Genomic DNA, 72,089 nt, shown 5'->3' on the forward strand with positions numbered 1-72,089 from the left:
CTTTCATACTACTGCCACTTCACTTAGAAAAATATTGGAAAATGACTGGAGGAGTCAGCTGCTGGTAGCTTTACATTTAGGTCCCTCAGATTGCTTGCTTGCGGATAGATGGCAGCCAGAATATAAAAATACTGATAAATTAAAAAAAAAAAAAAAACAAAAAAAACAAAACAACAATATTAGTATTGCCTGTGTAGCTAGATTTTAAAATTCATAAAATGAGTTTCTCAATCCCTGTGGAAGGGCAGTTATGATTTCAGTAGTGGTTTTCCTTGGTGAAGATTATAATGGGTGTTCCTACTGAACAATGTTATTGAAATAGACATTTAAGAATGCAAAGTACATGTGTCTGTATTTGTGGGAAGGGAGGCTTTCATTTATAAGTAGTTTATTTTCTATAATCCAGTAAGTGTTTTCTGTGATCAGAGAACAAGTTTGATGTTAAAAAGTTTTAAAATAGCTTAGTGTATAATATGGGTTCTACTGAAACAGGCAATACATTTTTATGCTTCTTTCAATTATAGCCAAAATTTTTTTCTGACTCTGAATGCAATACTTTATAAACTGTTGCCTGTAAGAGGGAAATGTGGTCCTCTTCCTGTACATGTACATATACATTACAAAATGCAGTGTTTGCACTGCCAAGTTTCATTCTTAACGTATAGCAGCATAAATATTGCTCTCTTCACCCCTACCGTTGTGTTACAATTACGTTAGCCTATGTGGTGCAAATAGTGTTTCCAATAACAGTAAAAGAAATTTAGAAATAATAAAGCTGTCAGTGTTAACAGTGATTCTTGACAAGACTCATGTAAACCTAACTAAAATTGGGAAAAAGTGCACTTGTCAAAAAATACAATAATGCAAAGTTTGGGGTTTTCTGTTTCCCCTGTCAGATTTATTTGTTGAAATGAATTTCATGATTTTTTAGAGACAGTTGTTCTCCTTCACCCTTTCTCTTTTCCCTCCACACTGCCAATCCTGAGACCAAAAATGGCCTTTTAAAATCAATTCAAGGAAACTGATCCTCACTATAAAGAGCTTTCAGTTCTCTTTATGGTTTAAAAATCAAGACTTTTTTCTATATATTTAATACAAAAATTGGAGCACTGCTATTACTTACAAAGCTTGAAAGAAAGGCACGCTCCAGTGAATTCTATATAACACACAAGTTCTTCCAGGCTTGGAAGTAATGTCAGCAGTCTGATTTTGTTTTAAATATATAAAAAGCCTCTGATTCAAAGAAAGAAGAATCTCAATACTTGACTGGTTTCTAAATAGGCATTTTGAGCCTTAATGGGCTTAACATTAGGCTTACGGTTGAACTCTATCATCTTAAAGGTCTTTTCCAACCTAAATGCTTCTATGATTCCACGTGTATTGTATATGAGGTCTGAATTTTGAGTTGCTGCAAACTGTGATTTCTGTTGTGCTGCCTGATTTACGATAACATGGGACTTGACTCTAAATATCTAGTACACAGATTCAGGATCTCCTTTAGTTTAGATATCAGCTAATTTCTGTCTGTCTTCACTAAGGAAAATATCTGGGTAAGTATATGAAGGCCATTTAAAATAATTATTTTTTGGCTTTTTATACTTAACTGTGTATTTTGCGAGAAGTTGCATAGGTTTTAATGATGTCTGTAGGATAGCTCACAAGAGTTAAAAGCAGCATGACACTGAACTTTTCATAGTTGATGTGTTGCTGCTGATACCAATTAGAAGATTTAAAATCTTCAAAGTTATAAAAGGTAATTTTTTAGGAAGACTTATTGAGGGCAAAACCTGCTAAATATGGAAGGTCTGTACAAACGCAAGACACAATGCTTTGAACATCTCAATGCCAGTGATATTGTTACAAGCTCTTTTAGTGTGAGGAATAGGTGTTACATATTAATTTGTTGAAAGATATTATAAAATTAATTTGGAAGCCAGTCAGTGGTTATTTATAACTGGGTTGTTTGGTTTTGGGTTTTTTTTTGGGGGTGGAGGGTTGTGTTTTAACCTATAAAAATGTAGTAACTACCTGGTAGGCTTTGAAGGTTATTGAATATTCCCTGATAGCACAGCAAATTGTGGATAAAATTAAGAAACAAGTAGAGAAGACGTGAACTGTACATTGAAGTGGATGTCACTTGGCTTATGGAATATGTTGGATATGCTCCTATGGTCCCTTTTATTTTTTATTTGATTTACTTGATATTTTCTTGATAGTTTTAATTGTAAATGCCTGTGTATATTTGAAACTAGATTAAAGTATTTTTTGAGAGGGCAAAAACTAATCTAAGAGGAAAAGAGTATCAATAAAATGAATAAAATGTACAGTGCTTTAAAACCGTGAAGACTGTAATGTACACTAATAAAGTCTCAGAAGCTTAAAGTGAAGATGATCCGATCTCTGACTGAAGAAAAAAAAAAAGTATCAAAAAACTTTCTCTCCAGTTGAAATGCAAGTTCTGGACTCAGTATTTCTTCTACAGTTGTTGACGATCTTACTAACGCCTAAACCAGAAGATGTTTTTGAATTCTCTGCAGTGCTTAAATGTCAGTGATACCTGCTTGTGTTACAGAGAAAGCACAGAGCACAAATGTTACATTTCAATTGCAAAGGAAAAAGAAAATAGTTACGCTGTTATTCAGCTCATGAGAAAGTCTTAAAATGTAATTGGGTTTATGGTTGTTATTATAATTGCTTTGACTTTCCCTGTTTTTACACTAGACATTCACTTCTGTTTTCCACATTTTTCTGGATACGCTCCAGTGAATATGGAGGGACTTGTGATATTTTGGGTCACAGGACTGAGAAATTTACAAGAAAACTGTATGAACCACTTGCTGCTTTTTTCTCTGTAACTTTACAGAAAGGAGATTTGAACCATACCTGACTTTTTTTTTTTTTTTTTTAATCAAAGATAATGTAAAAGTTTTCAGTGGAATAAAGATGTAAGATTAGCATCAAATTCTAACAAGTCAGGTTGGATTGCAGTTTATTTCCCTAAGGATGTAACGCATAGCTTTTGACATGTGTCATGCCAACAGGAGTGTGTGGTACATTGTCTCTAGGAATATCATAAGGAAGACCCACTACAGAATAATTTTAAAACTTGGAGTAAGGTGATGGAGTAATGATGAGTTATGGGATGGAGTTTTGAGTCAGCAGCAGCTTGATTTAATATTACTTGATCCTGTGAAATTTTCATAGATTTTAAGATGAGGGCAGCAGAGGGGGCAGCCTCATTATTTCTCCTTGCAACATTCATCGAAACATAGAAGCATTTTGAAGTTGTGGGTTAATTGTTTGGCTTAAAGTGTAATTTATTTTTCAATGCTGAATTAGCAATACTTAGGCATATTATTCATGCTTTAGTAGAGAAAGCAGATTAGTTAAACTCTAGGAATTGAATTCTTAAAGGTTACATTTTGAAAACAAATGTGTATGAGAGAGAAGGCGAACTGTAACAAGACATAGGTTGTCATTACATGAATTAAGCATCTGTTTGGATTACTCTTGAAATTATTGACATTAGACCATGATTGCAGGGATATTTTTCTATGCTGCTTGATAGTCACTATGCTCAGGCTATATTTCTCCTTCCTTCTTATCCTGAAACCACTTGCAGTTCATTCCTCAGTTCCACACCTACATCCCAGAATGGGAACTTCACCAATGTAAAAATCAGGAAAGCTTGGGTTCACAGCTTATTCTCCACTGAAGTACTCACACAGAAACATGGCTTGAATAATAGACTAGTAAGAGATCAAGTTCTGATTATGCTTGCTTTTGGGAGCACAGGGAATTATGGGCTAGAATTTCCCAGATAAACGGTACTCTTACTCCCTCTACTTAAGCCAATGAATAAAGTGAATTTATTAATATTTATTGAAAGTATAGACAGGCTTAAAGACAGATGTATGCAGTAAAGAACCTGTTGGAATTTGGGAATATTTAACCCATCATAGCTCTACAAATTATTATTTGTAAAAATTCCACGTGACAGCAGTGCAGTTCCTGTGCAGTTGCTCTCCTTCCTGAGTCAGTTCTGCCTCAGCAATACAATGCAGATAATAATGCTGAAGATGTCTGATACTTAGTTCAATGTATATAGTAATATGACAGTTCTCCCCCTCCTCAGTTTTGTCAAAATGCTACAATCATTTTCATTAATACTGCAATCTAGCCTCATGCTCTAAGAGCAGAAGAGTACAAATGGACATCACAAGAGCAAGTCATGGTCTTGCATTGCAATAGTTTCAAATGGGAACCATGGAATGCGTCTGGTTATCAAAATGCTGGATTCTCACAGAAACTGCTGCTTTTTATTTATTTTCAGGTTTGTTTTATTGTGACCAGAACAAGATTTTTTTTCATGTGAGGGCTTGTGGTCAAAATATATGCTTATACATTTATGTAAAAGGACCATATACAATAGAGATCTTGCAGCAGAGCATCCCTGTGTGTAGCATCGCTGTGCTGAAGAATGGGATATCTTACATGACTTTGACATTAAGCAGTAAGTTCCTGTGAGTTTTCAGGACAGCTAACACAAATTGACTCATGTCTTTTGGAAGTCATGGCTAGTTAACATTACTCTGGAGTCTCTTTTGTCTTTCTATCAGCTCCCTCCCTAACACTGTTTTACCACAGAGTGCCCTTTCCCTGTTTTACACAGGGCAGCATTCATGGGCAGAGAGTCTGTTAATGCTTTTTGTGAATACAAAGGAATTCCACTGTAATGAGGTTTGTATTGAATGGTAGATGCTGAAATTAACTTTGAAAGAAGTTTGAGTATCCCAAAACATTAATTTTTTATTTTATACCAGAATGACCTGACATCTTAATGCCTTCTTTGAATTCTGCCTGCAGTATGATTTGCAATAAATAATTGTTTTTACTGAAATTGAGAAAACTTTGCAATATTTTTATAATATGCTGCTGAAAAATCATACTTGTGCTTTTTTGCTTGGAATATAATAGTAATGAATGCATATTTTTACCAGAGATAATGAACAAACGTCTGGAAGCCCTGGATGCCCATGGTCTTTTGTCACATGTTTCTTTTGTATTTAACATGTAGAATATCATCAGGCTATCATACAAATATTTTGTTATAAAGGATACTGCTGACTTGTAGTCAGCAAGTTCTTCTAAGGTTTCATATTCATGCTTATGTTGTCACTGCTGTAGAGCCACAGCATTTGCTGTATCCTGAGCACAACTGTGAATTGAAACTGTGCCTGGAAGAGCAGGCATTGAACCAAGGAAGCGAGGAAAACTTCCTTCAGAGATAGGTATTTTTTCATGTTGGATATATTTTTTTCATGTCGGGACTCAGATAAGTTACTTCTAGGAAAGTTCATTGCAAAGAATTCCTTTCACAGCAGGAAGGTGAGCCAAGGAGTCAGGTCTTAGATGCCTCTTTACACTTTTCTTCAAGTTGAGGAAAATGCAATGTTTCCCGTAGAAATAGCTCATTTCCTGTATGAGTTAAAAATGAAGTGTTTGGCTGTGCCTGTATTAGGATTTCACTTGTTAATGTAGTATTTCTTACAAGCTCACCCAGCTATAGGATGATCTCTGTGCTACGCTATCATTTGCTTTCTGAAGACCAGCATACACTGCTCATCCTGGCTCACTCTTATAAGAACAAGAGCAAAATCACCTAACACCAGCATCCTTTTTCTTTTTTTTTTCTTTCTTTCTTTTTTTTTTTTTTTTTAAGAACCAGGCCCTTAGCCCTCTTTTCACTTTGCTTCCATTAGTAGCAAATCCCCCTTGTCCTTTTTAATTTTTAATTACCATTGTCTGTTCACCTTTGTTTTACCCATGACATCTTCAATTTAAACAGTATCAGAAAGGTTGATGTGAACAGTTTTCTTTTCAGCTTAAGTGACTGCAGCTCGTTTAGTTGTTAATTATGCAGGGAGGTTTGCATGGCTGCGGCTGGTAATTTGAATATGCTCCCAATGTCAGGTCTGTGTCTGGACGGCTGAGCTTGTAAAAGGATTATGATGTATATATGGTTCATGGCTAAGAGGGCTAATGAAAGTACCTCATTTAATCAAACACAATTAATTAAATGAACTTATGATATTAACCCATCTTTCCGTGCATGTATAATTTATATTAATTGATCTGTTGCATTGAAGTTGACCAATCAAGTAGGCTGCTGACAGCCTAAGGAAGAAGGAAGTACCATTAGCATTAGTTTGATGCAAACCATAATTGATGGGTCAGTGTGTTTTAGGGATGTAGCAAAAGCTTTGTTAATTGTCATAAGAAGTTCAAATTGATTGTGTCTGCATTAGTACATAAATTTAAATTGATTAATGTTTTGTTCTAAAATTAATGTCTATACTGCATGGGTGATACAATGCTTTATTTATTGGATTCATTAATGCAGTCTCAGGAAAAATAGTGTTGAAGTTAGGTAAGCGGGAGTAGATCGTTAAGGATGAGTTCAGTGGAGCCATGTGGGAGACAGCATTCCCGCACGGAGCCTGAGCCTGCCTGCACCGAAATGGCTGACTGTGAAACACCGTCCTGAGACCACAGAGGCTGATATTTAATTAAAGCTTTTTTAAAGACATTAGCGACATGAGGAGAAAAAAAAAAAAAGAAAAAAGAAAAGAAAAAATGCAACAACTCTTATATATAGCAAATGCTGAGAAGAAATCCAAAGAAAGCCTAGAGTTGACTGGTTGTCTTATATATAGTTCAGTATCTCCCTCGACTAGTTCAGTGTTGTCCCCAAAACATTTCCTGTAAACCTGTTTCGTACAAGTGCTGCAGCCAGCTTGTACTGTGTCTTCAGCTGAACAGAAAACTGAAATTACACCACATCACATTTGTTACACAATCGTTTTGTCTGTCTCTCTTCTGCATTTGCCAGCATAGGGAAATACCGTAGGTATTTTATGTTTGACAGCCCCTTTGTTTTAATAAGTATTTGCATTGCACATGTTTGATTCTTGCACTACAGCACAGGATGCTTTGGCATGTTTTATGTCACTGGCAGTTAAACATGGTTTGTCCTTCTTGCTAGCTTACTATGGCACCTTTCATTTCAGTTTGTTTCACTTTTGACATGAAGTTTTAAAGGAACAAAGAAGAGTAGAAGATCCACTGAGAAGTCACTTTAATTCATTTATAACCCCTCTTTCTTCTTACCAAACGAAACTTAACATCTGTTTCTTATAAACTGATTTAAATAGAAAATGTGTAATGCATCCTTTTACCAAATGGTTCTTTCTTTTTATTGGAGGAATAAAGCAGTTTGACTGTTCTGCTTTTACTACAGTGCATTCATGCTCTTAGAAATGGGACTTCTCCACTTTCACGAGGATGCAGTCTGAGCTTTGCACAGTAGAGAGGAGATTATATATCTTTCTCTGCTGTCTTACTGAAGTATGGTATACAATGTATTATTTACAGACTGTTCCCTGGTTCTATAATGGTTGGATTATATTCAAATATCACTCCATGTGGTGGCACTAGCGAGTAGCAAACATCGTAATTGGTTCCTGGAGCACAACTCCTTTTCCTTTTAACTTTTTTTGATTGTGTTAATGGGTGCCTTGCACTTGTTTTCTATTGCCAGATTTTAAGGACAGCCATTCAAAACTAAGTCATATTGTTCTGAGGCAATCGTGATGAAGTGATGAGTTTTGTCATGTGCAGCAACGTCGGCAATACTTTTGACAGTTTGGGCAAATTAAGTTCTTATTACTTGTTTAAATTATGTTTAGTGTTCCTCCTTTCTTTTTTTTTTTTTTTTTTTTTTTTTTCCCCCCCAGCTTTATAACTGCAGTGTATCCTATATAAGTAAAGATATACATGCAGACAGCTCTCCTATTTCAGGTGGAAAAAAAAAGTGCTGTAAATTTTCATGTTTTGTTTATACCTTTGTTTGAACTCCTCCGCAGTATTACAGTTAATTACTACCAAAAGAAATGTACTCTTCAGTGTGCTGGTTTCCCAGCAGAGTGGCTTTTTGCTTTGCTAAGATTTTGCACTAATAACGCATGAATATTTGACCCAGAGCCAACAGCAAGTGAAAAAGACTCGTGCTGTGTAGAGAAAGGCATGAACAGCTCTTCTTTGCGCTCTAAGAGTAAAGGAAATTGAAAATAAAATAGAGAAATTGTACTGCTTAAATAACATGAAAAATTGAAAACTAGTCTCAGTGCTACCACATGATGCACCAGAAAATAAAAAAAACACTGACTGCAGGCATCTTGTGCCAGAGCGGAGTGAAAATGAGCACCTGGGGAGTCACTGTCTTAAATTAAGATACTTTTCTGTCATTTTTCCAAAGTCAGAAAGGTAAAAAGAAGTGTGTCTTGTTCATGTGTGTGTTGGGAGGGAAGGAAGGACCACGCGTGTGCATCTGTGGAGAAGAGTGGGAGGGGGTCTTGACTTTATAGCAGTAATGTTGCTTTTGCGTAGCAGCCCTGTGAATGGGTCACAGATGTTCCAAGAGTGGAAATTAACATTATTTTTTAAAAACCACTTAACTATGAGCAGAATGCAGTGTCACTTGGAGTAATTATTTTGTTAATTGTGTTGCGGTTTAGGTTGCAGCCAGAGCTGTACTCTTTGCTAACGATAGTATTAAGTGGACTAAAGTGTGGGGAGAGGTGGGAGAGCAGATAACAGACTGCCTTTTGAAACGTTTGCAGTGAACCCAGGGTGGCAGAGCAGTTATTACAAAAACATGTTGGAAACAAGAGTAAAGACACGAGTATGAAACAAGAAGGGAACTGGCCATATCCTTGCCAGGTCTTGCTGTCACATCCGCTCCTTGCTTTGCCATTGCTGAATGGGGAGAATGTCAATTCTCGATTAACAGTGGCAAAAAAAGCTTTAGGATGATTGTGATGCCTGTGGCCAATGGGTTATTCTCTCTCTCTGAAACACTATGAAAGTCCATGAACTGGGCTGGCCATCCTCACCTCCAATTCAACGGTTCTGACATCAGTAGGTGTCACTGCAGCCAGTCAGAAGTACCAAGAGCACAGGAAGGCACACATTTACCTAACCATAAAAAAGCAAATCAACACAGTGAAAAAGTACTCCCTCTCCAGCACACGATAAAATGTATGTAATAATCTGGCAGCTTAAATATAGAAAATAAATCAATACAGCTCTACTAAAAAGGTTATCACTTAGTGAAAAAAAGATCTCTTCCCCATTACCTCCCAAAAGGTTTGCACTGGGATTTGCAGATAGGGCAGCATAAATATTTAACTTCGCTAAATCAAGAAAAGAAACAGTTATTTAAAAAACTACTAAGACTCTTTGTATATGGTGCAAAGATGTGTGTTCTTTCAAAATAAAATAACAATGCCATCACAACAGAAGATATTTCTTAATCTCTTATATAATTAAGGCTACAATTTGAGATTGTCGTCATAAAAAATAGATTAGGTATTAACAGAAAAATATGAAGCATTAAAATATTTAGTCACCGAACAGCAATGTACTCTGAACTTTCACAGCCTGAGAGCTGCCCTGGAATTTATCTAAAATGTTACATTACAGTAAATCAAGAAGAAAGTGATGTATTAACATTAGTAATATCAAAGAATTTTAATTGACTTCACACATCAAAAAAGTGCCATAGGGGAAAGGATCTAACACATTCAATAGTATTATTAAATATTCTTTCAGGGTTTCTTTTTGAATTATAGAAGATTATTAGCATTAGTGTCAAAAAAATACAATACTTCTCTAAAACCACATATTTCCTCAAATAGTAGCCAACCTCTTATGTTTTTGTTATAATTTCAGTAGTATAAATGTAACAGAGAAACAATGATTAAAATTAAAAATGGAAAATGAAATTTAACAATGTCCTGAATTTTCAGTTGTTATACCAGGAGTAGGTTTTGAAATAATAGAAGGCTAGGTTCTGTTCATTTTTTTCAGGCTATGCATTTAAAATGTCAGTCTAGGCTTAGCCAATTACTAGTGTTTTACAAAGCATACTGTTATATTTAAATTATTACAGTGTTTGTTTATTTTTGCACAGAAAATAAAATGACATCTATTTGGTTTAGAATTGATTGTTCAGTCAGTATACAAAAAGAAAGATCCCAATTTTTTTAATTTCCAAAACACAAAATTGGGACGGGAAGGGAAGAATTAAGTTAAATCTGGTAATGTAATATGCTATTAATTGTACTGCCTTTTACTGTTGTTTTGAGATGTACTAGTCCAGTTATGCAGAAAAAGCCTGGATTGTTTGGCAGAGGCATAGGTCCTTTGCATAGAAAAGGCTGCAAAACCTTAATTAATTAGAATTATTTATTGCAGGGGATGGAAATGCAGTAGGTTAGTATTTAATGTTCCCTAATATGAAAATTTTAGGTCAACTTCTGAGTCTTATGTGATAAGAGTTCAATCAGGCAAATCACTGACAATAATCAGATGACTAAAAAGAGTTCTTTCCCTCAGTATCTCTTACTCCCTTTAAGACTCTGTCATTCTCCTGTCTGGACAGTGATTCAGCAGTTACAATTTACCTGAAATATTATTCAATATTTTCACTGAGTTATCAGAGGGCTTAATCTATGACACTGCCTTTTTAAGTGTGTGTGTATGTGAGCATACACTTCAAACAAACATTTGATATGAATTATATACAACAAGACGTTTTGCTTGCAGGTGCCAATGAATAGCTGATAACAACATATTCATGCATATTTGTGGAAAAATATTGTTCAGTATGGACCAGTTCTTTAAAATACAAATGAACATTTCTTTAAAAAATGTCACTAGTCAAAGAGGACATGAGAATGTTTTTCTCCTCTAAAGCTAATCTCTGTGTGCATATTAATGGCTCTACTCTGTGTGGGGGTGAACACTACACTTTCCTTATTTCATTCATTATGGTGATTTAGGTGCTAACACAGTAGGCTGACTCGCAGGCTGCTGCAGCTTGGGTGCTGCAACAACCAGATGAAGTTTGTCTGTATTAATGTTTCCAGCTATCATACCTGAAGCAAAAGAGAAAGTGAGATGAAAGAGATTAGTTCTATGTCTAAAAATTGGTTATCTGTAGTGTTTCATGAAATTTGCCCCGAAGGAAAACTTCCTGGATAGTTTTCTGGTTACTTGACACAATTCAGGCAGAATCATATTTGTTCCTTTGTCATGTTACTTTAGCATGGTGTGTTGAGTAAAGTGAACAGGTGCCCTCTTGTATTGATCAGCTATCATGGCAAGGAGCTATTATTAGATTTTGAAGGGGAAAGAGAAGGGTTGAGAAATGAAGAGGAGAAAGTGGGACAGGTTATTGATGATGGTAATAACTGTGCTCACTGGTCTCCAAACACCGGAGCTGTAAAGTTGACCAGATGAGGAGATCAGTATAGATATGTTGAAGGGAAAAGACAACATGAAGAAGTATGGAGCATAGCTTCTTACCTGGCAGAGTTATTAAAGTTCATTGAAGGAAGATGAACTGTTTCAATATGTTAAACACTTGAGGCTGTTAAGAGAGAGTTGCTGTCACAGGAAGAGGCATTGTTTAGGAGGTTTGTTTTTTCCTTTTTCTTTTTTCCTTGCTCCTTCCTTCCTATTATTTTTTAATGTCATTTTTTTTTCTGTTCCTGTTTAGGTGTATGCTTGATAACCATGCAGAAATTAAAAAGCAAACAAAGGGAAAAAGGTAACTGATTCCTTTGAACAGGACCTATTGCTTGTTTTATCTGAAAGCTGACTTCATACTGTGAGTCCCACAAAAGCATAGGGTTAATCATTATTAATGTATAAGTAAAATATAGTATGCATATATATCATATCCTGCCACTACTTTCTTCTGTTTGGTAGGATGTCTTCCTCAGCTATGGCTTTATTGTAGGCAAACCACTGCTATATTTTAGGAGTCAAGTGTGCTGAGTGTTATATAGCTTGAAGTGTAATGAGATGCACTAGCCAGCAGAGACTCAAAATAGACCTAACATGATTCAGAATATGCTACTTTTACCCAAACAGTGACTATAACATAATTAATTTGGTGGTAATAAAAGGCAAAAATGTAATTCTGCATTCTGCTTGATAGTAAGAAGTGCACTAAATTAAGAGACAGTGAACTCTGAACAGTAAATTTTGCTTGAGGGTTAAACTCTCTGTTCTACTGAAAGGTCACCACATGATTCAATGTTTTTAATCCTTCCACAGTGTAATGACATTTTAGAAGATGTTTGCAAACATATATCAGGGTTGTCTATACAAAATCACATTTGATTTCAACGCATGGAGAAGGGATGTTTCCTCCATTGTGTATAAAGCATGTGTTAATTTAAATTCTGTCACTGGAATTTGTTTTACATATATTCTGGAACAGAATATAAATTGGGACTGTTGGAATGTATATAGTTTCACTGCAGACAGAAAATAATTATTACGTTACTCCATTGACTAACACCCCCCCCCCAAAAAAAAAAAAAAAAAAGAAGTTTATCTTCTGATATGCAGTTCCCTTTAATTTTGCTGTGAGTAATATGGCATGCAAATTTAGGATGGGAAGAAACTTCTTGTAAGTAACTGCATAGGCATTTAAAACAATCTAAACCTTATGCAAAGGAAATGGAATCCTGGCTGCCTACAAGTGGAATGGATCTTGTGCAGGGATCTCTCAGATACTGCTGGTGACTCTGGTATTCAGATAACCTTCCGCTTTATGAAGAGGCGTGTAGTATGGTAGGTCTTAGTGCAGATTTTAACAAAAATATTGCCATGTTAGCAGGGCACTGCACCTAATCTCGTAAATCCTGCCTTCAGCAGGACTGATCATTTGGGCATAGCACTCCACTGTTTTCAGTTTAAGAAGTATCTCTGATACCATGCTGTCAAATGGTCACATCCTCTCTGACACTCCTGATCTTGAAAGGAATCCTTCAGTCACCCAATGGGAATATGAGAAACTATTAAAGATCATTCCATATATATATCGCTGAAATCTGCATTTAATTAAGGAGAGATTATGATTAGCCCATTGCAAAAACATTGTTTAATAATTCGTGAACTTAAAAAAATGGGTTTGTCATTGCAAAACTAGTAAATCTGAGTCCAATACATCAAGCAGCTACAACTAGAAAGTTTTTCAAGGCATGAGGCATTACTGGCTGACTGACATCACACTGACAGAAGACTTGCCCTTATTCCCTTGTTTAATTCACCTGCCTGCTGATTAAGGTAACTACCCATATTGCAGAACTTCTCCTTCCTCTTAAACTATCCCCTCAGAGCACCCCTCTTTAACACTCAGGTAATTGTTATATCCCATATGCTAAAGAGTTATTCACACTTGCAGTATTCCATGCAAACTAGAACATTTCTGATAGAAAGGACTGAGAGGATCTCTTCTGGGAGAATCCTCTACTTGGGCTAATGCAGTCACTCTCAACTAGGGATCTGTGCTCCTGGACAGTCATGACCACATTACTGGCGGAACGTAGCATGGAGCACCAGTTTATTGAGGGACATGCTGAAATACATAATATGGCCAGTTTTCTCAAAGTGGCTCACTTGCAAAACAAAATTGGGACCACTGGGTTAGGACACCCTTTTGGAGAATGGGAAAATTAAACTCATGCCCACCTTTAGATCCATAATAGATTTTCCAGAAAAAACATGGGGCAACGGCATGAGGACATCATTCTGAAAAACAGTGTAAAAACTTTTGTTCCAGACCCTACTTAAATTTACACAAAACAGAGTAGCTACCACAGAGAGAATGAAAGTGCCTCTTACATTACTCATCACATCTTCATCATGAAATTATCCTGGGAAGAAGTCCCCTTAACAGGAGGTAATTGAACCTGACTTCGCATATCCGGGTTAGCCTTCTCACTAAGCATCCAGTGAAAGGAAATGAGGAAGCTCTCCTGTTGACTGCCCCACAAAGCATACTTTGATACTTTGTCTCATCCTCTTAGGATCTAACCTCATTTTTTTCTTTTTTTCCTGCATTTCTTATGTATCGCCCCCCCCCCCCAAAAAAAAAAAACAAAAAACCCACATAATTTCAGGCAGAACAGTGTTCTCTTTGACAAAAAGGAAAAAAAAAAAAAAACAAACAACTTTATATCTCCTTTTGTTTTATGGCAAAATTCTGATTCTCAGGGAATTCAGATTTTTCTCATGAAGAGGGCAGAAGGGAGAAGAAGTAGCTGAATCCTGTTGTAAAGCATATATTAGTTCATTTCAGAATAAACACACTTTTATTCAGGAACAAGTTCTTGATCAGGCACATCAAAAACAAAGAAGAAAACAACCATAGTGGCCTTGAATTCCTGGCATTGCATGTGTTGATGAGGACAGTTTGCCTTACACCTCAGCCATCAGGGAAGGAGGACATGCCATGTTTCCTTCCTTGCACAATCCATGCTGAGGATAACTCCAGAAACGTGAAGAACTAAGGTATTGCAGCTAAGTGCACATGCATGGAACAATGCTTATATTGTACTCTCACCTATGTCTTTACAGAGGCAATAGTAAATTGAAGTGCGAAAATAAAATTCACAAGATGCACATCTTTATATGTGGTGCTCATACAGCCATCAATGATTTTCCAGTCATTATTGACCATGAAGGATATGGTGAGGTTGATGGAGGTGCCTGCCTGTGCATGTTGGATGAGTCTTTGGGGGGAATTTAATAATATAAAAATGCAATTTTTGAATTTTTTGTCAGTCCTTCCAGAAGACTTGCTAGACTTGAATTCTAGAGAGATTAAATGATGATATCAGTGCTCGGATATGAGGCATTTTATCTCACAACTCTCCTATCCCATGGCTCACCATGGAAAATTAAATGAATACTCCTGCTGTGCCTATTTATGGAAAGTGTCCTGAACTGACAAAGCACTACTGACTAAATAGAGCATTTGCTGGAGGAACAATGAGTCATGAATGCAGAGGGGCAACAAATTCTCACAGACATGCTGACAACACCATGCTAACTACAGTATCTTAAAGGAAAACCTGCAAGTCCACTATCTGTACTGGTATGATTGCACCCAATTTCCAGATTTCTGTCCACAGTAGCCAAAAGAATCATTGCATTGGCTTTGCTTCATAACAAAAATAGGCAGCATCTGAAATTTTCTTTTACTGTCACATAATTGGTGTGTTTGATAGGAGTAAAGTCTTTGCAAAGTACATCATATTCTCATTTTCTTAACATCACACCTCAGCATTAAACAGAGTTATACATAACTCCCCCCATTTCTTTTTCAGTCATCACTAATGACTAATGCCTTTTAGACTCTTCCTCTTATATAAATTGCCAGCGATTTCATAGGTGCTTAGGGACTTCTTGTTAACAGCCCACATTATTTGCATCAAGTAGTAGTTTCTTCTTTTATTTTTTTTCTCTGTTTTCATTTTCGGTTTTATTTTTTCTTTTTTAAATTTATAAGTATGACTCACCTCTGTCACATTGACAGAAACAGGTGGTTGCACTGTTCAGTGATGCAAAACAAAGGATTTTCACATCAGGGAAAATATAATTTCCACTGTAGTGAAACTGCACATCTAAACCACTGTTGGTTTGACAATTATGCCCTAAGATCTGACCAGCCTGTGAGTGGGCATTGTGCCACTTGAACAGTAGGGCGAAATTGCAGGCAGCCAAAAATCTGGCTCAAACATGTTTCTTGAGGGAACAATCCCAGCTAAAAATATTCTTATTTGTCTGAACTCAATTTATTCATGCACATGCTGATGTACCATCAAAGATGACATAGAAGATGACTCTTTTTCTTAAAACGAAAGACCAGAAGAGCCACAGAGAGGGGACAGAAGCTTTGACTTCTTCTGGGTGTGTAGAAGAGACTTGAGGTACACTTTCAAAAGGCAAATGCTCTGGGGGCATTTCATATCCTGCTTCTGTGTTTACGATGGAAGGCAAGGCCAGGGTCTTCTTAGTCCCCAATGTGAATGCAGGGATGTGCTTCCCAGTGCCACTGTGCCCCTCCTTGAGATTCCCCCAGGATGAACAGGAGACGAGAGCAGCTGGTACATATCTACTGCAAGTTTCCTCTCCTGCCTGCTGGAACTGCTGGGCTGGCCTGCAGCTTCCAAACATCTTTGAGTTCTGCCCTTCCATGTCCACCCCTCCATGCTAGTCTTCTGGGTGGAAAAGAGTAGCTACAAGGCCTGATTTGAAACATCTGACGTAAGTCACCACTTGCTGAACCATAGAGGGTGAAAGGGGGATAATGGTGATGGTGGGACAATCCTCACAGTCCAAAAATTTCAGGGTAACAGGTTCCAACTGAAAATTAAGTCCATCACTTTGATGTCTTTCTAGCATTACTGTTGCATGTGTAACTATAATTTATATTTTCATTCACTAGATTTTTAACTTTTTTTCCCCCTTTTACATTAGTTTCTTCTGACTTGCAGTTTTTATGGAAGTTTTCTGTTATGTGTATTTGTAGTATTTTCTCTGATACATACTTCTACTCAAGAGAGCCAGGTATGCCTAGGAAGAGGGGAAGAAAAAAACTGCGAAATTTCAGAGGCTGTTTGGAATGGTGTGTTTACACATACAATGTTTCCATTGCTTAAGCCCAAAGAAGAGGATGTGACATCGGTGGGGAAAACTCATGAAACTTGTTGCTATCTCTTCAACACTCCCCTTCTGTGCTAACTAAAAACTGACATGCAAGCTGCTGCTGCTATTGCTATTATTTAGAGCAGTAATAGCAGAGTGCAGCTCTTGCGTGGGCTGTAGATGTAGTAATAGGAGAAACAAAAAAGGTTGGAGTCTAAACTACAGGTAAAATTGCCTGACTGTTTCATTTTACTTGTCCCTTTTGGTTTTGAGGGTCCAAACTCCTATCTTAATATCATTAATCCCTCTCAGGAATGAAGAATAAAGTACTTTAAGAGAGTACTCCAGCACTTTTTCATACATAGAGATCCCTCACTATTTCAAGGCAAGGGCTTTCCTTCCTATCCTTTCACATTGCAAGGGAGAAATACATACCACGGTACAGACACCGTACGGTTCCTCTGCTAATGTGCCACAGCTCTGGCGAGTAATACCTCTGCTGCCCTTGGTCTCAAATAGGTGATACTCTGCTGCCCTAGGCCGGGCAATACTCAAATAAAGATTGAGAGCAGTGCTAGACTGTGCTGCCTTGCAGTGCAATATGGTGATCCAGAATACAAAACTGATACTGTCATACTGAAAGTACCTAACTATGAAATGACATTTACAACCCAGAATTGGAACACTACTACCTTAACTTTTTGTTTTCCTAAATAAACTTGATTTATTTTACATCTCATTCTTTTTACTCCCCTTCTCTTCTCCTCACTTTTCTTAACAGTAAATTATTTCCTAGGCTGGTTGTTCCAAGTTTTCTCTGTATTAGATTTTTTTTTTTTTTCTGGGTAATTAAATGTACTTGCGTTTTTGACTCCTCTATGACCAAAGCAAAATATTTTTCTTATCCAGAGGAGTATTCTGATGCAAGGGAAGTGACTTCATATACCAACATTTCCTCTGGGAGTCACGCTTGAGTCCTTCCCCAAACAGAGCAACCAGTTTCACACATTCAGAGAAAGCTCTAGAGTAGACTGATTAGGAAAATTTCCATTTATCACCAGATACCTTGTTCATACATGCAGCACCTTCAGCTCATCTGAATCACACATAATCTGAGACCTTTACTGGCCAGATGTGTACAGCTAGTCAAATGATTCTGGTCATCTCGTAATTTTCATCACTATTATGAGAAAAAATGTTACATAGCAGCTGCCTGTAACAGTATTTGTGTGTTGCTCTGATTTACTTTTATAGCACTTACTGTATGTGGTCGCTCTATTAATCTTTCTATATGAACAGTTTCTCTGTTTAATTAAATTGGGCCCAATGAGGCAGTGCATGGTCCTCTGATAAGCTCATTCATCTTTATTTGATTCTTTGCTGACACGTTAGTTGCCCTGTGACATAGGTTAAGTCATTGAGTGGCCATTACCTCCTCGTTTACTCTCTCATGTTACTCCTAACCACCTTCCTGAAGTCAAATCCAGATGATTTGTGCCAATTTCATGGGGGCACAAACTGGAACATCCGATAACTTTCTACATGGCTGACTTTATATAATCTTGCTTGCACATCTCAAGCTGCTATGTCTGTCAAAACACAATTTTTTCCCCTCCTCCTTATGGGCTTTGATAGAGCTATGAGTACTAGAGGTCTCAATTATAAAATGTCATGACACTGCCGCACAATTTTTTACAGTAATTTCACAGTGTCACTTTGTGATTATTTCAGGATAGCTTTGAACCATGACTGAAATGAATTGTGGCCCTTAGTGTATTGGGTGATACAAATTGTGAGCTGGTGTGACAGAGAGGCAAGCGTTGTTAGGAATAAACTCCATGTGAAGTGCGGGAAGCATGTATTTTTTCAGAAAAGCTACAAAAAGCAAGCAACAAAAGGGAGGCAGAGGAAAGGAGATGGAAGAAGAGAGAAATAAATGTTTGTAACAGAGCAAACATTGGCTGTGCAACTTTCATTCAAATGATCTGTTAGCTCAAGTCGGGGCTTTTTCAAGCTCATCCAGCAGAAGCCCAACCTGGAATTCTGCAATAAACCTCCTCAAACTCTGTCCTGAGGCAGAGAAATGCGTCCTGCATGCTTCCCCAAAAATCCAACTCCTTTAAACAGACAGTGCTTTACAAACACGTAGTGAAGAGTCAGATAAATGCCTTACCAAGCAAATGTTGGTCTTGGCAAGCAGTCCTGTCATTTTATAATACCGCTTTGAGTAGTTTTAAAGCACAATTGTTCATACAGAATGAGTGAGTAGGGAGACCTTTGCAGATGTCTCCACCACCTCCCTGGCTGAAATGGTGAAGGGAGGGGAATGAGCAACTTCTCACAGACCCAGGCTTGTGAGGAGCTGGAAAAGGGAAAAGGCTTGTCCTTCTTCCACTGTGTGAGTAAGCCCAATTTTGTGTCCCACTTCAGGAGAATGGGTAAACTAAGTACTGCACCTAGTCCTCTGCAACCTTAGTGCCTTCAAAAGTTGGAGGACAACAACAAATCAACATCCTTACTCTAAAAGAGGGGTGACTGGCCATTTAAAGAAAGTGTTTTCAGCATGCTTCTAAAGGAATCAAAGCCTTAGGAGAGCAAAGCAAGGACAGAACAGGGAGGGAGGGGAAAAGATGTTCTCTGCGTCATTCTAGACCTCTGAAATTTGCCTTAGATAGATGAGATCTGTGGAACAACATATCTGTTGTTCCAGGGGGAGCTGCAGATATTTGAGCATTTTCTTCATTGTGAGAAAAGGCAGCAAATGCTGCCAAAGCAAATTTTAATTTACATTTGAAGTCACATTTCAGCTAAAACACAGAAAAAATATATATAGTTATTTTATTGATGGCCATGTCTTTGAAAGCTTTACTCATTGCTTAATATTTTTACAGGAACTTTTATCTTTTATCTAATGCAAAGTTTATAATGGCCTGTGATGTGCTGGAAATATTAACACTCCTTACCTTAAATTCCAGTAGTGATTCCCCTCTTTTTCTAAAAAGAATGACAAAAACTAGTAAGAAAAATCCTGTCAAAACCAAATTCAGTTTGGTTTATTTTAATGTATGAAATAACTTCCAAGTCCAAGTGTGTATTTTAGCTCTTCTACAGCTTGCAGTACAATTAACTTAAGCAGCTCTCCATAATAACAAGGGAACTTCAGGGGTGATCCTGTAACTTGCCTGGCTTTGGGTCAGTGAAATCAACTGGTGCCAGTATGGATTTGCTAGTATTTGACTTTGCTAACTTGATCATTGAATACATTTTTTTAAAGCAAAGAATAAACTTTAGAGGTTTTTTTCACTTGCAGGCTTTTTTCCTCTTTCCCTTTCTTTCCTTCTTTCTCACTGTTTCCCTGTTTTTGAAGTCTACCTAACACTGATGAATCTCCTTAACTTTTTTTGTTTGTTTATGTTAGGATTTTCCTGCTCCTTGTTTTTATGCAGTGAGAAGTATTACATTGGGTAAAACAAAAACAAAACAAAAATTGATCGTATAAATGATAGGCAGCACAAGGTACAAGGCTGACAGCAAATGTTAAATGGCATTTAAAAAAAGCTTTTATCTCCTCTCACCTCCCATAGTGCATGTCTGATGTAAAGTACAAGCCACTTGTTGCCATCAGAAGTGGCCATCTCATTTAGACTGTATTGCTGTGTACTTTCACCCAGCACTCATAACATTACTTTATATTGCAGGTTCAAGGATTTTTATGTTACATAGAACAAGGATAACCTTCTTGCATCTAAAACTCCTGTGCAATCTTACAAGAAAACTCAATTAATCAATTAGAATACTTTACTCACATTACAGGGGAATTATGTGCCTTCATCGCTGAGAAGCGTTGGAACTTGCAGTGCATTACAGCAATTAAGAATACTTAATTTCCAAATGGCACAAATGAACAAAGTATGAGTCATGGTGAACGTTTACTCCTTAAAAGCCATCAGTGCTAATGGTTTTGTAACCTTTGTAAATTTAATACGGGCTTCATTTATACAGCAGTGAAACCCACGTCAGGATGGTATAATATTACTGCTCATATGCACAGATCTTTATGTAGCCACGCACTTAATTGCATAAATAATAAAGATAGGTTTTGAGGTAGGCATCTGCTTACACTACTTTTTGTGAACAGATATGATCACGCTATGCTATCACACTCTTAAGAAGTGCACTTAAAGCAATCAATAAGTAATGATTCATAACATTTTTTTCCCCAGTGAAGTTATGATAAATAAAGATTAGGTCAAGAAAGCAGAATATTTTTAGTGCCTTTTGGAAGGATACCTTCCCTATGTCAGAGTATTCCAATAGCTATTATAGAGACTGTACTCAGCCTTTTCACCTTTAAAAGTGGTCTGTTCATATTCAGTTATCACTGATTTCTTTTGTAGCAAATAATTGCATCAATAAATAGTTTACTGCTAATCTCCCTAGTCATTACCAAATTCTATGGTTTGTGCAGTGCCAATCCTAATGAATATATTGAATAAATATGCTGCTTTACAAAAGTATCATTCATAACACAGTCAGGAATATCTTTGTGTATATTGGCAGCTGTTTCCAGTTATAAATTACTCTAGAAGAGCTATGGCATACTTATGGGTTTGTCTGTGAGACTCCTGTAAGTTGGTTTAATAGCAATAGTAAAGACTATAGCTATGATATTCTCTTCCCTCCTTCCTACCCCAAATAGTGGATTATCTCCAGAGAATTATTCTTTTCTGCTTTTTTGAGAAAAGATGGAGATCATAAACCCAAGAAGTGTGTAGATTTATTTACTTTCGCAGCCTTCAGTGGGATCAATGAACAACCACAGGCAACTCCATGGGGCCACCAAAGGGATTACCAGCAGTGCAGTAATTATGGGATGTGGGCAATGAAAGTCTTTTTCTCACTGACTTTTTGAGGACTGAAGATAAATCCTGCAGTCCTCTCTAAAAGGAGTAAACCTTTCTCTCAGTGACATTATGCACATGCAGATTCAGTAGCATTGGATGATTCCCTGCATCTCACTGCTCGTGCTACAAGAGGGCTCCTTTACCTCGACCCATTTAACTTGTATTTTTGATCTGTTGGATTTCGGTTAGTTTTCCTTTTCTTTTTGTTGTATTTAAAATAGTGAATTGACTAGAGCTGCTCTGAACATTAGTGACACATGAAAAAGCATATAGTGATTCCCAGTGCTGCAGGTAAACACCAGCAAAATGTGTAAAGAAAGTAAGAAAGCAAGTTGCATAGAGAAGAGTTACAGGTCCTCTCTCATCGTTGTGACCCCACCAGATTTTATCTAGTTTCCAAGTTTAGTTTCCGAAATTATCCTAGGTTTCTTGGATTTGTTTTCGTTAGCATAGATGTGCCCCTCCACTCGCCTGCCAAGAAGAATACAATTTTTATTTCTTTTCCACAGGAAAGGTTTTTTTTTCTTCCATGGAAATTCAAATCTAGGGAAGTATCACTAATTTTGGTGAAGTTAGACAAGTTTCAAAACAAAGCTGAGATACAAAATCTGATACTGCTTAAAACTACCCTGAAAATTTTTCAGCTTCTCCAAGGAGCAGACACAATCAACAAGGTTTTCAGGTGATGTGAGAAATATCCCTCAAGGTACTTTATCAGTTGATACACAAATAAAGCAAAATGAAAATTGTCAACAGCAATCCTCAGAAAATTGGAATATTTATTATGCAAATTTTTTTTAAATAAGCAAGCAATCATCATTAAATGTGTTGGTGTTCATTACAATTAAATTAGTCTTAGTTAATTCATTAAATATTAATATGGAATTCAAATTCAATTCCATAGAAATTATAATCTGGCAATTAATTAACATATTAAAATTGAGAATCATTACCTGTCCCTTCAAGGCAAAAATCTTCCCTTTTAATGAAGAAATCTTTCAGGGAAGGAGTAAGGGGTTTGGGTTTTTTTTTTTTCAATGATGGGAGATTTGTAAGGAAAAAAAGAATTGTACAAATTATCTAGATGTTTCCTTTCTGTGCTTTTAAGATATTTTGAGATGTTTTTCCATAAAATGTCTTTAGACCAAGATGAAAATAGTTTTTTAAAATGTAACTGAAAAATACATGGTAGTGATTTTTTATTTTCAGAAGAAACCATTTATAATCAGAATCATTTACAGTCAAGGTTTCATTCTATAAAAATCTACGAAAATAGTAAACTTTTCAGAAATCCTTTCACCATCTTCACTATTTTAAAAGGTAAAGATTTCTGTCACCAGAAGCTTAACATAACTGTGTTATAATCATACCTTTCACTATTTCCTAGTTCAAGTTTCAATTCAATAATCATAGCATATCATCACTTCTTGGAAAATTATATTGCAGTCTGATAGTCCCCATGCAGTGAAATATACCTGCGCATGAATTTAAAAAAAAAAAAAGTGGACGGCGTGAGTTCAGTGTGATGCTCAGTGAATGAAGCCCTGAGTACTGACCTATGTGTAATAACATATGCAGCAGTATATATTGAGTATGCGGATAGCTGGTGCTTTTTACCCTCTGTCACAGGTATGTGGAAGAGCTTGTTCTATTAATTGGTCTAACTATTGGTATTACCTACTGTCAATGTTTTTTGGGGAGGAACTGTTTTATGCCACTGATGTAAAAGCTTTAGAGCTTAAAAATCACACAGAAATCACTGACCAGTTTGTGAAAGGTTGGGCCAGAGATCTAGGTTCTTAAAAGCTACTCATCTCTGGTTGCAAATCAGAACTGTAAATTTTGATAAATCTAACCAAGTGCTATTCTTTATTTTTGAAAATCTGATTGCAAAAACTGCTTTGAAATCATACTGAGGAAAGTTGAATATGAATACATGTTTATTCTATATGTGAAAACACAGCTACATTTTGCATGTTGATATGTAATGAGGAAAACAGGCTACTGAGTTGAAAAAACGTTTTTTTTTCACTTTAGAAAATTATGAGAAAAAAAAAGGGTAAGACGTCATCTCATTCTAACTCTTTTGAAAACCCAGTGTGATTTTTGTCATTTTTATAAACCATGAAACTATTTCCTAAAGGTGTTATTTGCAAGATATAGTCGTTTGCCTAATCTGTATGTTTTAGTTCAGTGCTACTCGACATTTTTTCTTGCACTTTCATCTCCAAAACTTTGTTGTAATTCGAGTGCCCAGTTTAGATGGATGGCATTCACTGAAAGATGATCATAGTATCTAGTAAGTGCCTGATTACCCATTGGACATCAATATTTTTCTTTAAGAAGTATTGACATGCCATTAATTGTGATTGTAATTCTTGTGTCATGCCCCTAGAAGTAATATATTTGAATTCCAAGTGCCAAACAACTTCTTAGATTGTTTGTCTGGAAAATATTGAGCACTCTAGAGAAAGAAAGTTGGAACTAGATTACTCTCCTGTAAATCTGGTATTACTGCCTTAAATAAAATGCTGCTATTTAAGCAGTATCACTAGGGTCTGATCTGTCCTTTTAGTACAAGTAGGAAAAGTCAAACACCAAATTTGTATCCACATTTGACTTTTTCAGCATCTGTACTTACTGAAACCACTAATAGGACTTGATTGTCCTTAACATAAAAATGGTGAGCTAATATCCATTCAAGACTCAGCCTTGAATGGACGGCTCAGACTGGTATTAAAATACAAAGGAGGGTTCACAAAGAGCCACGTTTCCTCTCCTGCAGCTGTACTGTGTATTTTCTTTTCCATCGACCTTCTTACAATTGAGATAGAAAATCTAGTTACGCTATCAGTGTTAGCCCGACCTCTGCTAAGTAATCCATGTGGTTTCCATATGGTGGCAAACTTACCCTGCAGAAAGGAAATGGGTGCAGTGGCAGCGTGCATGCTGTGCTTCAAAGAGACACCCTTAAACAAGGTCCCTGTGAGTTGCCACTGAGATGATCCGCTACTGCTGCCAACTGACGATCATGCTTTAAAGTACCCTTGCATCCACAGACTAAGAAATACAGTAGGGTTCTTAGATAGCTTTTGACTGATAAATAAATCTTTCTTTTAGAAAAATGAATTATTCTTAGGCTTAGGATTATGTTTGTAATAAAAGCAGCATATGTTAAGGGTGTAGGCCTTACAGTAGGGAGAAAAAGAATTTGAACAAGGCAGGGGTGATTAAGTTTTCTAGTCTTGTTTAGTATACATGTAAACCAATTAACATTTAATATAATTGTGTGCATAACAATAAAATAATTGTGCAAATGAACTGTGCTTCAGAACTGTATGCACACAGTTTACTGTACTTCACCTCAGCTTCTTTAAAGGAGAGATACAAGTGTTAAACGACGGGTTGTCATGCACACCGTATGACACCACATACTGATGATATAGTGCATCAAGAGCCAGGATAGCACTGCCCAAGTATATAGTCCCCTTTCTTTTCCTACAAGCAGCCCATTATATGCAGAATCCACTGTCTAAATTTCTCTATATAGACAAGGAAAACTTTGAAATGACACAGGTAGAAAGCTTATTTGCATTTAATTTGTTAGCTCTATTTGTCATTAAATTCTAATAAATATAGGTAACATTTGCTATTTTAAACTAATTAACCTAAAACACTTGCACACTTTTAGAAAATTGAATTCACCTTTTGCCAATAGTAATCATAGGTAGATTGCCTCAAACTTGTTACTCAATCTTGAAAACTGTTTTGACAATGCAGAGTGTCTCTAATTGTCCTGTAAAACGAACATGGGGACTGCGCCAACAACCCCTCGTTTTCCACATCGCTAGTATCTTATGTCGTACTCATTCATTATCTACATAGCAGCTGTAACAATAGCAGCTATTCTAGGCAATTGCATTGTTGTAGGTCTACAAGGCAACTGAACGTAGCCACTTTATTAAAAAATATACATTGGTCTTGGCTCAGGAGAAAATTTGCTATTTTGATGCACTTATTTTCTGTTTCTATGAAAAAGATGTGTCTTAGCTAGCAGAACAGTCATCCAAACATGCAAAAATCTCATGAAGTACCATACAGTATTTTGGGTTCTTTGTAACCAGTAAATTGTTTCCCTGTCATAGAAAAAACTTACAAGTAAATGTATAACCAGGTATTTATATTGTGTTCAGTTTTTTACTGTTTGTGTAATAGAGTAATGTTTCATCACAGAATTTCAAGGAAGATGATACAACTGTCTTGGATAAACATTTGAGATTTTATCAAAATATTTGATTCTAATAACACATGATTGTTAGTCTTTTACACAAGTGACAGAAATTACAAATGTGAATGAACATATTGGCAGCCTGCCACTGTGGTACAATAACACAGTGTAGCTGCTGCAGCTCCCTCATCTCCTAGCAGGAAATCTGTGTTTGTTATGTGGTGGATGGCATTTAAATGTGCTCAGGTGGTTCATGGGGTATCAGCTGAAATAAAATATTCAATTACTGACTGGAAAAAGCCTTTAAAACATTAGTCTACGTAAAGGAAGAAGAATTAAGTCAGCATCTAGTTATCAAGATAAGCATAGTGAGAAAAGTGCACTTTACCTCATAGGCATCAATAAGTGAATTAAATTATTCTCTTGCAAGCTCAGTTTTAGTCCCATTCCTTACTGAAATCTTCAGTTACTATGCAGTAAGACCTTGTAAGGTGAGATGAACTTAATACAGCTTGGTTTTGGATTTCAAAACTGCTTTATGCAACCCTGTGTCCACCCGTGAAAGTCAGAAGCACTGTTGAACCCGGAGTCCCACATGTGACCTCTAGTATTCTCTGCAAGCACTGGAGACCTGCATTGTGGCAATCAGCGATGTTGTGGTTTAAACTCAGCCGGTAGCAAATCGCCATGTGGCCAGTTGTCTACTCCCCCCCCCCCCCCCCCCCGAATAGGAAATAGCGGAGGGGAAAAAAAATTGTAGATTAAATAACAAAAATTTACTATCAAAACCAACAGTAATGATAGTAGTCCAAAATGGGTGAAATGCAGTAGTGGCTCAGCGAACGGTGAGCGGTACAGAGCCCGTCCCCAGCAGCGATCTGGGCTGCACTAGAGAACCCGCCTGGACCATCCCGAAACCTGAAACAAAACAAACGACGGGCGTGAGAGAGCACGCACCCGCCTATATGCTGCACTTTGACGGCACATGACATGGAATGGCCCAATGATCCATCCAGACCCGGAATCGTGCCTTGCCGTGACGGTGGATCCCAGCCACCTTTGCGCTTTTATTAGAGAGCTCCTGCATGACTTAAAGATATATATCCAGTCCGTCAGAAAAAGGGTGCAAAGAGCTACTGAATGCCACCAGCAACACGCCCACCCCCCCACCCCCAACCCTCATGTAAACGCGTTAACGTGGACAGAAGTGTTACATGATCTGGTTGCTTATGGGTGAGAGATAGGCTGGACTGACCCAGGTGGGAGCGAAGATGGAAGCCAGAGGGTTCGGCAAGTCAGTCGGAAACTCCCCCCTCGAGCAGCCTCCTCGTAGAGAGTTTAAACTGCCCTGGGACAAATCAGGTCGATTTTACGATTCAGGAAGGAATCATCTTTGGCGGAAGGTGTTGGCACTGGGGGTACCTCTAGCAGTATTACATGGGCAATCTACGGTAACATCTCAAAGCTAGTGCAATTGCTGGAGGGCTGAGCTCGAGAACAAAGGAAAAACAGTTTGATGTTTTGGCAGGTAAACAGAGGCGTTTACTAGATGGCAGTGTGGAGTTTTGGAGTTAGGGGGCGACAGAAGATACCTGTGTCTCTCAACATCCATTGCCAACCGCTGCCAAACAGGGTATTTTTGAGGTAATTAATGACACTGAAAAAAGATTATAAATCATACACATTCCCCTTAGAATTCTCCTGTGTGGCCAGTCCTCAAACCAAACCAAAGGTGGCAGTTAACAGCCAATGATGGGCAGCTGAATGCCCATCCGGCCTTTTGTCAGCAGCAGGGCCTGGTCAGGCTGGTCACAGCCAGGTCTGGGACGGACTGTTTGTGGTGCCTTTGTCAGAAGCAGAAGTGGCTTTGCTCCCACGTGGGATGGCGGACATTTGCATGTCTCGCGCTGACAACAGCTTGCTTATGCAGTGGCTCAAAAGCTCACTAGAACCATGCCTGGAGAAGGGGTTAAGATCTCTGGAAACCACACACTGCCCCCCCCTCCAGTGAGAAACTGCGAGGAAACGCTGTGTGTAGTTAGATCATTATTGCCACACACAGCAGACAGGGAAGGAAACACACAAATCAATTTAATCAGGTAACAGGAGCCACTTTACTGCAGGGGTGGACCAGGAGTGGGCACAACAAGGCATCAAGTGGGTGTTTCATACACCATATTACCCTCAAGCTAATGGCATGGTTGAGCAAATTAATGGCTTGATCAAGAGACATGCCAATGTTTCACAACCTAACTGGGATATAAGGTTGGCACAAGCGGTTTTTATTATTAATAACTGCCGGAGACATTATGTGAACCCAAAAATATGAGCATTTTGCCCTACAGGATTATCAGGTGATGATGCTCCTATATTTGACAATCATAAGGGCCAGTTCCCCCTGAAAATATATGCAGGCCAACCTGTCATGGTGAAGTTGCCCTCAGTTGGCATTGTGCCTATGACCTTGGTAAAATATAAGGGGTTTACATGCCTGGGAGGCCTTAGATAAAGGTGGAAAAACTCACTGAATCAGTGCCTGATGGATAATCCCTGATGTCTAACTTGATGCCTGGGTTCTAATCTGAGGCCTAGTTCTGTTTTTTTGTTAGGATCTTGAAGGAACAAATGACTTCGGCATGCTGGTTGGCCATGGGGATGCATATGGACAATCAAGACTTGGACGACAATGTGGTGGGAAATGAATCTTGTGAAATTGGCAGCATTCAGAGGAATGTGATTGAACTTGGTGCTATTGTGTTAATGTCACTTTAGGTAAAAAAATGAAGAAAGTGGCAAGAGACTTCAGGCAATTATTGCCATATTAAGCATTCATTGATTAATTGAATGTGTTTGAATCTTCCTTGTTAGAATGGTTAATCAGCTTACTTCAGTTTTGATTGTAATACTTGTATGGTGGGAGGGTTTTTTTTAAGATTTGGTTGTATAATCATCTAGGGATGACAATCTACAACGAGTATGGAGACTCACCAGGACCACACTCCCTTTTAACATTGAAGGCAAGAGGTGACTGCACCATTATTACTTCAAGGAAACCAGCCAAATCATGACTATTGTCATGGTGTGGATTGTGGCAGGTGCATCTGCCCAATGAAAGCAGAGCTTTTTTGGCTGCTGAAGTGTAGCAGCTCCTGGCTGCCTTTGTTCTCAGGGCCTCACTGTAACTGGGGCCTTTGGCCAATGGGAGTTGCTATTGACTACAGGTCAGATTTGGCCTGGGTATCAATGGAGTCCCCTGGGAAGCCATTTTGAAGCTCATCCCCTGGAGCAGCACGCTGCAGTCAGGACACTACCAAAGGAAACTCCTCGAGGGGCCCTGGGTTGGGACGCTGCCCTGAGCAGGTCCTCGAGGTTGAGAGCCCTCACTTGTCAGGTGAGTGATAAAGCATTTTGGGATGCTGCTAAACCCCAGGGAGTGGGGCTTTGTTCTGCGTTTTGGGTTGACGCTAAACCCTAGAAAGTTGTTCTGTTCTCTCACAGACATTCAAACCTGTAATTTATGGATAGCTAGTTAATTGTGTTAGTAATAATTTTATTATTTTTGGTGGTTGGTTGTTTATTTGAGAGCCTCCGTAACAGCCCATCCCCAGCAGCGATCTGGACCACACCAGAGAAGCCCACCCAGGTGATCCGGAAACCCAAACCAAACCAAACAATGTGCATGAGAGAGCACGTGCCCACCTATATGCTGCGCTTTGACGTCACATGACATGGAATGGCCCAATGGTCCATTCGGACACAGCCCTTCAGCTGTGCTCCCTCTCAGCCCATGGAGAGTTAACGCTATCCTGGCCAAAACCAGGACAGATGAGCAATATGCAGCTGTAAAGAAAGGCTCAGAATTAGCACCAATTGCAGGAATACCTTCTAATCATGCTTTTTAAAGCACAAACAAAATCAGAGCTTTGTGGTAACTTTTAGCATGCACAAGCAGAAGGTCTGCCAATAGGAGGGGTTCCTTCTCTCTTTACTCCCAAAACTCATTTCTGCATTGGGCTACTCTGAACAATTTCCTTCTTTGTGCATAAGATTTCTGTCTCAGTATATGGAACTGAATCATGCAACTGACGAACTTAATCTGCTCTTTTTTGGGCTGATCATGTTCAATTCCAACCAGATGTCCTTGGTGCATGGCTATGTGAACGTTTCTGCTAGCAGAAGGCGGGGCTCCTTCAGGTAGATATTAAATTGCTAGAAAGTTGCAATGAAAGGGACTAAGCCTTTTTGCTGGTATTGCAAGTTTATGTTAGATTCCAGTTTAGCAGGTAAGGAGTAGCTCCTTTCCTGCTTGTCATACCCAGTTGGTTAAGGCTCTCACATAGCTCTCTCACAGCTTTCCATTCAAATTCAGGACTGGCACCAGAGTACTTTAAAATGTTTGCAAATAGCTCTCATGCTTTACCAACCTCCCTTCTTTCTGTTTGAGCCTGAGGCTGGAACAGGTAATGAGTTTAGATGCTTTCAACAGCTACATTTAAGTTGCGGACTCCCATCTACCTTGTTGTTGCCTGCTTAAAATTCTTTATCGTTATAATCTTCTTTTAATAGTCTGCCATCAAACTTGTCAGCTACTCATTTAGGGATAGAGGAAGAGGCAAGAACTGCTAGCATATTACCTTCATGCACAATAGGATATGTCCAATTTGTGGTTTCTCATCGCTGCTAGAACTGTGAACTGTATATGTATAAAAAAGGTAATTAAACATCACTACTCCTGATGTGCCTTGTAAGCACTTGAAGACTGGTAACAGCACTGTGTGTTGGGGCAGAATGGAGGGTGATCTTCACGAGCTTCCTGGAGCTTGCCTGGCCTTTTCCTGCCTCCAAAGGTGCAGTAGATGGTGGATTTTCAGAGAAAGACCTGTATTGGCTTTGCAGCTTTGTTTCGGTTATGTAAAGATGCAAGTCTTTTTTCATCCTTGCTTTTGAAAATCTATTTCTACAAAAGTAAAGAAAATTAAGGGCTGTCTGTTTTATTATACAATGGTCATTTAAATAACTACCATGGTCACAAGATATTAACATGCTTTGTGAAACTAGACATTTCAAAATCATAATCCAGTATGACTTATATACTTACAAGAAAACAAGGCAGTCTTGCCCTAAATTACTAGACATTTCTATTTTGGTATTGATATAACACTTGCACTTTGGCTAGGGAATACTCCAGATGCTGAAACAATGGTTCACCATTATTCCTTTTTTTCAGGTTAGAAAGCAAAAGAATAGCAAAGATGCTATTGACCCGCTTGGGTGTTTTTAGAACGGTGTCCAGTGAAATACAAATGAAAGATTATTTTCATAGCTTCCCATATTTCTTGCCAAGTGAGAACCGGCACATTACATTTTAATTTTAGGGAAGCTATAACGTACAGTTAAGACGAGTGAACTACAACACTCTTCAGAGAGGATAACTATTTTCATATGTTGGTTCTTTTTGTCTACTCTGACCAGCAGAAAAGTATTCAAGAAGAGACCACTTGAGGAAAAGCACTGGAAGCATGAGGGAAGCCTCTCTCTTGCGTGACGGAGGCATGAAGCTTCTTGAAAAAGTATGTGAGGAGAAAAAGTGAGGGAAAATGGGGAGATTCTCAGAGGTATGGGTGGATACCAGATGAGATTGTTTGATTTCTAGTAGCAGACACAGTAAACCCCCAACATTCTAAACCTTTACATTTTGTAGGAATTTTAACTACAGGAGGCTAGAACAAAAAAGAATAAAGCTATCTGACTTTCCAGAACTGAGGGGAGACTCCCTCCACATCACACAGAGGCACAGACTTTCATCATGAATCTTCTCATTCCCTAATTAATCTTCTTGTTGCTTTTCAGGAACAAATGCTCTGACTACTGGAGCTCTTCTGCACTTGCGTTTACAATAAGACTCTTCCTCCTCACTTTTACAAAGGCCCACATACACTGCAATCATCTATCTCGTCTAACTTTTAAATTCAATGTAATAAAGAAATCTGTATAAGAAAATGCAAGCCAAAGAAGGTGCTTTGATACTAGTGACTGCTGCTGCCAAACAGAGATTTTTTTGAGAAAATAATATAGAATTCATCAGGAGGCATGTGTTTAGTACTGGTGAAATACTATTCAATACTATGCAATCATTATAATTTAAACAGATTTAGAACTGTAATTCTATGTAAGGTTTTGTTTAGAATATATAACCAGCACATAGTACTAGATGTGCCCTCAAATAAAAAAAGGCACTTGAGCCTTCCCTTTTGAAGGATAAAGAAAGCTTATTAGAAGGAAGTAGTATTCATTACTAGAATCAAAGAACCAGCAGAATATTTTGCTCAAAAAGAACAGCAAAAAATTAAGCCATTTGTAATGAAAGCTTGTTACTAGGTTTATAGGTGTAGTTTTATTACAGAATCACGGAATTTTCTAGGTTGGAAAAGACCATGAAGATCATCTAGTACACCCATTAACTTGACATTGACAGTTCCCAAATACACCATGTCCCTAAGTGCTATGTCGACTCTACTCTTAAACACCTCCAGGGATGGGGACTCCACCACCTCCCTGGGCAGCCCGTTCCAACATCTAACAACCTGTTCTGTAAAGAAATACTTCCTAATATCTAGTCTAAACCTTTCCTGGTGCAACTTGAGGTGATTATCTCTTGTCCTATCGCTTGTTACTTCGTTAAAGAGACTCATCCCCAGCTCTCTGCAACCTCCTTTCAGGTAGCTATAGAGGGTGATGAGGTCTCCCCTCAGCCTCCTCTTCTCCAGACCAAACACCCCCAGTTCCCTCAGCCGCTCCCCGTACGACCTGTGCTCCAGACCCTGCACCAGCTTCGTTGCCCTTCTCTGGACACGCTCGAGTCATTCAATGTCCTTTTTGTAGTGAGGGGCCCAAAACTGAACACAGGAATCGAGGGGCGGCCTCACCAGTGCCGAGTACAGGGGTCAGATCCCTTCCCTGTCCCTGATGGCTACGCTATTGCTGACACAAGCCAGGATGTCATTGGCCTTCTTGGCCACCTGGGCACACTGCTGGCTCCTGTTCAGCCGGCTGTCAATCAACACCCCCAGGTCCCTCTCTGACTGGCAGCTCTCCAGCCACTCCTCCCCAAGCCTGTAGCGCTGCTGGGGGTTGTTGTGGCCCAAGGGCAGCCCCCGGCATTTGGCCTTATGGAAACTCCTGCAGTTGGCCTCAGCCCATGGCTCCAGCCTGTCCAGGTCTCTCTGCAGAGCCTCCCTACCCTCGAGGAGATCAACACTCCCGCCCAACTTGGTGTCATCTGCAAACTGACTGAGGGTGCACTCGATCCCCTCGTCTAGATCATCAATAAAGATGTTAAACAGGAGTGGTCCCAAAACCCAGCCCTGGGGGACACCACTCGCGACCGGACGCCAACTGGATTCAACTCCGTTCACCACAACTCTTTGGGCCCGGCCATCCAGACAGTTTTTTACCCAGCAAAGCGTGTGCTCATCCAAGCCTCGAGCAGCCAGTTTCACCAGGAGAATGCTGTGGGAAACAGTGTCAAAGGCCTTACTGAAGTCAAGGTAAACAACATCCACAGCCTTTCCCTCATCCAGTAAGCAGGTCGCCCTGTCGTAGAAGGAGATCAGGTTTGTCAGGCAGGACCTGCCTTTCATAAACCCACGCTGACTGGGCCTGATCATCTGGTTGTCCCTCACATGTTGTATGATGGTTCTCAGGATGAGCTGCTCCATCAGCTTCCCGGGCACCAAAGTCAAGCTGACAGGCCTGTAATTTCCCAGCTCATCCTTCCGACCCTTCTTATATATGGGCGTCACATTGGCCAATTTCCAATCTGTTGGGGCCTCCCCGGTCAGCCAGGACTGCTGATAAATCATGGAAAGCGCCTTGGCGAGCACCCCAGCCAGCTCCTTCAGCACCCTCGGGTGTATCCCATCCGGTCCCATAGACCTGTGTATGTCTGTGTGATGCAGCAGGTCACTGACCATCCCCTCCTGGAATGCCAGACCGTCGTTCTCCCAGTCTCTGTGTTCTGGATGAGAAGGCTGGATTCCTTCAATACAGCTAGTCTTGCTATTACAGACTGGTTGATTTTCTCTATTTGGGTTCTTATATTGTAATTGTTATTAGGTTTCTTATATAATTCTTATTTGGTTCTTATAATTTTTCCTGGGTTTCTCTAAAGAAAAAAATGAATTATTCTCATGTCACTTGTCATGATATTTTATTTATTTTTGAATGCAAAAGAAAAGTAAAAGATCCTCTGTTAGTAAATAAGACATTACAATGGGAATCTTAAATTAGTCAGTTCTCATATTTCAGTAGTGCAAGATCTTTGGAGTGATCTTTCCTGTTGCAAGAATTCATTGTTTTATTAAACAAGATTCAAGAGGCTTGCAAATATCTGGCTTGTTGATGTCTACTTGTACAATTTAGCAACAGCTAAGATTCTTCACTGGGCATAAAAAGCATATAAAATAAGAAAAAAAACAGTTTATGAGATTCATTTATAGAAACTTTGACTCACCATGTTCTTAAATTCCAAACCAAATTATGCTTCTTCCAGTCACAACATTTTTGGAAGTGTAAATTTCCACTGGAAGATTTCTGGGTTTAACATACCATACCTAAAGAATGTTATCATGTTGTAATGGATAAGATTAACAGAAATCAGTTGTCTCCTTTTCTACAGAACATGGCCTAAAAATTTACAGACCATCCTGTTTTATTGAGGATTAAAAGAACACTAGAAAGATGTACTACTGGTAAAAATTAAAACCTCACTGTAGTTTTACATATATATTTTGAAAAATGGGGGTATTTAAAGATAAATGTTGAAACATATGCACTTGTTACATGATTGATAGGCAGTGATTGCTCCTGAGTGTGTTTTTTCATACAGCCTCCTAAGTGCCTCTTCAGATATACAAACATGAAGATATGAAAATCAATTATGCACTGAAACATCATATTAGACTTAAGTGTCTTGTATGCTGATGTATACAAGCAAAGTGAAGGAATTTTTCTTATATTGCTTTGACTGGGAAAATGAGAAGTCAACTTTGCAGCAGGGAGAGCAGAAAAAGAGCAAGTTATGAATAGTTTCCCCTTTCAACCCTATTTTCGATTAGGTCCTTGCTCTTCTACAGAGGTGTGGATCAATTAATGATCCTGGATCCAGATCCAGAAGTCTCAGGATATGTTTCCAATTTCCCAGCTACACTGACTGTGTTAAGCAAGGTAAATGATCTTATTCTGCTGTCAGTGGACTTATTTTAGTGAGTGAAAGCACTTGCAGTAATACTGGATTTCTTCTTCAGTAGCAACTACTGAAAAGAGCTGAATGGAAAATGGATTTCCTTCCTGCAGAAAAAAGCCACATATTTCTGACAGAACAGTTTTGGGAAAAATAAAAATGACTTTATTTGGCTTGCTGGCTTTCCAGCAGTGGATGGGCTGTCTCCTTCTCCAGCTTCCCAGGATGCTGACCCTGCCAGTTACCTGACAGCCAGGCAGACCGAGAATCAGATTGACTGTTTGGAGGGGGGGTGGGGTGGGGGTGGGTGGTGTAGGGGGTATTGTTGCTTGGGAAGCCATGAAGGATGAGTAGCTGCTGTAGCTTCTCAGCTCCCACTGCGGGAAGACACAGTTTTGGGAATAGCAGGGTTCCTGAGAAAGTGCTGAAAATGTTCCTGAAAAAGATATGTTTGAGAATTAGTGTTAAATGTTGCTTGTAACCAAACTCTATTTTTTTTTTCCCAAAAAACTTACAGCTAAGCTTCTCTGAATGATGTAAAACCCAATTGTAGCTAATGTAGATGCTTTGTAGAATAGTATATGTCAGAGGCCTATATGTTAATGACTTAGTTTTAGAGTGGTTCTATGACAAGTGTAATGCAATACTATAAATACAAATATTTCTTCATGTAAGACAGTCAGGTAAGTTAGACATGCCCAATAATTTTATTCTCTAAAGGTAAATGCAAAGTTCTATTCTGTTAACAGGGGTTTTCTCAAGGGAACCTGTATTATTCAGAGCAGAAAAGAAATTAATAGAATTCTTTAAGTGATAGCAGAAAAACTTTATTGAATGTACATAACAGCAAAAAAAATCTTTCTCATAGGTCTATTACAGTACATTCAGACTCTTAGAAAATCACAGCTATTGACAGATTTAGAAGACAGAAGATCTGTATAGAAAAAACCTGCTCTAATTATTGGCTAGTTTGTAATTAGAGGAAGGCAAAATCAAACTCTTCGTTGATAGGTAGTGACTGAATATAGAATAAGATGTGCTGAAAATATTGTTCTCATAATTTCAGAAACTATAAAATAGGAAATTCATTGATAGCATACAGTTATACTTTGAAGCAATGCTTAAAGAAGATTTTGTCATAGAGAAAATCACCTGTTTTGTCTTGAATTTGGAATAAGGAAAATGTATTGTCCTGGTATTTGAAGTGATATAAAAAAATGGTCTAATGAAAGTAATTTATCTGCAGTTACCTTTTGTATCACAGTATAGGTACAAGATTTTGCTGTTAGGCAGTTTCCTTATCAAGCAAACATTTATGTTTTCAATCATAGCAAACATAGTTATGATACTTTCTCTAAAAAGCAGTTCTTTTAAAAATAATGCTGTGTTCAGATGTAAACCTCCACCACTAATTATCATGAATCACAGCTGAATATACAGATATATCATTTTATAGTAAATTTTAAATTGCAAACTTAGTATGCAAACTGTGAGATGCATTTTTTAGCTGCTGGAGAATTACTGTAACTTGAAGAGACCCAGACCAGATGACACCAGGTGTGGATATGGCCTTGTGTTCAAACCTCACTGACTTGCAGGGAGAGGACTTGATATTACAATTTATTTTAACCTTACATTTAATAAGGATTCTAAGAGTTAATCCCATGTTAAAAGTACAATATTTCCTTAAAAAAGAGCTTCAGGATAAAGTTATAGTAAGATGTTTCAATAACAGTAAGGACCAGAGCTTTCTTTTTGTTGCCTTGGACTATTATTAGATCATTTAACAGTTATCAGCTGAGAAATGGAGTCATACAGTTCTTGAAGACCAACTTGTTTTCATTTTTCATCATGTTAACCATCACTATAGAAGATACTACAGCTCAACAGACCTTTCCAGTGCCCTTAGCCTCTGGTTGCACCTCTTATTCTGAGTCAGGACTGTGCATGTGAATAGGGAGGAGGGCATGTGCTGCTCTTCAGCCTTTGTTGGCTTTTAGAGTCGTCCTTGCCTGCAGTGTGGAAATTGCCATTAATGAAACCTGAATAAAGTGGTTTAGTGTTAAGGACTGCTTTTTTGTTTAAAGATTCCTGGGTGCCCAGTGATACTGGCAGGTAGTCACTAGGGCCTTAGGAAGCAGTTGGATGTTTGGCCTGAAAGACATAATGAAAGTCTTCTTGGTGCTTATCTGTATTTTGGACTTGTTTAAAAACAATGACCCACACATTAAGTTGTTGCAGCCTTAGTGAATTCAGAGTGGTTTACACTGGCAGTCAGTTTTGTAATGTAGTTTTGCCTTAAACTTGGATTGTTCTGGGCTGGCAGGACTGTTCATCAGAAAATGGTTAGTTGGTGGTTTTCTGCTTCCTGAAGGCAGCATGTGCAGCCTGCAGTCCAGGGAAGACAACTTGTCTGCCACCTAGGCATAAAGCCCTTCAGCTGGTGGGTCTGAGCGTATATTCAAACAAACACAAGCCAGCACTTCACTTAGCGTGTTTATTAGATTTCTTCCCCTTTTGCCAGCACTACTGTAGTCTTTAAACAGTGTGACAGAAGTACACTTCCACTTCAGTTAATGGATTTATCAAATACCTTATTTCATGCTTTCTGCTTTTGATTTATGAATTTTGATCCCAGAGACAAGGACCCTGTGAGTATTGATTGTGGAAAATGTCAGACTAACAGAAGTTAATTTCACTTGTACATGTGGAAGTCTGTGATTCCCTGACAGCGCTGTCTGCGGAGAATCGGCTGTCACCCAGCCCAAGTGACACCACACCATCACAACAGCCAGCCCCTCTGCCCTGCGCGCCGGGACAAAACCACACGTGGATGTGGGGCCAGCAGTGAGTTCAGAGGGAGGGGTGTATGGGCTCAGGACTAGGGAGAAGGGTGCAAGCTCCCATGGAGCCTGTCTCTCTGTGGCTCCCTGCACGTGATTGCAAGGCGCCTGGCAGGATAATGGAATGTCACCCTGCCAGCACCACTGCTGATCGACGACACTTCATTTATTGATTGGCTTTCTTTGTAAATTATGTCTCTTTTTTTGGTTGTTTTTTGAAATGGCAGAGTCAAAGTGTCACTTATACAGCAAGGCACATGAGTGGGAGGTAGTTGGTTTGGTTTTGCTCCTCCTTTGGACTTTTTGCAATGTATTCTGAGTGAATATATTATCTCAGAATTATGCTGAAAAACAGAGGACAAACTGTGGATATTGGATGAAAATTAAAAATAACTGGTATCTATACATGGTATTGTTTCTTCACCAGAAAATAGAGATTCTCTGTAGGCACCCACATTGATGATAGTGAAAAGATGCCCACTGGTTTAAGATGAAATGGGTTAAGTGCATCTCTAGTCCTGTAATCTGCCTTTTTCTTGGCACTCTTCACTGGACTTTTCATCTCACTTTTTCACTGGAAGAATTATCACTGACAAGCAAACTCACATTGCTGTTTGATGACTTTTGTCTTAAAATTAGATTAAGAGTACATATAATAATGTAGGAAAAATGTTAGAGTCTATGAAATGGTTATTGTCCCAAAATTAAACAGTCTAGTCCAAGAAATGAAGAGTTAAAACTGCAGTTAGAAGACATTATATATACATTGACAAGCACAGTCATCTAACCACAGACACCATAACAATGTTATGGCTTGCACTACTGAAGGAATGGAGAATAATCTGTTCTTCCCATAGAAAAAAAAATCTTTATTTTTTCCTGCTTGAAAGATTCATGTCACTGTAGACAATAACATTGTATAGGGATATAGAGAGAAAAGTACCAGAAATGAGTTTTTATCATTTTAGTTTTGCTTTAAATAGCAAAGAACTCAGGGTATGCTAACTAATGTGAAGGCAGTATAAACAGGTACAATGCAAGAGCCATAATGCTGGTAGTTCATAAAAAGAGTTTTGAAAGGCAATAGGTACTATTTGTGCTCATGACCATGGGAGGAGGGGAGAACTATTAGATTACATGCCAACAGTAATCAATTTTTAAACAAGACTTGTTAAGGAAATAAGAGCATGGGTTTTAGTTTATTTGTTTAAATCTGGAGATGGGCATATTAAGGAAGTAGTCCATGTTTCATCTTATTTAGATATTTTAAGAGAAATAGGTGCTAATTACTTTTTGGCTCTTGCACAGCTGAAAGAGAGTAAGATGTTACTAGGATGCTGATCAAGTATCAGTCAAATGATCTTAACTGCAGGAAATACCTATGCCACTTCCCTCCTCCTTTGGAAGTGTTGGGTTTATCCACACATGGGGGTGGATAAACAGATAGTCATGAGAGAAGAATAACTAAGCCATATCTGAAAAGGTATGGTTTATAGAAGGGATGGTCAGAACAGAGGATGTAGGCCAACCACACAACAGTAAAACATGTACCACTTTGAAGATCTTCATACATACTCCCTGTGGACAGAAGACGCTTCAGGCAAAACTGTGTCAAGACATAGCTAAAACAAAGTTGTACATACACTACATAGATGCAAGTATGTATGTACATGAATCATCCACATACATGCACACACATGAACACCTCAGTGTGTCTGGATATTAAACTTCAAAGGCTTTCACTTGTGGATTGATTTATTTGCTCCTTCCTCCCTTCCTTCCTTCCTTCCTTCCTTCCTTCCTTCCTTCCTTCCTTCCTTCCTTCCTTCCTTCCTTCCTTCCTTCCTTCCTTCCTTCCTTCCTTCCTTCCTCATTGAGGTTAGTGATTCATTTAGCTAAATAGCTTTCTGTATGGGGGAGAAGGCTGAGCCTTGTTGTATCATCGTGTATTCAGCTGTTTAGCTGTCCTCACACCATTGACATTCTGTCAGGTCCACTTGGTTTTCCCTGAGAATTTGATTAAATAAATTCTTCAAATATATAAAACATTTTTATCTAACCAGGAAAGCAAAACCAGTTTCTTAGTTTTGTGGAAATATGAATGACATTAGGGTAATAAATAAAGAAGCAGAGGCTCCAATTGTTTTATGAACTTTTTTTTAATATAATATATGTATTTAATGAGGCACATTACTCCTGTGGGTTTTTTTCTAGGAGTCCATAAGAACAGATTTCCATGTGCAATTTCAAGTGATATTTACACATTACCCTTAAACAACAGTTTGACAGTCATAGAGTCTTTGTTTTACAGAAAGGAAAATCCAAACAAATGGAAAATGCAAACAAAAATGGAAAATGCAAACAAATACTCCATCTACTACATAAATACACAAAATCAACTTCTTGGGAGCATGTCAAAAATTATATGAATGTATTGCATATGGTTATATGGCAATCATGCATTTAAGTCTGTATCTGTAAACATGTGTGTGCATCTGCATGTGTCCAAATTTATGTAGTATGTCTAAACCAGGCAACAAAGAATTAAAGAGAACAATAAATGTGTGAAAAAAAATTTTTACCACATCAAGCCATGATACATGCTTTATTTAGAATGTCTATCTAAAGAAAGTATGATTGGGATATTTCTTATATTTCATATACTGTAAATGCTAGATGGCTCCAAAGAACAAGAAATATTTTCAGCTAATATAAATAAATTCTAAAATTATTTTCTTAGTACACTTCTGAAACCATTTTTCTTGTCATAAGACTTAATAAGCACAGGAACTGTAAAGTGAGAGTTTCGTTCAAAAATGCATCTTGTCTTATAAAATTTCTGTTTTATCTATAAAAAACCATGAAGACAAAACCTAAAACCTATTATTGACATGAAAGTTGATGTTATCTTTTATGGTTTCAAACACTGTATTTTTTTGTAGATAGCTACAATTTTTTCTCAGAAAAAAAAAATTATCTCGTTCCTTAGTTATAAATTGTTCTTTTAAAAATGGTGTTCATGGGGATCTTTTTGGTGTATAAGTTGAATGCAGAGAAGACCTAAAGAAGGTGATTGTCAGAGATGCCTGAACAATTGCAAATATTGTTATAGATTTTATGCTTTGCAAACCTGTCATTATTTGACCTGCGCTCTGTCTGGAACAGAGACATATTGTAATGTTAACACTACCGAACAGCACCACATCAAAACCCAGCCTTTTCTCCCTTCCCCTAGGAGTTCTGCACAGGAACCTGAACAATGACCTACTGAGACTAGGTTTTCTTTTTTCCTTCAACTATGAAACTTTTCATAGTTGTAGCAGTTTGAAAATATGGCACTAGTTGGGCACTATTTCATCTTGGTTCCATTTTAAGTCTATAACAGATGATTTGTATACATAGAAATGTATTTCATGTTTTTAGATGTGTTTTAAATGTGTTGTGATTTTCTGTTTCATAAGTTGCATAAGTAGATATATACTGCCATAGAAGACTGCTATAAGCAAAACTACTAATACTTTTCAGAGTTCTCTAAATTGTAACAGATATGGAACGTGTGGTAGTGGTATGTTATTTTAAAACTTTGCAGGCGCTATTGAGAACAGACCAGTGAAATCCACTCTACTTGCATGTCATGGGATCAGCTTAAATCCACCCTAAGGAAACTGTGCAAGACCAGTCTTGTTCATCATTATGTTCTGTAAAAACAAATGTCTATAATTTCTTAATTTTTTTTCTGTAAAATGACATACAAAAGTGACATTAAGAATGTTGTTTACAGGGTATGTTTTTTCTGCAGTCCTTTCCCGAAAGGAAGAGATTTGTTAGATATAAATCTAATGTATAAGCACTTAAGAGGCTTAAAATACATATCTAATACAATCCAGTAGGTCTAAAATGAATATCCAATGTCATGACTTTAAATCTAATAATTTTGGATTTACTGCAATAGCTTGCTTTATTTACTGCAGTAGCAATAGTACAGTCCTGTCATTTTGCTGCTGTAACTATGTGGAGATGTTTGATTTTGTGGTATTGCCTTGCAATTAATTTCCCATTTTGCTTTCTGTAATAATTAAAAATGCTGACAGATTCAAAAAGATGCTTGCACAAATATCCATTTTCCTCAGAAATATTTTCTTTCCTAAATGCATTTGTTTTCAGAGAAGTTCCCAGAAAAAGTTGACTTTGAGATTCAGCTTAATGCCTGATTATATCGCTGCTAAAAATGAGTTAAAGAAAAGCCCTTGTTTCAGAATGCAGATGGAGATGTGAAAGGGGGGGAATATTTTATCCTCTTGGGAACACAGCATGTGAATCTGGGTTTGAAAGCAACCAAGTTTAAAATAATAATTTTGTTTTTAAAAATTCACTTAGATTATGTTTTTGAATTAGTTTAGTGGTTTATTTCTTCTGAGTCCAGGGCAACTGGATGAATTGAAGTTCTAAAAGTACTCACAGTCAGGTGGGATACTGTATAAGTCCTAATGTATGCATGTGGAATTTAAGTAGCATTATCTTATACTTGATATACTGATTATGTGCATAAAATTTGACTTAACAGGTAGAAAGTGGCAGAAATCTTTAAAAAGATTCAAAAGTAGTATCTCTGAGTGTGTTTATTCCATAAGACAAATACGATAGAATTAATCGCAGGAATGGTTCTCAGTGGAAAATACCATTCTTTTTAAAGTTAAAGTTTTAGGTTTTTTCTTTATTAAAACCCCTTGGAGTTTTTGTGTCTGTGATTTACATCGTCTTTAAATATGCTGGTGGATACAGTCCAAGCTGAAGACATGCATATCTTTGGTCTGCTTTCCCCGGTGCTGGGGTTGTTTTTCCCGGTTTGATCAGCAGGCCCTGGCAACAGGGAGCAGATAATGCCCTGGTCCCAAGCACAATGCGGTGTTGTTTGCCCGGCTCCCGTCTCCTCTCCCCTTTTCCTAGACGCTGGCGTGGTTTGGGTATGGTTAACAAGCCTCACCAGCTGGCATATCTGTGCAGACATAATTGCACATGAATGGTGTGGGGAGAGGGGAGTGAGGGAAGAAATAAAACAGATAACAAGCAAAGGGAAAAAGTAGCACTGTAAACAAGCAGCATATTTTTTTCCCCTCCACAGAACAAGCTTTTGTGACTGGAGGCAGTATCTGTGTGCAGCCTGACTTCTAATCCATATCGCAAACAGCTTCCAGATGCCTGAGTCCCCACCACTATTCTGGCATCCCTACCCTTCACAGATGCCTCTCTATGAGGGGGGTCTATAAGTAAAATTGGGTGTATTTTACTAATCATTCATTTCCAATCTTCCTGAAGGGGAACTTTTATTAATAAACTCTTTTCATCTGTCTCTTTGATTAGGAAGAGGATAATCGCTTAGTCATGTGAAAGAGGGGAAAAAAAAAAGATTGCTGGGGGGTCGCCTTTTTTAACATGTGCTTGAGTGGAAGGAAACAAATAAAAACCACAGAACAATGCGGGTACTAAATGGTTCCAGTTGAGCTTGAGTGGTGGAGGGGAGTTTGAATAGAAGCCGCGGCGGCTGGGCTGGCCTCCCAAGGCAAGCAGAACTAATTCCTCCGATGGCGGCTACCCCGCCGGCAGCAGGCCCGTCAGCTGGGCCTGGACCCTCAGCTGGGCCTGGCTGGCGCAGCCGGCAGGTGCGCTGGCGGGGGGGGACACGGGACGGGCACGCAGGAGGCCCATCGCCCACCCCTCCAGGCGGGAGTGGCTCAGTGCCGGATGCACGGCTTTCAGGACAGGTTGTAAAGTTGGTGAGATGCAATTCACATTGTTTTTTTTCTCCGCCGTGCTTCATTCTCAATGTATCTTCCCTTGTTGCTCACCTCAGATTACTAATGTCTTAGATCATGTGCATTTTTGTCTCAGGGAAATGTATACTACTAGCTGGTCACCACCAGCACTTAATTAAGAAGTGTAGGCTGAAAAGAGATTTTCACATTAAGGTGTGTTTCTCTGCCGAACTACGTTACACCTCTATTTAAGCCATGGCCTAGGTTTGGTCCACATTTCATAGCTGATTTTTAAGAATGCAAAACTGTAGTTTTAGTAGATCAGTGAATTCACATCCTCAGATGGCATCATTCCACTGACTCACCTGTAGCCAGATACTGATGCTGACAGAGGGTATTATTCTCATAGGTTACAGTCAAGAAATTGAATCTAGCTGATTCAAAGTTATTGTGACTCATCCGTCAGGTTGGAATAACATTTCCTTTTGCTTTCCATTCCTAATTCTCACTAACATGGCTGAAACTTGATTTGCACTATTGAAAATAACTAGATTTTAAAATTTATTTTTATTTCAAGTAAATTTTTAGATTTAAGGAAGTGTAGATGATTGTAATACTAAGACAACAGCACATCCCAATACTTAAAACCAATGATTTTATCGAACTGTTTGGGCTCTGAGATGACACCAGTAGAATGTAGATTTTTCATAAGAATTTCTATACTCCAAAAGGTAATGGTTACTGCAAAATTGTGACTCTATTATGTGTTGCTCTGTAACACCTCATTTAGCTTTTCTTTTCTCAATCATCACAGTAGTAATAATTCTACCTTTATTTCTAGGAGCAACCCAGAAATAATAAAACTGCACTACTGAAATTCATACTGCTTTGAGAAGGATATTAATAGACCATTAATTTAAACATATCTAATCAGAAACTTGGGAAATTTCACTCTTCTGGAAGTTTTATGTGTTGGTTTTACAAGGAAATGATAAAATGTTTCTGAAATATCTAATTTTTGCTGCATTTCAGAAGTGTGTGGGGACAAATGTTTCTATAGGAAGAGAGAGAGAGAGAAACCTGCTCATTCACTGGAGATGGGGTTTGGACACTTGCACAAAATGTAGATTCAAGTTTCTTGTCCAACTTTTGCAAAGCCTAATTTAAGCCAGGTCTTCCAGGTGAAATCCAAGGGATCTTTCTGCTGGTCTGTTGGTTGTTCTGTGTTGATAAAGGTGTATTTTCACTAGAATTTCAATTCTGAAGCTGCGAATCTTTTTTGAATGAAGAGGTGTCAAAACAGATGTTACTGAAAAGATCTGAGTATGATGGATCAATTTAATCAGAAAATTTCTGGCCAAATCTAATAATGTGTGTATGAAATATCAGGAAAAATGATATATTTTCTCATCTATGAAAGGGAACTTTCATATAAAACTTGTGCTGGATTATAACAAATAATCAGTGGTTCTGATTTTTTTTAAAGCATGAGTTTAATAATGCTTGGCTATTTTCTCAAATTTTTTACTTCAGAAATCAATATATAGGAAAGAACTTTAACTTACAATTTTTTTGAAGAGTAAATGTCTCATCTCATAGGCACCAAGGAAAACTGGAGAAATAGGATGTTAACCTGAAGACTCACACAAGTAAAAAGGAACCTGAAATCTTCTGTTATTTTTGTTATTTTTATTTCATATTTTTACATTTTTCTTCTGCAGGTCTTCACTTTTCCTCTTGATTTTGCCCTAGAAGGCAGTAGGGGGATGAATCACAGGTTTCAAATATTTTGTATTATCGAAATATTGAGATAAAGGTGAAGTTATTTGTAGATGCGGAAGACAGCAATAATAATCTCTAGTTTGTGTGACTGCCTGCATTGCCACACTGTGAGGAGAGTCACTGCATGGGGATGCAGCCTAAGGTGCACGTCTCCTCTTTCTCCAACCTCTTGTCTAGCCCTTATGTGAGGATCCTGGCTGCTAGGAGGCAGGTTAGGGAATAGGGAAAACTGTCCCTGAAAGATGCCCGATAGTCTGCATTGAGCTGAATAATAACGAACAACAGGTGCTGCTTTCGGACCATCCTTTACAGAGCTTTTTTTGTGACAGCTACAGCTTTTTCAGGGACTACCTGGAAGAAATCAGCTGATCACAAGGTATGAGCTGGAAAGGGGGCATCCTGGAATCAAGGGAAAATTATGAAGATCATTTCTTAATGCAGTGCTAGGCAAAAACTGGCATTCAAGCCCCTGATGGTCATAGCCTGAGTAAGGGGATTTGTCCTTATGTTTTCTTTCTAATTCAGTTCAGGTTATTGTTTCAGTCTGTTGTGTATTATATATCTATTTGTGAACAATAGGTTTTGGGTTTTCCAGTATTCCTGTATTCTCCAGCTTGGATCTTTAGCTATGCATAGTAATAGCAAAGGAGTGGAGTGTAAAAGACAAAAAAGGAGGGTTTATTGCAATAGTATGTCATCAACAAAACCATATTCTGTCTGCTGTTCAGTCCTCTTTCTTCAGCATTGGTACCTGTCCCCAGTGAAAGGTTCATCTCCTGCTTGTACAAGGGTCAAAGGCCTGGTGACCTGTTCAAAGCAGACTGGTGTGTTGGTTTGGTAACTTGCAATTTTTGGTAACTAGAAGGTTGGCAACTTCTAGTGAATTGAGGTTCGAGTATGTGTAATATGGGCACACATGCTTGAGTTAGTAAAGGGTTTGGTTCATGCTGTGACATGCAGGATAATACAAGATCAAGCTAATAGAAGTCTACTAATTGCCTAACGACACTGTGCTTTAGTTAGTGTTTAATTTTCAGAGTGGGCAGAGCATGGTGCATGGAGTATATTCTGTTTCTGTGGCTTTTCTGCACCCTTTGGATAATCGTGAACTGTCTAGCTCATAAAACACTTGTGTGTAAGAGAGATTTACTCTTTAAATTTACCAGATTGTGACAAATTCTCTTTAGCTGCAGAAAATTTCCCTGGAACAAGTGTGTCTGGAGACCAAAACATAAAGCATGTGCAAACCATGATGTATATTTTGTCAAGAAAAGAAAAATCAAAAAATTTCATGGCTGATAAAGCTTTAGTCTAATGACGAGAAAGATATTATCCCCAAAATACAGGTACCACTTCCCTGTCAGTACACAAACAGTCATTTTCATTGTCTTGAATTTAACAGCATGTGTATTCCCATGTGTGGGAAAAGGGTCCTGGTTAATTTTTATACGCAATAAAAGGACCTTTGGGCATATTTTACCTTAATGCTTTTTCCTTTGTTTGAGAAAAAAGAGCTCTCAATCAGAAAAGCAAGAGATTAACTTAGACTGCAGCATGGATGCCGGCCTGTTCAGTTAAGTGCACTGCTGATAATAGGTATACCAGATCATGAATAATAATAGATTGTTCCTTTGCTTCTAAAGTTTCCTCCTTTTGGGTCTTTCTGGGGAAAAAAAGAGACACTTTAAAGAGCCGTTTGAGATTTCATGATAATATAAAGTTTTGAAAGTATACTAAATATCTTTAGAAAAAAAGTTTGGCCTGTTACACTACATAATGACTCATTAGCATCTGATTTCTGCTTATGCAAAAGCTGCTGCCTTTGGTAAAACAGTTTTTGGAGCTGTACTGAATAACATATCCGCTGGTTTTATGTATACGTTTAATATGTCCATAAAACAAAAAAAGAGCAGGGTTGCTATATACACAGAGAAGATTTGGGTACAGTGGCTGATGATCTACATTGAATCACCAGTTTTCCTTCATACTTGCAGTTTAACACATAAATGAGTGCCATCATAGTTTTCATTCACATGTTCAATTACCGGTGCCAGATTTTGTCAAATAATGATGCTGAGTCCTGTCATGAAAGTGTTTGCAGAAAGAATCAAATAAATCTGTATGCTCATTCTCTCAGCACCACCAACATTTAATTAAAATAAATGTTTCTGAATTTGCTGTGAGCCTGTGTCAGGTCTGCTGGAGATTCAGTTAACATTATTTTATTTGTGTTTTGCCACTGTGGAGAGGACTTCTTCAATCCCACATGTCTCTTCTACCATAGTTGTGATGTTTGAGTGACTCCTGATCTCTTGGTTCAACCTCCTCCTGTTATTTAATGGGGTTTGATTATTATGTGTGCAATTCACCTCCTCAGCAAAACTAAACTATGTGGCAAACCACACCATGACTGTGAAACACACGTTTTTGTATTGTTTGGTGGGCTTTTTTTAAGACAAACCTGCAGCTGCAGTCCTTCTTCCACTTTATTTAAAGGCCAGCCTTACCACAACCTTGCTGTTACCACAGCATGCTGCTCCTGCAGGTCAGTGCTAAATTTTTATTTTATTTTTAGGTCTGAACTGCACAGACATTAACCAACTCTTACAACACACTCATGAAGTCAATGGTTAACTGAAATTATCCTCTGTAAATACATGAAGTACTTAAACCTGAAGATTAAGTAATCTTTGCAAGGTCAGCTGTGATTCTCCAGTAGTCAGACCATATCTCAGGACCTGTTGACACCCAAGTCTCTACTTATGCCATCAGACCATGCTGCCTTCTGACTAAAGAAGATGTTTCCCAATTAGATGTAAATTATACGGGTTTATATATTATGTTTAATTACAGAATGAGCAAATAGTTGTGACAACTGGCAAGATGGTTATTTTGTACCATCTCAGGCTCAGCTACAGCTACAAAAGGGGCATGCAATCAGCAGTTGTCTTTAAAAAGAGCAGTTAGAATAAAATGATTAGTTTAATCAATTTAGACCTATTTTCTTAAACAAATGGAACTTCTAGAATAGCTTACTCTGTTCAGACTGGAAAAAGACTTTGTATGACTGAAAAGGAGACTTTTTTTAAAGTGCCATCCCTTTGTCTTGAAAGGAGAAAATTACTTCATGTAATTAAACTTTTTTTACATTTACCAAGGAAGTGTGGTTACCTGTGCTCAGGGACATTATTTTCCTGATACAAGTGATATCTCATAAAAAAGGAAAAATTACTTTAGACCTTTAAAAAAGGTCTAGATAGAAAGTATCCCAAACTTATTTCCCTTCCTGAATTACTTGTAGTTCATTAGGAATTTAAGGAATTATTTAGAACATATGCTGGGATAAGAGATGGGTTGGGATGTCAGTTTAGCAGAAGACACACAAAACCCTCTTGATAAGAATAGTTTTATTCTGCATGCTTGTCATACAGCAGTTTTTCACAGTGCATAAACAGTCGAACAGCATGTGAATGACTCAGGGACTTGAAACGTGTTTCTGGAATTTGTTGAATTGCACACTATAATCACTTAATCTGCTCCAGGTCAGTTAGGATTTTCTAGTGCATAAATACACAAGCAGCAAACTTGTTCCAAGACATGTTTAAAGCAGAGTATAAGTGTGACATGTCCTATTCATTTCCTGTAAAAGCTATATTTTATTTTTAAAATGCTATTTGTGCGTGGGTTTTTTTTTAAGGAGAGATTTAATACCAGACTGCAAAGGTCTTCCATAAAGCCCAGTGAAATTGGTAAGAATCTTTCCTCTGAAGCAAACAACATTCAGATTGGGCCAACTGAACTGTAAACTTCTTTATATGTATTCAGCTGAGGTTTCTCTAATTACATGTGAGATGCTACTTTATTGTACTTTAAAATTTGTGAGTGTTAATGTATTTTGACTCAGATTCTAATGCATGCAAAATACCTCAGCTGTTCCTATTAATCAAATTAGTTGCTTGATACATTAGAAAGCTATTAATTTCAAGTTCTTCGAAATTTGTATAGACTGCTATAAGGGTATTCTTAATCAGCAATATGCATACTCTTATCAGCGTTCTTTAAAGTACAGTGATAGACATTGATTAAGATGTTCTTAATGGATTATTGGATATTATCTCCTGTGCAATTTGTAAAGAATTAAGTTAATAATTTTCTGTTCTAGGATCACAGAAAATTTGATTTTATCTAATAAGGTATGATTTATAACCAGAGTAGACAAACAATTAGTTTTCTGTAGTGTCTGAGGATTAAATTTCTGAATGCAGTTTGGACATATACATTTAGAAGAATACAGATAAGAAAGAAATCAGATGTTCATAGCAATTTTGGCATTCAGAATCAATAGAAACTTAATAATTTTAAGTACCTCTTATGCTAAAAAATAAAAGCTTTAGAGATAGCATTACCCAGCACAGTGGTAATGTATTGCCCAAGACAGTGGAATGCAGCCCTGGCAATCTACAGCTTAAATATTTCAAAGCTCTCTTGAATGTTCAAGTAGACTATATAATATATTGAAGCGTAAGGGTCATATATGTTAATGTGATATAAAAAATAATTTTAATTTCATTCATTGGCTTCCTGTTATTTAAAAAGTTATTATTTGACACATTCTTTCTTTTCAGCCCTGACTTCAGTTAGCCCTGAACTGTCATCTAAATTCACAGTTTGCTCTGTGTTTTAGTGATGAGCGATCATGTTGTACATGTTGGCCAAGTCTGGTTAGCAGCAAGTTAATGAAGAGCCTAGACCTTGGGATAAGCTGTACTGAATATTGATAGATCAAACCTACAATTTTTCTTCTTCTTTATGCACTTTTGCTTATATTTTACTATGAAATAAAAGGCTCTTTGTACCCGAGACACCTACTGTCTATATTTTAGACCATAAATTGAGATATATAAATATATATCTACTTATGTATATGTGTATATATAAAATCTTGTTTTATTCAATAAACACTATGCATTTTATACTGACCATTGTATGGTCCATTATGAAATATATTCCTACTTATAATTCTTTAATGTAATAAAGTATCTATTACTAAGTTGCCAGAATCAGTCCAAACACTGAATGGTTTTGGTTACAGCAGACAAATTGTGTCCCGTTTACATTCATGGCTCAAGGTAAGTCCTGAGAGAAAGTAACAGTCTTGCTTATAAAGAATGAACTGGACATTCTAGAAAAGTTGGGGCAGCTGTTTTGAACCAGTATTTTGAATGTAGTGGTGCAAAATGTTTAACTGATTATATCTGCCAGAAATGATGAATTAATGAATCTGTTCAACTAATTCTTTAATGGTCAATATACTTTACAATTTTCAAATGGTGATAGAAAAAATAGGTTTTGTTCAGGTCTATGCATTCATCGTTACTTTGTAAGTTCATGTCTGTGTTACAGCTTAACACTGGGGAAAAAAATTGTCTTTGGAAATTGTGATTACTCCAAAGAATTGATTCAGTTCTAAACATCTGAAACAGTATACAAGACGACAGCTGCATTTGGGTAAATACATCAAATATACAGAAATGTATAAAACTTAATCACGTCATTTATAGTGAGGCTGTTAAGCTGCAAATTGCATTGAAGAACATGTTAAAAATAAGGGAGTCACCTTAACAGTCTGCCCATACAGCTCCTTTACATTAGTCTGAAACTAATTCTGCATCAGCGTGAAATGAATTGGATTTGGTTCATAACCAGGTCTTGAATATTATTTAGTTCTTACCAGGGCTACATACAGAGTTGTGGAAGTGTCAGTCATAAATCATGTTTGCTAATGGACTTTCTAGGAAGAGAGATATTCTTGTTATATGGCAAAGGGAAAGAACTGTAGTTTAATCAGCTTGGTAAGTGAAACACGTACTACATCTCTAGCAAATGCTATTGAAAGTTAGCAAGGAACAAAATCACAAATTTATATGAAAGCCTTCAAATTATAGCTTTTATCTTTAGGGCCCAAAAGGGCTCTTTAAGATTGATGCAGAGGCCTCCAGGGCTCTCAAGTCCTGCACCAAAGGTTTCATTCACCTATGAGGTAGAAAGCATCGCTAGCTTCCCTTTTTTAGATATTTCTATCTGAGACTGTATAGTCTCATTATCAGTGAAATGCTATAAAAGGAAATGCTTTGTGACCCCCAGAACAGTAATAGGGATGATAAAACCCCGAGAATCTCTCTCCTTAATTATTTTTTGTCTATTTTGGATCTGAACTTAAAGCATCTGGAAGAACAAGCACTTTTGAGACCAATATTAAGAGTTAGGTTTTCCCATGCTCTCTCATTCTTGGTTGATTAGCAGATTAGTGTGCATGAGCAGGGAAAATATCCAGGCCTTGGAGATTTTTCTTATGGATAAATTATTTAAATTAAAACACTTTCTCTCTAGGGAACAGACTATAGAACAAAACAAACAAACAAACAAAACCCCCCAACTCTGAGGAATTACCTCAAGTCTTGGGAGATAATCCTTTACCAAACATGTTTGCAAAATAAGGTGAAACATTTTCAAAGAATTTGAACTGAATGTGTTTCAAGATCCCACTCCTTATCTTGAATAAGGCCATGGCATAGCTATTTGAAAAACAGGCTCTGCTCATTGAGTTATCATGCAGGAGCATCCAGCTGTGATCTAAAAAGACAAAAAAAGCCAAAGGTGAAGTCCAAATACCACCTCTGTTTTACAGGAAAGCAACCAATACACAAAGAGATTAAATTCCTCGGCCAAGATCTCACAGGCTGTCACTGGTAGATCTCAGCTCCTAAACCCTGCAAGTCTTATTCAGGGTAGGAGATGTATTTTCATTTTGTGGAGTCCCAGCAATTTCTGTAGGGTTAAATGCCCTGAAGAAAATCTCAGCAGTTTACATGTGGGAAGTCTACATGTTTGAAGGCCCCAAGACCCCAAAAGTTTACATGCTTGAAGAAGACCCTAGCAGTTTAAGTACAATTTCAGATCTTGTGTTGTGACACGCTGACAACAGTGGAATGGCTGAAAAGTGTGGATTAAAATGATGTTGTTTAACTCCATTGATTTGTAGCTTTGATCCATGTAGCTTTGATCCGTGAATTGCAGAGTCATGAATTGGTTTAAATCTTGTTGGGTCTGGGTAAGGATTTTTTCAGTTGAGGGACCAACCCTGATTAATTATGAACAGAACTCAAAGCAAGTTGAAGTTTAGATAGCTTTATTATGTGATTAGAAGAGAGCTAAAAAAAAATTACCCTAAAAATTGACCTAAAGTAAATTTTCTCTTATGAATTACAGCTATAGATAGTTCAAGTGTCTGCAGGCTCCAGCTGGTAGATGATATTGCCTGTGCAGTCAACTGACTCCCTGTTTGGACCCTAAACCTGACATAGACATAATGGGTGAAGTCCAGACACATTAATGTCACTGCAGTTTTTTTCATTAACCTCGCAGAACTAATATCTAAGTCAAGCTCTGGTTTGTGAATCACTGAATGAAGGCAGAACAGTGAGGACCTCTGAGCAGTCATTCAAGTTTCCCCTGCTTATCGCTGACCTAGGCAATTTGGCTGTGTTTTGGAATATCACCAAACTTCAGTCCAGGAGCATAGTCGGAAGGCAGTCTGACTGTTGGGTCCACAGAAAACCACACTTCACTGAATGTTAAAGATTCATTACAGATTATATTCATTTTGTGTGGTTATTTTGGTATCAATCATAGAGACCATTTTCAGCATTGTTAGTGAAACTGTGAAATAGCACAACTACGTCTGGCAGCAGACAGTGGGGAACAAAACAAAACAAAAAAATCCCAACAAAAGCTGCAAACAAAACCAGTGCACATTATGCAGAAATTGCCTTGGCATGCAGGTCATTGGTGATTTCATTTGTAAGTAATGTTTTGATTGTCACAGATTATATGTTGCTCTCATCCCCCTGACATTTGTTGTACAGCGGGATTGATTTTTGTGCTCCAGTATGAAAAGGTCACTTTGATCAATGCAGTGTAATTGGCACTAAATTAGGATCATATCAGGTTATTTTGCTATTTAATGATGAAATATTAAAGAATAGCATGGGAAGATTGCAGGCACTAAAGTGCACTTTAAACCTGCTGTAATGATGTTTTATTTTGTGGAAAAAATGGAGAGAAAAACAACTAAAGTGCAGAAAATGACTGTGATGTATTGGAAGAGTGGCCTGGAATTATATATTTTCACTTGAAATAGACTGAAAGCCCCAGACACAAAACACCAAACCCAGCAGTCAGTCCTGAATACGTTATACACAGAGCACCCTTCTTTAGGAGTTTTAATTATGATTGTGCTCATTATGTACTAGTTACATGTGTTAAGTCTTTACAATCTGCATGTAATGACCAGCCAAAAGTAGACTGCTGAAGTTATGCACTTAGGCCATGATTCAGGGTAACACTTGAGACATATTTCAGTACCGCTAAACTCAAAAGCAAATAATTAGGCACATACTTAATCTACACCTGTGTAGGGATAGATATAAGCACATAAAGTACTTCTCAAACCAGCATGGTACAAATGTGTCAGGATTATTCAGGACTGAACTTAAGACTTTCTTGTTTTTTAGAAAAGATGGTTTTGTAAGTGTTTTACTTGTGCTACTGTTTTTAAGTCCAAAAGCTGTTTGCTTCATCCCCTCCTCATTTTAAGAGAACTGAGTATTATCTTATCAGTATTTTTAGGACAGTATCTGTAGTGTAAAGCCAAGGTTAACATCTTAACCTTTTAAGTTTGTACTCCAGCGAGATAATGTACTTAAAGAGAACAAAGCTCCAAAGAGATTTCCTGCAACATTGGCTGCCTTTAAAGAGTAATCTTTGATTAAGATTTTCTAAAGAATGGATACAGAACACACCACTGCTCTCTGGCTTAACAGTGAAACCCTCCTAAGGTGGGTGAAGAGAATTAGGTATCAACTGTCATGTTCAGGCACCAGGCTTGATAGAAATTAAATAGGAATCTGAATGCTCAGATCTTATTTAAAAAAAAAAAAAACAAACAACAAACAAAACCAAAACCAAACAGAAAAGCCCCAACCAGTTTCAGGCGAAGCTATTCAGTCAGTTCTCACTAATTCACTAGGATTTTTTTCAGGTAAATTCAGTAGACAGTAGATTAGGTGGAGCATCCAATAGTCATCCATTTGAAAAAAAAAAATACTGGATATCATCTTTAAGAACATTGGCTAAATCTAAATCTATTTCTTGATACATTTTTAAAAAATCTAAATGTGCTTATGAGTCCTACAAACTCAGATGTTTCCTATTTAATGAGGATATATTTAGAACATAAGTTTTTTCAATATTTTTTCAGACTTTGCATCTAAAGTAATGATAAGCATCATAAGCAGTGTTAATAGTGTATGTTATTTTCTCCACTGTAAATACATGCACTCTCCAATTATTCTGAAATGTTGCTGAACAAGAACAAGCAGCATAAGATTATACTTTTAAATGCAGCTAATGTTGCAAGAAATTTGTTTGAAGCTTTGCTGCCATTAAGTATGTTATCTATCTGTGGCATGAACTTTAAAATGGCTAAGATATTAACCTTGTAAGTACCATAGAAATATTATTATAAAACTACTAATAATATAAACTAGTAAAATTTAAATTATGCAAACCCTGTAAGGTAACCCTGAGTGGCTTATTTAAATTTTTTTATCAGGCAGTGTTTGGCTTAATCCTTAAAACTTCAGTCACTTTTTCTTTACAGTGTTCTTATTAAGTCTTTGAGCTACTGGGCACACTTTAGGTTTAGTTTAAAATATGTCTTTTGAAGTCTATCAAGAGAAGACCCATGATGAAAGAAAAATAGCATTTGTTGGACTTGAGACTTTATATATGTTTGAGTGATCCATTCCAGAGAAACATTATTTATCCATGGAAGGATAGACTATGTTGTGATCAAGAGAAAATGGTTGAGAAACATGTTGAAAGGCTGCAGGAGCTGAGTGTGGGAGCGATGGACAGTGAGGTATAGGCAGGAGGAACACGTTCCAGAAGATGGAAGGGGCATATCTCACCATCAAGGCCATGGTATGCAGTGATACTGTGTCACAGTATGCTTGATCTTCCACTGCCCATTCAACAGTTACCAGCAAATAAGGAAGCCTGAATAAAAAGGAAAGAAACTAAATGTCACGTCCTGCTCTGACAGGGGGGACAAGTGACTCAGATTCGAAAATCCCCAATTGGAGCGGACAAGTCTCCAAGTTCAAGCATTTATTAACTACCTACAATGTACTAATTGAACACATGATAGTTGGCTAAGTACAGAGCAAGTTGTGGCGAGCAATATAATATGCCTTGCATTTCTCAATAGAAAAAGGAAAAGAGGGAGATAGAGGGAATGGGGGAGTACAGATCACCGGTCTGGGTTCCTGCACTGATTCCGCCGGTGAGGGTTCCAGGAGGCGGCCATCTTCTTCACTGACATCCGTCTTCTTCGCTTCACTGCTTTCTCCAGACGGTCGGGGGGGCAGGGAGAGGGGCAAAGAGAGAGAGAGCGCCCTTTCTTCTCCCCTTCGATTTATACCCACTTTCCTTGGGTCCGTCCCCTAGGTCGACCCACATACCTACGTATCCCATGTACGGGGAGGGGTAAGGTGTTTCATGGGATGATGTAATCAGCATGATCATGACAGCCCTCGTTAGCATATTGAGGGGTGTTCACTTTAATATGCATTTCGTGGATGATGAAGCAAAGTTCATTCACCGGACACATGGCCCTTGAAATTTGCCCAGGTGCCCCAGGCCAGAGCCATCCTGTCTCCACAGGGCTCTCTCCCCCCGCCACATCGGGCAGCGTTATCAGCTTCGGCCTCCAGAGAATGCACCCTGTGACTCAGAGTTTTGTCTTGCGAGTGTTTGAGGCATTTCTTCAATCAGCCTCAACTTTTGCTTTCCCAGGTTGTTTTAGTTTCTCACAGGCCTGGTTTCTCGTCTCTCATACTAAACATATTTTCAGAATGAGAGTTGTATCTTGTCCTATTTTCAGTATGTTTTTATTTACTTTGATGTTTCACACACACACACAGAAATTAATTAAAACCCCACAACATGCATCTTTAGATTACAAAAGTAGATTATTCAGGAATCCCTGTTATGATATTCCCACAGTGAGAATAAAAGATTGATTTTGGACAGAAAGCTGTGTGTAAATGTAGGGGGATTTTAAACAATTTCTCAAAGTTCTGTCAGTCCTTTAAAAGACATGTTTTGTTTCAATAAAGATTTACTTCTAGTATTTTTTAAAGACATATCAATATTAAACAGTAGTGAGTTTCTTTCTTAATAAAAAATTGTTTCATAACAAGGCAAGGTAAATGATTTTCTAAAAGAAGTTACTTTAATTTAAAGATTGTAGTCTATAGGGCTTTCACATGATTTGGAATAAAGAAATGGGATCAGTGCAGTGATGCCAGTAACACAGAGGTGACTAAAATGCAGAATTCGGGAAGAACATCACTACAAGAGACAAGTTTGTTTTTTGAAGTCTCTTTGATGATTGGACTGTTTTCCTGAGGAATTCCCTGGGATTCTTTGGCTGTTTCTGCCTCAGAGGCGAAAAGTGACTATTTTTCATGTTGCTTGTAATATAATCTCTAGGTTATTTTGTCTGTTTGTTGAGAAATATACATGAATGCCATGAAATTATTTCAGTAAAGGAATGAGAAGACCAGTGGTTTATGGTAAGCATTTATGACACCACACTTTAAATACATATTTAATTTTGATAGAAACAAATACCCTAGATATAATTAAAATCAGGGATGCATATTTTTATAATATAATTGAATTAATACTGTAAAACATGCAAATTTTAAAAAGTCCAGTTGTTCAAGGTTATTTAGTCAAACTAAAATTAGTTAACATGCATGTCATAATAGATTTCTTAAATTCTCAGATAAATAATAATGATAATTTTCTTTATAAAGAAATAAATAAAATAATTGTATTTAAATACCACCACATCTAAAAATTATAATTGAAAATTTTAAAGTAAAAGATGAAGCTCCACCATTGGAGGACAGCAGGAATAAAAAAAGAGTATGTAGAAAGAGAAAAATATAAATTTAAGTAGTTTGTTATCTATATTACTTTTATCCATGTTGAATCTTCTATCCTGCCTGATCTTCTCCTTTAATATTGAATATAAATTGTTTTCCTAACCTAAGTCTTACATGCCTCTCTTCAGTTGCATGTGAAACATATTTGGATGACTTTATACACTACCATTCAAAGTTGATGGTGCTAGTGATAACTCCATTTATTTTAGCTCATATCTTGGAATATTTGAATCTCTCTGCACTTTGTAAATAAATATATACAATTCATTTCTGTTGCATATTTGTAACTTCTCAGGGATCACTTGCCTTTTAACTAGTAATCAGATGCCTGGCAGTATGAAACTCCCTGTACAAAACAGAAAAAAAGGGAACATTTTTCCATTTTTAAATTTATTACTCATTTGGGTGCTGAGAACTGTCCTGGTTTACTGCAGCTCCTGTTTTATTTTGTACCAGTTTAGTTACTTATAATAGGTACAGGATGCCTGGCCACTGATCCACTCTCACCTGGGCAGACTGGATCTCCCACATGACCAAGTAATTTGCCGTAATTTACGTACAGGTCTTTGGTCCCATTTGCTTCACGTAGGCACAGTGCCTGGGACTGAGCGATGAGGTATGATGTCATTTCTCCCATGTTGGTTAGCACTTATCGCAGCTTGCTGTTAAACAGGTCAGTGGGTGAGGTGTTTAGAGAGGTGGCCGCAGAGACATAGATCAAAGCAGCGTGCTCGTCTTGTATCTGTGGGGGATTGCGTGCCCCTCTCCCCTCCAGCCCCTTAAGAGCACGTGTTGGCAGAGAAACAGCCATGAGGCCATGTCTATAGTGGGAATATTAGACACAAATCCAAATATTGGCCACAAATCTCGCTGAAGCTCTGTGCTCAACCCAGAAAGGGTTTTGTGCAGCAGCAGGAACCCTCCACCCAAACCAGTGAGTTGCACAGGATGCCTTATTGAGGCTTGGTGCAGTGAGGGTGCTCTCATTGTAGGTGAGTCCCATGATGAACTGGGGAGGGAAGGGACTAGTGTGAAGAGCAGAGGTAGGAGATGGGGAGTCGGGGCACAGAGAGCAGAGATGAGCACATCCAATGGTTGAGGAAGGAGCACAGGACACACTAGCAGCTTTGATTAAATTTAAGCTCTTGCTCTAGCAGGATGTTCAGCTAATGCATTGCATCTCCATACATCCTTTTTTCCTTCTGACATCAATGTACAAACTCTCCCTGCTTTTTGTTTCTTGGATTTTCTGATTCCTCTCCAGTTATGGTACTGTTCCTGCTCTCTCCAGTCTGTCTGCAGGGGACCACTGTTCTGCTGGGAGGTTGGGGCAGAGGAGCACTGGACTGAAGGCATGGTTACGTTTTTAGCTAAGGGGCTTGGTTAGAAAACCATGTAGCCCTTGCTTTACCTGCACCAGACCTCAGAAGGTGCTTTGCATAGAAGCATAACTGATAAAGAACAGAAAAGATCAACATCTGGACCAACAAGCTCATTTCTTGCAGTTGTGGACAATCACATCATATCATTCTATACACAATTTTTAGCATGTCTCACTGAACTTAGAGACTTTCATTAACATAATGTCAGAAAGAGCTTATTAAAAGTGGTAGGGCCAGACTCTTTTCCTTTTAATAATGTGAACATTTATAAATTAGGGGGGATTTTTGCTGTCTATTTCCTCACTATTAAAAGTTGTTATCTCTTTTCTTTGGCACTTTGGGCTAACTGCCTATTGTAACTTTTGGGTTCAAGTAGGCGGGTCAGTCTGTAAGATAAAGATTGAATTCCCAGGAAATGAATACTTAAAGAATGGTACTTTTGCTCTTGAGATGGGATCTTACTACTAGTCTCATAGATAAAATGAAAGGCTCTAACTCCATCTAATGTTCAAAATGCTGAGCACCCAGCATCTGTGTAATCTGCTTGCAAAATATGACAGCTTTCATATGATACAAATATTATTTTCTTACTGTCATGGTTACACAACCTAAAAATCATCTGAACAACACTCACAATGTGATTCAGTATAGTGTAATGCAGTACACCTCCTTAATAGTAAGTCAATTTTTTTTTTCTCCTCTTAATATTGTTTTAATGCACTTGCAATATTTTTTTTTCATGAATCAGCTAATTTCAGTAAGTATAAGGAAAAAAGGTAGAGGTTTTTATAAGATTATAGTGAAATCAACAGAGTGATAAAAATAAGATTAGTACTTCTGTCACAACTAGCTTTTCCAGCTCATTCTTAACATTTTATCTATTTTGAAGCAAATTAGTACTCATCAAAAGCTTTACTAACACTGTATTTGTAACATACAACAATTGATTCGAACGTTTGTGCTATCATGCCATTTACAATACAGCATTTCTCAACAGAATACTGTAAAAAGAGACAAAGCTGTACATGAGTTTACAGGCAGAGCTCAGACCTGTAAGTGGACATGCATGGGTACATGCATAGCCTTTTCCTTCAAAGCATATCTTCTTGTATTCGAACACAAATTTGAAAATCTATGAGCCGCGATAATATTAACTCCCAGTTTCTTTGACCCCTCATAAAACAAAAGAAGAATGTTTGGCTAAAAGGATTCTAATGATGCCTTTGGACTCTTATGTTCACGTAATGACTAGTAGAAAGATTTATATGCCCTGTATAGGTATAATTAGACACCCACAAACCCATTGACCCTGCCGAGGTGAAGAGCTCTCCTGCTTTTTGTTTCAGCAGTTGAATCAATACTTGCACGTTTTACCACTGTGGAGTGAAATTGAGGAAATGAAAATCTGATAATTTTGCTCCCAGTGCAGTCTAGACAGAGGAGAGCAGTTTTAGTCTTTGACAGGAAGATCTATTTCCAGTTTCTCAAAAGGCTAGTGTCAATTTTGAAACTTCTCTTATTATTGATTTTCGGTTTTGTTAAAAACGATGTTTTATTAGAAATATTAGTCCCAGTTACAATGTAAGCTTATGTCTGTTTCACAGGTTGATGAAATCATGGTTTAATTTTGGTCTGAATCACAGGATACTTCTGCCCAATGACTTCTGTAGCAAAAAATGCAGTCTGAAGAAGTTAATTTCATCGTGTCTCCTAAATCTATGTAAGTCAGAACAGAACTCGGTAGGCAATGGTGCAGGTTCATCTAGGAAATGCAGTGCATACGAAGACACTACATGGCTGAAATATCCTGCAGAGTAAATATAGTTTGGCAAAATCATAATATTCATGAAGTATTATCTTAATTTGAAATACATTGCTTCTTGTTGGTTTTGTGGGTTTTTTGTTATTTTGTTTTCATTTTGGTTTTAATGAAAGGAATAATTCCTTATAGGTGTAAAAAATGCAGGAATATTAAATAGAAGTACTTTCGGGTGGACCTTGAAGCATAAGGCAATGATATTAAATTGTAAAGCAAAATAATAACACAAAGGAAATTACACTTAACCCAAACAAATAATAAATATTTAAACATTCCTCTAATGTAGGAAGTATCAGAAAACTGATAATGTTAACTTTTTATTTACTGTGATCTAGAGTTTACGTGCTGTATAATGCATTATGTATGGCCAATAGCTATTTTGGTTTTGCCATTGATTTTGCTTGATCCTATTAATACAGTCTGCTGATTTTAATGTTCTGTCACTTGGATTTTACCTATAGTATCACATTGTCTTATGTGCTGTTTTTGTTGTAGAAGTTCATAATGTGTTGAAAACACATATAATCATAAGAGATCTGAATAAAATTTCAGCAGAATCAAAAATCCTCAAGACCTCTTAAAGACAAAATAGAAGTCTTTTTATATGTACAGACTAAGAAGCTTAGGATTAGAATAGCACAGATGGTCCAAGTATTAACCAGAAATTACTTTTTGCATACACACAAAAATGTGTTGATAAGTAAGCTACTATAGAAATAAATAAACCACTTTTCTAATTCATTAAGGAAACAGGAGTTGATTCTAGGAGTGCATCACATGCCTCTTTTTTAATGCTCAGACTTGTAGAAGGAGAAATCAAGCTATAATACTCGGATATATAATCAGTTCTGAAGGCTTTGAATTACATTGCTATCTCTTTTGACTTGCCATTTGGCAACTGCCTTCCCCAAAACTGTTCACACTGGAAGTAATCTCTGATATTTATTTTATTTTGTCTGTGACTTTAACATGCTTCTGTGAGAAGCACAGCTTTTGGGGATGAAGAAATTGATATGAAATATCATATCAGGACATGAATTTGCTTTTTACAGCTTTGTTTCCTGCCAATGGAATTTTATTAAGCACAAATTAATGAAGCTTTAGGACTCTTAGTCTCTATTCCCACAGGGCTAATAAAGGTAAAATTCTGATATACTAAATCCTTCAAAGAAGGAAGTTACACCCCCTCCACCTTACAACTCTTCACTTATTCGATCAAAGTTGAGCTTCCTGCACGGATTGCATCATTCTTCATTTGGTTGTACTTGAAATCGTAAGTACTGGTATGACATTTTTGGAAGCATGCTGTGAATTTTGTTAACTGAAAAGTCTAAATTATTCTTCTTCGGGCACATATATTTATTTACCTGATATGGAATATTTTCTCAAAGAATCCTGAGGTCACACAAAATCTAAGATAATATTCAGGTACTGGTGGGTGGCTGCCTTAGATTATCTAAGTTTTTGCCGTTACAGAAAAATATGTGATTATTTGAAAAGATTTGCAAATCATGATAAAATTATGTTAAGCACAATAGTACTTAACCTTTTAACAGTGTCTATGAGATACATCTTTATTTTAAAGTTTAGACCCAATACAGAATGATTACTTCAGCTAGATGCTAAGTATGCTGGGTAGTGGCAAATTACTGCGCAGTGGTTTGCCATGAGTTTTTTACTCCTTCTTCAAGGTAACTCAGTAAAACTGCTGGGGTTTTTTTTGGTTGGTTTTTTTTTTGTTTTTTTTGAAGTAAAATAAAAGGGCTGTAGATTGTCTCTACTAGTAAGGAAATGTACTGCAGTCATTCGGGATAGATGCTTTCCAGTAGATAATTTATAAAAAACACAAAATTATCTTATTTTTCTGTACATTTTTTATGCTGTTTTTAAAGCAGCAATTTCTAAAGAGCAGTCAAACACCAAGAAGGGATTTTTCTATTCTGTCAGAGTAAACATGACTTGTGCTCAATATTTAGAATTCAAGGTGGGATTTTTTATTTTTGTTTATGCTGCAAGTATTATTAGGTGTAGTTTTCCCATAGAATAGCATTACAATACATAAAATCATATTTTTCCCATATATGTGTAAATAATGAGAAAAAGATTCTAGAAATATGGGAGAAAAGTTACATGTAGCTTAAAGGAATAGTTGAAAGTCTATTTACCGCTAAATAGATGACTTGCTAATAAGAAATTTGCTTCTATGAGTACCCTATTATTTCTCCACGTTTAAGAAGAGAAACATGTAATGCTGTGTAGCTAGTGAATTTTAAATCTAGATTAAGGAAAACAAGATGAAAACCAGAAACAAAATATCCATGAAGTAACAAAGCACAGTGTGATGCAAGTACCTGCCCATTCACAGGCTAGAACCACTCTGACAGTGACATGGTTCCTCTGTCTTGCAGTGAGCAGTCCCTCTTCTGTACATCTCATCCTGCAAACTAGTTTGAGAAATACATATTGTCACTTGCCTGTGTAGTTTAAGGAAGAGAAATGCAGGATAACGGAATCAGAATAAAACCTGAAGTCCTCTTAGCTGTTGCTACTGACCCCTATTGGGGCCAATTAGCTAATACTAATTTCTGTTGTTAAAGTACAAAACTTGTCCTTCTGCACCCTTGTGCATGGAGGAAGGGTTTTCTTTAGAATTACCCACATTCCTCACTCCCAACCCCTTTCTTATTTTAAGTACAGGAGTGAATAAAAAAATCAAGTTTCATGGTTTATATCCATTCTAATAATTCATCTGAAAGAGTAAGTGAAATTTTTGTGTTTTCAGAAGCATGATTCACACCTGTATTTTTAGAATGTTCTTCTTTGAAAACAAGTTGTAGAATAACCCACATCTTCAGATAGGCTGTCCCTGCTTCTGTTGCTCCTTTTTTAAGTGGGTGTATAACCAAAGAGATCCCCTAATCTTGGCAGAAGTTCCTTTGCTACAGTTAAGAATAAAGTAAGATAATGGGATTGCTGAATTAGAGGGAGAGCAACAAACGTACAGAGAGTATGATTAGAAAAATATGGCCTAAATTTGCCCTTATGCTTTACACAAGCACACACACACAAGTTTAGAGAACAGCTCCTATTTCTCAAACAAGTATTTCCTAAATGTAGTCCTTCGGCAGCAACCTACAAAAGTCTACATGCCATGAGCATGTGCCCTCAGCAACCCTGCTCTCAGACAGATCACGAGTTTTTGCAGAGAGTGGGTATCATCTAGGGGATCAAATTGGCCAAAAACCTATCCAAGCATGACAAAGTGCAAAGGATCAACTGTCTTGTAAATGGCATGTTATAAACATATGTTAATTATGTAATTGAACCTCATTCATTACAGCTCTTGATGGACGATGGAAGGAACAATTCATATCTTTAAAAGTCCATAATTACGTAATTATACAACAGTCTGTAATTGCAAATAATTGGGTAAATATATCATAGGAAATTTTTAAAAATCTGTGTTGCATCAGAAATGGCATAACAGGGACAATACTGTTGGAGTGCTCAAAGTGATGGGTAAGCAATGTTAATGGTTTCAGTGACATTCAGCAGCAGCAGCAGCAGCAAGGCAATCCAAAGTGCAAACCCTGGTGAGTACTAGACTCCAGCTGCAATGCTGGTTGGTAGGAGGCATCCCAAGGATGGTTCACATGTATGCTCACTGGTACACCACTGCCACACCACTGCCACACCAGTGGAGCACAGTTTCAGAAGCAAGGGCCATGCTTTGTCTGCCTTTATTCTAAAATGGCTTTAATATTTATCCCCACACATGAAGTTAAACTTTTTCCAGCTGTCTTCCAAAGTGGCATAAAATTGAGCTGTTTTATTAAGTACAACAGATTTAATAAATGATCCTTCACTAGTGTTGTTATGAAGCAATCCAGTAGCACTTGCTTTTTCTATTCCCTGTTTCTCTACCCTGTGCCCCTGTGTTCAGTTGATATGTTCATTTGAGATGAACACAACTACATTTATTGTTAAAAAGATGAGAGAAGACAAAAAAGAGGTTCTTTTTAGACTGAGGTTTATCTTTTTTTTTTTTTTTTTCACCTGTATAGAACTGGAAGTGCAATAACTGTCTAAAAACTGTCTAAGATGAAATGTTGTGCATCAGGTACATCAGCCCCTGTTCTCCATTACAAAAGACATCTGCTGGCTGTGGCCCTTGAAAATTATAAAGCAAAACCATAATTTTGACTTGGAGTTAAAATATGTAAATCATATTTTTAGTTGATTTTTCAGTGCAAGCATAAAATATTGTCTTGGAATTATGAATGGTTTTCAACCACTGTTAAAAAAGTTATGTCGAAAACAGGCTTTATGCCCCATAACTGATTAAGAAATTAATTAGCAAGCATTTTTTAAAAAAATAAGTTATTTTTTTACAGTGAAGTGGATAAAATCTTCAAGTAAATAAGACTATGTCTCAAAACTAGGGTAAAAGCAGCAGGAGGATAGGAGCTTAGTTCAGTAGTGCATAGTTAATAAATCATTCCACTCTGCCCATAGGTTAATGACCCTGATGAACTGAAGTCTAAAAATTTAGGTGATATAATAATAATTTAAACTAAATTCCTCTGCAGCTGAGAATTCTCAGAGGAACTTGGGGTTTAATATGAGATTTAGGATACATTTTGGTGGTAATGTCATGAAAACTTCATATGAGAAAATGTATTTATTTCTACAGTTAGTGTTTGTATTGACAGACACATTTAAATCCAGTAGACTTTTTTAAAATAACATTGAGTTGAAACTAACTCATCACAACACATATATCTCTTTCCTTGAAGTGGAGGTTGTCATTTTTATGCCATGGAGTTATCTAAACATGTATTCGTCTCTGCCCACCTCACATAGGCTAAGCCACACACACATGTGCTTTTCCAAACAGTAAATGGAGTTTCTTTTTTATTTCAGTCAGGAATAAGCACTCACACACATGTGTGTGGATGAACCCACATGCAAACACTTATTTGGAGCAAACAGATAGTTATCTTCAGTTATTTTCAAATATTTTTTTTTTCTGTTTTCTCACTGAGTGATGCAGTCATGGCACAATTGTGTTTTCTGTCACTACAGAAAAATTATTTAATGGTATTGTTCATTTTCAAAATATGAGGGGCAACCCCCACATGGAGATCTACAGTCCTTTTCAGAATGTGGAAGGAATTCATAGTAGCACAGGTCCAGATGAGAAGAAAGAAAATAGGTGTCCTTTAACAACATTTTATCCTTTAATTTTGTTATCTACATCTTTGCTTAAGATACAAATCTAAAAAAAGTCTTTCTTTACAACTAGATTTATCATATTAAAATACAAAGAATGCATTTTGTTTGTTCAGTCTGGACAAACAATAAACAAACTTCAGTCCCTGCCACCTTAATTATGAAAACAGCTCAGCTACATTATCAATCTATCTTCCTGTCCTATTTCCTGCTTACATGCCTATCTTTGTACTTTTCTCCCTCCTAATATTGTGGTACTCTTAAAGGTTAAAAAGAAATACCTGTCACTCCTTCTTTCTGTCCAGGAGAAGTTCTATGGAGTGTATATGTGGGATAAAATTTTAATTAGGAAAAAAGCTGAGGGCAACAGATGAATTCTGCACTAAGTACTGAAAGCCACAGTATTACAATGATTTTTTTTTTTTTTTTTTTTTTTTTTTTCAGTAAGAAATGTGGAGCCTGTACCACAAAAACTCAGGGTTTTCTTTCTCCAGAGCTCTGTCTTCTAGTGCAGTCTTCTTTCACTGTTCAGCCAAATGTTTATGCTATCGAAGGTGCTGGCCAACAGCAGGAATATTGTTGCTCATGTTGATTTGCCAATTTAAGGTAGAACACAGAACACAAAGACAGAGGTCTTGAAATGGATTGTATGGTTGTTAGTGAAATTGAAGGGTGCCAGAAGATATTAATAACTATGTCTTAACTGGTAGGTAATCCAAATTTGTGTGTTGCACCACCTGAAGCGTTTTTGGGACATAAGATTTAATTCACAGATATGAAAGGTTGCAACAAGGATTTCTGATTGAGCAACAGGTATTTTTACTAAATGTTTTGAAAGAATCATTTCCTTCTCAGAGCTTGCTTATTCTTACTTTCATAGCTGGATAGTTGCTCATCCTCCAGTTCACTTGGCTCCTTTTGGTTAGATACCAGGGTCAATGGAAGATGTCTGTATTATGTGAACTGGAAGATGTGTTTAGCTTTGTGTCTGGTCTTCCTTTTATTCCATATTTATTGCCTTCACTGCTTCCCCGTAGGTGACACTTTATGCAGATCTCAGAAGATCAGAGAGAGCTATGCAGGTGCTTACAACAACAATTTTAATATAGCAGATTAGGATTTAGCAAGTGACTCTCTGTGGAAGTAAAAATTGTGTCCCTGAGGCTGAAATTATCTTGATAAAATGGTCCAATGGAATTAAAGAAAACATGCTTCTGCTAGTAATGTATGTACAGCAAGTATGTGTCATCTTCATGTCTACACCAAGCCTAACAAAGACTCAACAGTGAAAACCAGCAATTTAGGCTACAATTAATAATGAATAATTTCTTTAAAGCAATATAAACTGTGTCCATTCCAGATTCTGAAAAAAATAACTTTACTATAGAGTGGAAGACCTTTAATATTATCTTATAAGGGGAAATAATATGGGAATGAATTATAACTAGATAGAAGGTAAAATATTCTTAATTGTGCTCAACAATAAAATATCCAGATAAATACCAAGTGAAGAATTTAGGTTTGTGAGGGAAAATATCACTAGTGGATATACTAGTCTGTAATATTACTGATACACAGTGGTTGCTGATAAGAAAGCAACATTAAGACACAGACAATACATTAATTTTATAGCTGAAGTATAGATCTGAGTCAGGCAGCAGTGATTTTAGCACCATAATAAAATAACTATTGCTGGTCCTTGACAAATGTTTACTTCTAGTATCTCCTGCTATTTGTCAATCAAAGCAAATGTTATATGTTTTCAGCACCTGGGTTTACAGTAACATATCAGTAAAAACTAAGTCTGAATCAAAACAAAGATTTATTAATTGAGACCAGATTTTTCAAATAGAATCCAATACTGTTGTGCATTCTAGCCTTATAAGTTACACTGCCTTCAAAGAACAGATGTATGGGATCAGTACAAAGGTCTGAATTTAGCATGATCAAAGGGAAGACCAAAGGACTCGCTCTATTTCATAGTCCTTATTTAACAGAGAGTGATAGCTGCAGCATGAGAGAACATAAGAAATACTAGGGCACTGCTCTGCTGGCTTATGCTACCTGTCAACAGTAATCACCTTCTTCTCCACACCTCTGATGAGGAATCATTACTTGTAATTATCTCCCTCTTTCTCCCTTTTCTAGAAGACTTTGCTAAGTTTTTAGAGAATTAAGACAAAAGCAAAAATGTGAAATAGATGCTTTTCCAGAAATAAATATGTGCATATGTGTGTTCATATGTATGCATCTGTAAAATCCTTCACTATATTTACTCTGGCTAAAACATTGGGCCAGGAATGTGGGAATAGGTTGTGATTACGGTCAATGAGCAGTGCTCATTGAAAGATCTTTAAACTAGATTTGAAGGCAGAAAGGGATAAACCCAGACTCACCAGAAATAACCTTGGGGACTACATGCCAATGTTTGAGGGATGATGTGCTAGCGAGGTCCTTCAGTCTGCCATCTCAGTGGAGGTAGGAGATGGACTTCCATGCAACGACAAAGACGCAATGGTTATTGATGTGTTAGAAACCATGGAAGCACCTGAGAATGGTCATGAAGGAATTGGGGCTTCTTCCCCAGAACGGTGATGGGATGAAAATGAAGTGCCTCTACAATGATGCCTACAGCATGGGCAACAAGCAGGAGGAGCTGGAAGCCATTGAACAGAAGGAAAACTGTGACATAGTTGCCATCATGGAAGGATGATGGGATGACTCACACACTTGGAGTGCTGCAATGAATGACTAGAAACTCATTGGAAGGGATGGGCAAGGAAGGAGAGGTGGTGGTGTAGCCCTGTATGTTAGGGAATGTTTTGATTTTCTAGAACTTAATGAAGATGATGATAGGGTTGAGTGTTTATGGGTAGGAATCAGGGAGAAGGCCAACAAGGCAGATATCATGGTGAGAGTCTGTTATAGACCACCCAGCCAGGATGAAGATGCAGACAAAATATTCAATAGGCAGCTGGAAAAAGTCTCACAGCCGCTAGTCCTTGTTCTTGTGGGGGACTTCAACTTACCAGATGTCTGTTGGAAATACAGCACAACAGAGAGGAAGCAGTCTAGGAGGTTCCTGGGGTGTGTGGAAGGTAACTTCCTGATACAGCTGGTGAGTGAACCAGCTAGGGAAGGTGCTCTGCTGGGTCTGTTGTTCATGAACAGAGAAGGATTTGTGAGTGATGTGATGGTTTTAGGCCATCTTGGGTATAGCAATCACAAAATGATAGCTTCAGATTCTTGCAGAAGTAAGGAGGGTGGACAGCAGGGTTATGCAGGGACAAAATTAGAAGGGCCAAAGTGCAACTAGAACTTAATCTGGCTACTGCCATAAAAGGCAATAAAAAATGTTTCTATAAATTCATTAACAGTAAAAGAAGGGCTAAGGAGAATCTCCATCCTTTATTGGATGAGGGGGGAAGCATAGTGACAAAGGATGATGAAAAGGCTGAGGTACTTAATGCCTTCTTTGCCTCAGTTTTTAATAGTAAGACCAGTTGTTCTCTGCATTCCCAGCCCCCTGACCTGGAAGACAGGGACGAGGAACAGAATGAAACCCCCATAATCCAAAGCGAAATGGTTAGTGACCTGTACACCACTTAGACATGCACATGGCTAAGTGCTGGGTCCTGCATTTGGGTCACAACAGGCTTGGGGAAGAGTGGCTGGAAAGCTGCCCTACAGAAAAGGGCCCGGGGCTGCTGGTCAACAGCCAGCTAAATATGAGCTGGCAGTGTGTCCAGGTGGCCAAGAAGGCCAATAGCATCCTGGCTTGTATCAGGAATGTTGTAGCCAGCAGAAGTAGGGAAGTGATCATATCCCTGTATTTGGCACTAGTGAGGCCTCACCGTGTTTGGTTTTGGGCCCTTCACTACAAGAAAGACATTGATGTGCTGGAGTGTGTCCAAAGAAGGGCAATGAATAGGATTAAGGGTCTAGAAAAGAAGTCTTACGAGGAGCAGCTGAGGGAACTGGAGTTGTTTAGCCTGGATAAAAGGAGGCTGAGGGGAGACCTCATCGCCCTCTACAGCTACCTGAAAGGATGTTCTAGCAAGGTGGGTGGGTGACAGTCTCTTCTCCCAAGTAACAAGTGATAGGACAAAAGGAAATCATCTCACGTTGCTCTAGGTAAGGTTTAGATAGGATATTAGGAAAAATGTCTTCACTGAAAGTATTGGAACAGGCTGCCCAGGGAAGTGGTTGAGTGACCATCCCTGGAGGTACTTAAAAGACGTGTAGGTTTGGCACTTAGGAACATGGTTTAATGGTGGACTTCACAGTGTTACGTTTATGGTTGGACTCAATGATCTTAAAGGTCTTTTCCAACCTAAATGATTCTATGCTTCTATTCTATCCATACACGTGTGAATGCAAATACCAAAGGTCCAAGTATGTCCTAAACAAGCACATGGATTCTTAACAGCAGAAATGAGATGGTATTAAGACAAAGGGAAATCAAGCTGATTTTCAGGGGGAGAAAAACACTTTTAGTTATACTTTAATTCTAATAATTAGTTATACTCTAGAGAGTCATAATCTTCTCAGGGAAGTGAGGGGAATCATGTCTATTGGGACATTTTCAGGTCAGATAGGTAGAACCTGCTGGTTATGTACTTGGAGAAAGAAATTTGCAAGGACAAATCTTTCCATTAACCTTAATTCTTATTTTAATACCTCATGAATTTTCCTCAGAAATTATCTTGTATTGAACAAACTTATTTCAGTCTTACCAGTGATACTTGTAACACAAAGACGCTTTGCATTGTATAAGAATGAAGCAAATCCTTTTGTGATCAGTATATCTCATTCTTCCAATGAATATCACTTTCTTGTATTGAAAATAGGTAATGTAGAAACTTAGACAGAGCTGTCTACCCTCTGATTAATCATGTCTACAATATTTCAGCTAATAGCAAGAAAATTTGATCATTATTATATTTGAAGATTTTTACCAAAGATGTCCAAAATTTAAATAACCCCTATAGACAGACAGTATACAGTATGTGCTAATTAGGAACTTAAAATACCTTTCCAAGTAATAAATTATTAATTATTTCTCTCCTGTATCAGAAATTTTATTAACCCTTGTAAAAGAATTGAATTTAAGAAATGTCTTTTTTTTTTTTTTTTTGAGAGAGAAAAGTTAATTACAATTAATCCCCTTCATTTTTAGAAGGGTAAATAGGAAGTGAAATATTCAAGCAAATATTTACAGTTGGGTATATAATACCAAAATCTACTGTACCTGTATGTATTCCTAATACTGAAAAATACTGCAGATTTGTGAAGTGAATACTTCTAGGAAGGTATTATATGTCTTCTCACCTGCAGAATCTCTGGAAGGAGACTTTGTGGCCCACAGGCAGTAGCTTCCTCATTTAGTCTGGCAAAATTCTGAAGATTACATTGTAATTTTAGTAGCAAGGCCACTCAAGATATCTATCAGTAATCTCTAGGAACTGAACACTGATGGTAGGAAGTAGCTATAAAGAGTTTTTAATTTCTCAGTTTTTCTTAGTAGATGTACATTTTCTTTTTATAAAGAATGTATCTGTACTTTGTTTTTACTTTGATATGTAAAATCATTGTGTGTTTGCAACATATGGGAGAGGGAAAAAAAACCCTTTTCTTTCACTATCTTTTAAGAAAATTGTCTCTAATGAGGAACAAGGTGCTATTTATAGCTGAATACAAAAGGTTTCCCGTTTTATAGTTTTTCAGAAAAGCTCTTCATGAAAACATTGAGCTTAATAGTATAATAGTGAGCCTAAACTTCTTGCAAGTTTTCTTTAAAAATACACTACTTTCTCAAGAGACCTTAGTATATTTTGTGAAAAAGGTAAACCACATCCTTTTATATTCATGTTGAAATGTATGTGTAAAGTATATACCAAAATGAGTTATTCTTGTCTATTTTTATACTATGGTACTTCTGTCTAAGATAGTATCTTCTTTGAATTTTATTCTCTTTATTTGCAGAATGGCTTTTTTATCTTAAGCTTACTTTTACATAGTTATGTGTGACATGAATTTGGCCCTGGGAATACTAAGTGGCATTAAATAATCTTCCATAATCCATTTAAACAAGGATTTTCCCAACTTGGGGGCCTGATGTCTTTACTGAACTGAAGCTGGAAATTTTGGGAAAACCCTTAAATTGCTATGAATAATGCTTTCAATACATGACATTCAGCAAACAAATGATACACTGCTAAACATAGCCTTTGAATAAGATTCACATTGTTGGTTTACG

This window comes from Athene noctua, chromosome 2, assembly GCF_965140245.1.
Source record: "Athene noctua chromosome 2, bAthNoc1.hap1.1, whole genome shotgun sequence".
Classification (NCBI taxonomy): domain Eukaryota; kingdom Metazoa; phylum Chordata; class Aves; order Strigiformes; family Strigidae; genus Athene; species Athene noctua.